Genomic DNA, 65,970 nt, shown 5'->3' with positions numbered 1-65,970 from the left:
CATTGAGTCCAGCCCCCTGCCTTCACTAGCAGGACCAAGTACTGATTTTGCCTTAGATCCCTAAGTGGCCCCCTCAAGGATTGAACTCACAACCCTAGGTTTTAGGAGGCCACTGCTCAAACCACTGAACTATCGCCCCCTGGGGGGGCCAGGCCGCTTTGTTTACCTGCCTTGTCCACAGATTCAGCTGATTGCAGCTCTCGCTGGCTGTGGTTTGTCGTCCCAGGCTAGTGGGGGCGGTGGGAAGCAGCAGTCAGCACATCCCTCGGCCCGCGCCGTTTCCCGCCGCCCCCATTGGCCTGGGATGGCGAACCGCGGCCAATGGGAGCCGCAATCGGCCGAACCTGCGGACGCAGCAGGTAAACAAACCAGCCCAGCATGCCAGGGGGCTTACCCTGGCAAGCCATGTGCCAAAAGTTGCCGACCCCTGACTTAGATCTTACCCAAAATACACGCTTATAGTCAATTCTTGTTAACTAAACTAAAATTTATTAAAAAAGAAAAGAGAGTGTTGGTTAAAAGATCAATATACATATAGACTTGAATTCAATTCTTGAGGTTCAGATACATATGAGAGATGAGTTTGTAGTTGTCAAAAGTTCTTTTAGAAATAGTCCATAGGTTATAGTCCTATGTCCATGTTCAGGGTGACTCCAGTCAGTGACGGGGGATCTCAATTCTTATGGCTTAGGGTTTCCCCAAAGCAAATCTGAGATGAAGAAGTATCGTGTCCCAGGGTTTTTATACATTTCCAGTAGCCTTTCGGCCTGAGAAAACAATAGGCTTAACTTTCCTTCTCCCAAACATCATGGCAATTAGCGTAGCGTAATTTATCCATTAAACAGTTCAGATACAGGTTTCAGAGTAGCAGCCGTGTTAGTCTGTATCCGCAAAAAGAAGAACAGGAGTACTTGTGGCACCTTAGAAACTAACAAATTTATTAGAGCATAAGCTTTCGTGGACTACAGCCCACTTCTTCGGATGCATATAGAATGGAACATATATTGAGGAGATATATATACACACATACAGAGAGCATAAACAGGTGGGAGTTGTCTTACCAACTCTGAGAGGCCAATTAATTAAGAGAAAAAAACTTTTGAAGTGATAATCAAGCTAGCCCAGTACAGACAGTTTGATAAGAAGTTCAGATACAGGTTACCACAACCTTCAAACAGACATATAGACAATAATACTATTTCACTCAAGTATCTTCCTAAATGTTCAGGAGTACTTGTGGCACCTGAGGTCTAGTCTATACTACCCGCCTGAATCGGCGGGTAGAAATCGACCTCTCGGGGATTGATTTATCGCGTCCCGTTGGGACGCGACAATCGATCCCCAAATCGGCGCTCTAACTCCACCAGCGGAGGTGGTAGTAAGGGCCGCCGACAAAAAGCGGCAGAAGTCGATTTTGCCGCCGTCCTCACAACGGGGTAAGTCGGCTGCAATACATCGAATTCAGCTACGCTATTCACGTAGCTGAATTTGCGTATCTTAAATCGACTCCCCGCTGTAGTGTAGATGTACCCTGAGAGACTAACAAATTTATTAGAGCATAAGCTTTCGTGGACTACAGCCCACTTCATACTCCTTTTTTGATCTTTGAATGAAAGCCATCATAATAGACAAAACTTGTTTGCTTACATCACAAGACCTGAGCAAACATCTACCCTTCTACCTCTAACAATGCAGGCTGCATTTCAAAGCTCTATTCATTTACACATCTTCCTAACCAGTCTCTAAAGTTCCGCCATGGATCAGGACAGTCTGTGAGTTAATTAACTCTTTCTGGCCCTGTCACCTTTCAATGAGATATTATATTACACTTATAAGGTCACACCCCCTCAGCTGGGCACTGACACCCCTCCCCCAGTCCTGCCCTCCTTAGCCGGGCACTGACTCCCCACCTCCCTCAGCAGGGCAATTACAACCCTTCCCCACCCACAGCCCTGCCCCCCTCAGCCCGGCACTGACACCGCATCCGCTGTTCCCCCCTCAGCTGGGCACTGACACCCATCTGCACCAGCTGTACCCCCCTGAGATGGGCACTGAGACCTCTCCCCTCCTCCAGCCCTGCCCCCCTCAGCCAGGCACTGACACTCCTCCCCCACCCACTGTGCCCACCTCAGCTGGGCACTGGCACTGCACGCACAACAGCTGTGCCCCCTTCACCTGACACTGACACCCCTTCCCTCCCCCGGCCCTGTCCCCCTCAGCCGGGCACTAGCACCCCTCCCCAACCCACATCCACTGTGCCCCCCTCAGCCGGGCACTGACACCCCTCCCCAATCCACATCCACTGAGTCCCCTTCAGCCAATCACTGACATCCCTCCACCACCTAACATCCTCTCTGCCCCCCTTAGCCAGGGGCTGGGAACTGATAACCCTCCCTCACCTGCATCACCCCCATCCCCCACACCAGGGACCAGGCCCTGATAAGTCTTCCTTCCCTCACATCTCCTCCCTGTCCCACAGGGATTGAACACCACCACACACCCTTGCCACTCCCTGTTCCCCTCCCCTCCAGGGACTGGGCATCAACACCCCAACCCCAATACTCCCTGGCCCTGTGCCAGATACCAGGCACTAACATCCCCTCCCCCGACATTGTCCAGGTGCCAACACACACACACACACACCCCTGCCAGGGACCAGGCACTGACACGGCTGCACCATCCCTCCCTCCCTGACCACCAAGCAGGCACCAATTCTTCCCCACCCCGTCACAGATATACAGGACTTGTGATATGCCCCAGCTTTTACACAGTTCCTTGGAGGAACTCCCTCTGTGTGCCAGACCCCACTCTCACTTAACGGTAGGCCATGAGACCTCAGTGCCTCCAAGACTGAGACCTGGCCTACAGTAGAGACTTAGGTCAACACAAGGCAGCTTACGTAGACCTAATTATTCAGTGTCTGCACTACACCTAATTATAGAGTGCAGTGCAGTATCTGCACGAGACCTAATTATTCAGTGGCTGACCTAGAATGCAGCTTCTGCCCTGCTACCCTGTCCCCTGCCACACCGACATAATAACTCCACCTCCACGAGAGTCGTAACACTTACGTCACTGTAGTTAGGGCGACACAGTATCTGTGTAGATCAGAGGTCGGCAACCTTTCAGAAGTGGTGTGCCGAAGCTTCATTTATTCACTCTAATTTAAGGTTTCGCGTGCCAGTAATACCTTTTAACATTTTTAGGTCTCTTTCTACAAGTCTATAATATATAACTAAACTATTGTTGTATGTAAAGTAAGTAAGTTTTTTAAAATGTTTAAGATGCTTCATTTAAAATTAAATTAAAATGCAGAGTCCCCCAGACCGGTGGCCAGGACTTGGGCAGTGTGAGTGACACTGAAAATCAGCTCACGTGCCGCCTTCGGCACCCGTGCCTTAGGTTGCCTACCCCTGGTGTAGACACTGCGTTACTTACACAGCTTGTTGGCTGCCAGCCCCCAGTGAGGCTGACAGTGGGAGCCCTCCCTTCTGCCCCAGCACCGACAGTTTGAGCCCTCCCTTCTGCCCCGACACCAATTGTGGGGGGCAGCTGTGAGCCCATGCCCAGCTGATAGCTCGGGCTGTCAGTGCCAGGGCGGGGGTGGGGGCAGCTGTGAGTCCTGTGCCAGGCTGACAGCTCGGGCAGTCAGTGCCGGGATGGGGGTTGGGGGAACCTGCTGTGAGCCTGCGTCTGGCTGACAGCTTGGGCTGTCAGTGCTGGGGTAGCTGTGAGCCTCATGCAGAGCTGCTGGGCTCCTGCTGTCAGTGTCCCACAATGCCCCACTTCAGTTGGTGAAAGTGCTCCTGGTGAGGACACGCACCACCAACAGAAGGAGCAAGTGTGGATGTGAACCATCCCTTTAATTGCTGTGGTGGTTGTATGTTGACTTAAGTCGACTTAATTTTGTAGTGTAGACCAGTCCTGAGCCTCTGGGTTCCAGCAGTCCTGTTTCACACTGTGAGCTCCGCCCAGCAAGTCCAACTGAGGTAGACTCATATTCAGAGACTTTTACACTCTTCAGGGATCAGTGTACCTCAGCAAGTATTTGAAGTGACACCAGACAGCCTTTTCCAAACAGAGCAGGGTTTATTAGTCAACTGGAATGCAGCAATGGGAAATCCTTGGGTTAGCACAGCTAAGCAAAGCTAAAGACATAGTCCATCTTACCCAAGCCAGCACTCCACACAACTGCTGTGGACTCTTTCTGTTGTCTCTTTCCTCTTGTCTCCATGTCAGTCTCAAGTAAGAGTCAACAAAAGGATTCCACAGTCAGGAGCAACAGAGATTAGTGGACTGTGAAAGGGAGTGAGCTGACCACAGGAACCAATAAAAACATAAGGAAAAGCAGCAAAAGCACCAGGTAGAAGAGTGGGAAAACCATGAAAAGCACCGTCAGCATGAACTGCATATGGAGAGAAGCAGAAGAGCAAAAGGTCCCATAGAAGGATAAGTAGGGTGAGACCATGGGAAGCCAATTCTGCAGGGAGCCTAGATATCAAATAGTTGCCCCAATTTAAAGAGCTATAGGGAGGGATATAGGTGACTTTAAAAGGCTTGTGATTTGAATAAGGTTGATCCTGCAGACCAGCTCCATTGTCTCACTTCCTGATAGGGTCCCAAAATGATAAGAGGTGTATAGCCAGATGGACAGAGTTGATACAGGGGACTATGAACAGTTAAAAAGACTCTACTGCTTAAGTTTGAAGTGAGAGTGTGCTGGAAGGTTTATATGATCTGGTCGAGTTAAAGCAATTCTAGTTGGATATTAGGAAACACTATTTCACTAGGAGGGTGGTGAAGCACTGGAATGCGTTACCTAGGGAGGTGGTGGAGTCTCCTTCCTTGGAGGTTTTTAAGGCCCGGCTTGACAAAGCCCTGGCTGGGATGATTTAGTTGGGAATTGGTCCTGCTTTGAGCAGGGGGTTGGACTAGATGAACTCCTGAGGTCCCTTCCAACCCTAATATTCTATGATTCTATGATTCTATTAGAATGTTTCCATGAGGGATTGGTCTATGCATGGGTCCTGGAAATGGCATCAGTGTAGATGCCCCAAATTGGAGGGAGCAGCCAACCCCAGTAGACCCCCACTGTGGGATCTCAGGGTATGTCTACACAGCCTATGGTAGTAAGCCTTCCATCCTGGGTCAAGAGACTTGGGTTCACAATTAATAGTGTGAAGACATTGTGGCTTGGGCTCTGAAGTCTAGAGAAGAGGCTGGGCTTCAGAGCCTGAACTCCAGACCAAGCCACAACTTCAAACTGCTGTCTACACTCTGTCTACCTGGGCTGGGAGGCTTGCTGCCACTGGCTGTGTAGATATACCTCAAAGATCTGAGGTGTAGTATCTGTAAGAAAACACAGCATAAGTGGGTATACCGTCCAAGGCTTGAGAACATTTGTCTGGGACCGAGGGGGTCACCCATCCTCTGTCCAGCCAAGAAGGCAGCCTGCAGCTCAACCTTATTAAGTGAACTATGTGACTGAAAGTGGTATACAGACAGCTCCTTTGCAGCTTGGGATACACTGCCGGATGAGCTTGCACCCCAGACATTTGTGTACATGTCTTGTGGTACTCTCGTGGGCTGACTCTTCTGATCCCCAGTGGAAGGTGGTAATTAATGGGGGAAAGAATCTAAAGCCTGACATGACCATTGTGATCATCTTGTCTGACCCCCTGTATAACACAAGCCATAGAACTTCCCCAAAATAATATCTAGAGCATATCTTCTAGAAAAACATCCAATCTTGATTTAAAAATGGTCAGTGATGGTGACTCCGCTATGACCCTTGATAAATTGATCCAATTGTTAATTACTCTCATGGTTAAAAAATAAGTGTTTCCCGTCTGAATTTGTCTATCTTCAACTTCCAGCCATTGTATCATGTTATTCCTTTCTCAGCCCTATAATTATCCAGGTCATCCTGTTTACCCTTTTTAAAAATTGGCACATTAGCTTTCTTCCAGTCCTGTGAGCTCCTGAGCCAGCTCTTTTAAAATTCTTAGATGTAAGTTATCTGGAGCTACTGATATAAAAATGTCTGCCTTTAGTAGCTGCTGTTTAACATCCTCCAGAGATACTAGAGGAATGGAAAAAGTGTTATCACTATATGATGAGACTGTATCCTCTTTTTCTTCCCCAAATACAGAACAGAAATATTTATTGAACACTTCAGCCTTTAGTGCATTATTATTGATAATTCTACCATTTCCATCTAGTAATGGACCAATATCATAGGATTATTTTTGTTCCTAATATATATCTTATTGTCCTTAACATTGATGGCCATCGATTTCTCCTTGGGTCCTTTGATTCCCTTGTCAATTCGCTACAATTCCTAACTTCTGATTTATATTCATTACTATCAACTTTCCCTTTCTTCCATTTATCTATTTTATAGTTTCCTTTACTTCCCCTGTAAACCAGGTCAGTGTTTTAACCAATATGGCCGTTTTCCTTGATTGTGGCTTTTTGGGCATCTAGTAAAGTATTCTTAAATGATTCCAAATAATCATTTACATTTTTCCGATTAAATTCTTCTTTCCTGCTGGTTTGGCTCATATTTTCTTTAGTCCTATTAAAGGCAGGGGTGTGTGTGTGTGTGTGTGTGTGTGTGTCTCTCTCTCTCTCTCTCTCTCTCTCTCTTCTGGACTTCATTCTGTTTGCACATTATAAATGCGATCAAGTTCCAATGGTTAATCACCCTCACTGCTAACAAATTAAGTCTTGTTTCTAATTTGAACTTATCTGGCTTGTTTCAAGACACTGTTTTTTGTTCTGCTTTTCTCTACTAGAGTACCCAGTCTTTCCTCCCTGTGGAGGTACTTGAACACTGTAATCAGGTCACCTCTCAATTGTCTTTTTGATAAACTAAACAGATTGAGCTCATTAAGTGTCTCAGTATAAGGCATGTTCTCCAGCCCTTATATTATGTTTGTGGTTCTTTTCTGCAGCTGCTTTGATTTTTCAACATCCTTCTAAAAATGTGGATACCAGAACTGTATGGAGTATTCTAGTATTGATCTCATTAACAGTGTACACAAAGGTAAACTCACCTCTTTGCTTCAACTCATCACTCCCTGTTTATGCATTCAAGGATTGCATTAGCATTTTTTGTCACTGGATCACACTGGGAACTCCTGTTCTGTTGCTTGTCCACGGTGGCCCCTAAATCCTGTTCTGTCACTACTTTCCAGGAAACAGTCCTCCACTCTGTAGGTATGGCCTGCATTTTATTTGAATGGACCCAGTTTACTAAGTGATCCAGATCGCTCTGTGTGACTGTCCTGTCCTCATCTACCACTCCGCCAATTTTTTTGCCATCCACAAATTTTATCAGTCATTGGGTAACTGAAGCTTGAGCATGCATAATATACGGGTTACCTAAAATCCAAAGGACTGAGATGCTACAACCCAATTAGATCAAAATTAAGAAGAAATGTATAAAAGACCTTAGTGAACCTGGGCCCAAACTGGATATACAGTGGAGTAGAAACTGAAGAATGGGACTGAAGGACCAGATCAAGGGATCAGAGAAGGCGACAACTATCATGCAAGTTGGAAGTACTTCTTAATGCCACAGAATGTGGTAACTTGGGCCCATTTACCAATTCTGTCTTGCCTGTTATTGTCTGACATAAATGTATGGTCAAACACTATAAGTGCCAATAATTCTGTCTGAAATTGTATAGAGGTGAAAATTGATTTAAGACTAAATTGTGAAAATAGGAGTTTGTGTGCAGTCTATTGCCCCACTGCTGTTTGAGAAACCTATTGCTGCAAATCCATCCACTGTGTCCCGCACATTGCTGAGAGTCACAGTCCTGCACAGCAGGATTAGTGGCCCTGCACACTTCCACGACAATGACATAACTTGTGTCGGCCAGTTTGTAGTGTAGTCATGGCCTTATGTGCCTCATACTGGCATAGCTATGCTAGTCAGGGGTGTGAAAAAAATACACCCGCAGCAACACAGCTAACTAACGTAGGTGGCTGTACACCAGCTTGGCTAGCTCAGTATATTTTGTTATTCCCCAGCCCAGTTCAGAATAAAGAACAGGAGTACTTGTGGCACCTTAGAGACTAACATTTATTAGAGCATAAGCTTTCGTGGGCTACATCCCACTTCTTCGGATGCTGTAGCCTACGAAAGCTTATGCTCTAATAAATTTGTTAGTGTCTAAGGTGCCACAAGTACTCCTGTTCTTTTTGCGGATACAGACTAACATGGCTGTTACTCTGAAACCAGTTCAGAATGTTCACTTTAGAGCCCAGAGAGGAAAAAGAATTGCCAGCTGCCTTCACCATAGGGTAACCCTACCCCTGTAGTGCCGTGTCATGAGCGCAGTGCACACAGCAGGCATTGCAGCTATGATCCTGCAGAGGAACTAGTCAGTCTCTCTCTCCTTTCCCAGATGAGTGAACAGCCTAGCTATTAGCAAGGTTAACAATCAAATCAAAGGTCTGTAGCATTTGAGGTATAATATTCTAAGATGGGGTTCTCAAATTGGGGGTCAGGACCACTCAGTGGGTCACAAGGTTCTTACATGGAGGGGGTCACAAGCTGTCAGCCTCCACCCCACACCCCACTTTTCCTCCAGCATTTATAATGGTGTTAAATATACAAAAAGTGTTTTTAATTTATGAGGATCGCACTTCGAGGTTTTCTATGTGAAAGGGGTCACCAGTACAAAAGTTTGAGAACTGCTGTTCTAAGAGGTCTCCATGGGTATTGTGAAGCTCACATAAGCCCCAGTATAAGCTGACAGTCTCAGCAGCTGGGCATCTGATGTCACCAGATGGGCATCCCCTTTACAGTGGATGAGGAGTTACCATCTATAACCACCATTGGATGAGTGATGGGGGCTTGCTCTCAACAGCTATAGAGAAGGAGCAGAGTGGCAAGTGCATACCCCCCTCATCTCAGGAAAAGGCCCAGGGAAAGTTTCTTTCCAACTTGAGAAGGGGCAGAGAGCAGGAGAAGCAGCCAGATACCACTTCAATCCCTCTTGGGCTACCCTTGTGTACATCTGAAAAACTGCCCCACCCTATGAAGCTTCAGAGAGAAGGCATTAGACACCATAGTAAAAAGCACAGTATAATAATCTAGATAAGACAGAAGAGAAGCAGCAGAAAACAGCTAAATGCATCACTTTATGCAGCCTGAATTGGGCTGCAGGGGGGTGGAGGGCAGCCATGCAGCCTTCTAAAAGACTGAATCGCTGTAAGACTCATATTCTAGCCCCTTGTCCATATACCTTTGATCAGGCTCCCACTGTCCCGAAGTCATTACACTCTATATGCCTGTACTCCCCTATGTCCCCTTCCATGCGTGTTCACCAGCCATGTCCGGCTGCTGACAAACACACATCTGAATGGGACTAGGCAAGTGTTTGCTCAACCTCACTGGGTCCATTACTTCGGTAAGATATTTTACTTAGTTGGGTGAGGTAATATCTTTTACTGGACCAACTTCTGTTGGTGAGAAACAAACTTTCGAGCCACACGGAGTTCCTCTTCACCTGACAAAGAGCTCTGTTTGGCTCAAAAGTTTGTCTTCCTCACCCCCAGAAGTTGGTCCAATAAAAGATATTACCTCACCCACCTTGTCTCTCTACTATCCTGGGACTGACAGCTACAAATACACTGCATTTAAATTAGTTGACATTCAGATTTAGTACAGGGTCACCCTATGGTGAGGGCACCTTGCAATTTTTTTCCCCCTCTGGGCTCTAAAGTGAACGTTCAGCATTGGCCTAGGAAAGCTGCATCTTAATAGAGTGAAAGAACAGGAATCCCAAAAGGAAAACACTACACTAACAAGCACTAACAAGCCAGGGTTCAAGAGGTGTTTGTATAATTGCAGCAGTGAACACATCAGGGAATCCATGTGTGTCAGAGAGAATGGGGACAGTGCATACATTAATATGCAGTCAAGGCATTCTTATTCTGATTCAGGTCTCTTATTTACTCCCGTGGTACAGCGCTTTGGGTGAGCTTTATGTGGCTAAGTATAGACTGGCCGTAATCTTAGAGTTCCATCCCCCTCATGCCCACAACCCACTCTGTGGGAGTGTCACTGTACCATAGTTGCATCTGAAAAAGTGATGTTCTGACCCACGAAAGCTTATGCTCCCAGTACTTCTGTTAGTCTCAAAGGTGCCACAGGACCCTCTGTTGCTTTTTACAGATTCAGACTAACACGGCTACCCCTCTGATACTTGTACCATAGTTGTGAATGAGAAGAGACTTGTGATAATTTGTGAGCAACAAAGTTAATTTGCATGGGAAAAACTTTAATCACTTTTCCTATTAAACCAAATTTTCCAATTGCCCTGCCCGCCCCTTGGCCTCACGCACCCATTTTTCCCAAGGCAGGACTGGGGCTGGGAAGGAGGGTGGAAGGTGCAAGTATTAAGGTGCTGGGGAACCACTGGCAGCTTCTGGTCCTTCAGGTGCTGTTGGCCTGTTCCTGCTCAAAGAGGGCCATGGCCAGGTGCGAGCGGGAGGAGAGCCCTTCCAGGTTACTGAGCACACAGCGGTGATACAGTTCCTCACTCAGCCGGGGGTTACAGCTCCTCAGCATATATTTCTGCACCAGCCCTGGCTCCACAGCCCGGAACAGGTGCAGGCCGGAGTAGCGAAGGAAGACATCAAATACTTCCATGCTCTCCAGCACTTCATCCCGGTCCAAAATGTCAGCTGCCAGCTTGGTGCGTGCTGCCATGTAGTCAGAGTTGTAGAAGCAAGCCTCAGCAAAGGCATGACGGTCAAAGTGCCCATCCCTCAGGAAGTCGGTGCTGGAGGAGGCGGCCTGCTCGCCATGGTACATCAGCACTGGGTTGAACTCCTGGAAGTGCATTGGAAAGAAGACCTGCCAGTTGCTGATGGTGTTCATGCGGCAGCGATTCAGGAACTCCGTGTTAACCTCTGTCCAAACGCTGGCCAAGAAGAAGAGGGTGTCCACAGGATGCTTCTTCGACACTATGTCCATGAGCTTCACCTGGGATGGCACCTCGGTTTTGACGCTGATCCAGGGGATTTTCACCTCTGCATAGCGTTTTTCAAGCTCTCCCACCATAGCTTTGACCCCAGCAAAGACATCCAGCTGGCTGACCCGCTGAGCATCATAAGGCTGGTAGATGAAGAGCAGGGTTAGCAGGGCGTTGTCATGTGTATCCAGCGTATTCATGGCAAACATGTCTAGGAAGTTGCTGACAAAGTCCAGCTCCTGCACGGTCAGGGGCAGCACCAGCTGCACGCGTGTAGCCTCTGTCACATAGGGCATGGGGATGATCTCCACCTTGCTGAGGGGTCGCACTAGACTCACCCGCTTAGCCAGAACATGGCTGTGGCCCTTCTGGGTTACAGCCTCCAGCAAGAGGTCCAGCACGTACTCCATGCCCCGTGTGGGGTCAAAGCGCCGGTAGCCATTCAGCAATTGTTGCTTGTAGAAACGAAGTTGAGGCTGGTAGCGGCTGTTGAGCTGCTGTAGCGCTGCCTCGATGATGTCACTAACATCGGCCTTGCTGGCTCCAGCCAGCTCACATTTGGGGGAGCCATCGGGGCAGGAGAAGAGGTGCTGCTCTGTGAAGTAGTCCCAGCTGATCACCTCGAAGCGGGATTTGGGGACAAAGGGAGCATTGATGCCTATGGGCCACGTCAGCCTATCCTCGCGGGCTGGTGTCAGCGATGTCAGGTTCCTGATCTGCATCTGTGAAGAAAGTACACTCCTATTTATAGGATCATAGGTATAGGGCTGGAAAGGACCTTGAGAAGTCACCTAGTCTAGTCCCCCACACTGAGGCAGGACGAAGTATACCCCTAGACAATCCCTGACAGGCGTTTGTCCAACTTGTTCTTAAATACGTCCAATGACAGGGATTCCACCACCTTCCTTGGAAGCCTGTTCCAGAGCTCAACTACCCTTATAATCAGAAAGCTTTTTCTAATATCTAACCTAAATCTCCCTTGCTGCAGATATTAAGCCCATTACTTCTTGTCCTACCTTCAGTGGACATGGAGAACAATTGATCCCCATGCTCTTTATAACAACCCTTAACATATTTGAAGGGTATCATCAGGTCCCTCCCACCCCCAGTCTTCTTTTCTCAAGAGTAAACATGCCCAGTTTAATCTTTCCTCAGGTTTTCTAAATATTTTATCCTTTTTATTGCTCTTCTCTGAACTCTAATTTGTTCACATCTTTCCTAAAGTGTGTCACCCAACACTGGGCACAGTACTCCAGGCGAGGCCTCACCAGTGCCAAGTAGAGTGGGACAAATATCTCCCATGTGTTACACATGTCACTCCTATTACTACATCCCAGAATATTAGCCTTTTCACAACTGCATCCCATTATTGGCTCATATTGAATTTATAATCCACTATAATCCCCAGATACTTTTCAGCAATCCTACCACCTAGTCAGTTATTCCCCATTTTGTACTCTTCCATTTGATTTTTCTAACTCAAATCCTACCATGACATTGCCCCTGTTTTGTTTCCCTTTTATCTTCACCCAGTCGCTTTCAACTTATCTGCCTCTTATCTCCTTGTGGACTCAGAACAAGTGTATGTATTCTCGATGTGTAATGCAACATTTCCTCCCTTTCTCCCTATCTTTCCATCCTGAACAAGCTATACCCTCTATACCAATATTCCAGGCATGAGATTTATCCCACCAAGTCTGATGCCAATTAAGTCATGATTTAGCTAGTGTACTATTACATCCAGTTCTTCCTGTTTACTCTCCATACTCCTTGCTTTTGTGTATAGACATCTATAATGTTGAGCAGATTCCTTCACTGTTTTCCCTCTTGTTGTTCCTATGACCCTATTGTAATTTTCATCCCCCGCTCCCAACATCTAGCCCTCTTCTAAGGTCACCTTTTTTTTTTTTTTTTTTTTTAATACCTGCTTGTGGGCTTTTGTCAACTGTCCCCTTTGAATCTAATTTAAAGCCTTCCTCACTAGGTTGGTGAGTCAGTGTCTGAAGATGCTCTTCTCCTAGAGAGGCAAGTGGTCTGGTCCCGCTTCCTGCCCCCCTCTCCACCCCAGAGGGGCAAATGGCCTGATCCCACCTCCCTATCTAGAGCTTCCTGAATCCTTGGTGGTGCAGGACAGTAGTGATTCTGATAGCCCCTGCATGAGGAGGGTGTGGTATTTCCATAGAGGAATCTGCCACTGCCTAGCTGTCAGAGATTCTCTGTTCCCCCACAAATCCTGGGGAAAAAAAAAAAAAAAAAAAAAAAAAAGAGATCCTGTCTGACCTCACACTCCATCTCTGCCTCAGGTTCCCTGTCGGTATTCCCCCACTCAGATACCTGGAGCTGCTGGATCTCCTGGTAGGCTCTGTCCAGCTGGATCCTGCTGAAATGCTTGTGCAATCGGTACATGAGGGTCCCCTCAGAGACAGGGTGCACAGTGAGTGCTGCCTGGAAGTCCTCACCCTCCTCCTTCTCTAGGTCTGCATTTTTGGCCAGTTCATAGGAGCGGTAATGCTGGCCCTGAAATGGATGAGACGAGTTAGGAACCCTGACACTCACACTGGGTCCTCCCTCCCCCACCCACTCATTCCGAGGGTGGTGAGACCCAGAGAGACAAACACTTGGGCATGGGAGTGGGTTTCACCCTCCACTCCTCACTTCATATATCAGAGGAGAATCCAGATCTCCTTGTTCTTTCTATCCTAGGCTGCCTCCCACTTCCTTGAAAAATTGTGAAATAGATGAAATCTGACTAAATCTGTTCTCTCAAATGTCAGTCTAGCTCCACCTCCCAAGTGCTGAGGGTGAAGACTGGTCTCTTGTCCCATGCTGCTACCCCACACCTCCTTTCTGCCCAGTACTTCACAGTATAGATTTGGAGGCACTCACCCCTTTGCCCTATGGCACAGGCATGTGAGGGTGTGGAGTCTATTGGGTTGAGGCTGTGCCCTAGCCCCTGGAAGGACAATACCTGGTGCTGGGAGACGCAGCTGATGCCCAGGAAGTCGATGATGCAGCGTCCCAGCCACTCATCCGGGCGCACACTGAGAATCTCATTACGGCAGCTGTCCAGATGCCGATGCAACTTGAGCAGCAGGCTCCGGGAAACCAAGTAGCCAAAGCCACCATGGCAGTAGCGGGCCTGTTCATCCCCCCCAATGAACTCCTCAGCCCGTCCCAGGTAAACATCCTGATTAATGCTTAGGTGCGTCACCAGGGTCTTGATCTGCTCAGCCTGGGCATAGGTGTCATCCTGCATGACATAGAACCAGTCATAGTCACCCCCAAAGTGCTGATGGATGTAGCGCATGGTCTCATACATCAGCCAGACTGGGCGTTCGTCCCCATGTGACACCAGCGCCATACCATGAGGCACCTTGGCGCTACGCAACCCTGTAAAGTACAGCAGGTGTGGGAAGTGATGGGCCACTGTCTTGTTCACTGCTACAGCCAGTGTGTTCATGGTTGCCTTGGAGGTGAGCACAGCCACAAAGAGCCGTTCATGGAAGCCCAGCTCTGTCTGGATATAGCGAGTCCTGCAGGGAAAAGCCATGGTTACAACACAAGCAGCTGGGAGAAGGGAATGAAACAGATCTATCCCTATACTCGCATCAGAGGCAGAGGGGGCACCCATACCCACAATTGATGTTTCAAGTAATCCGATTCCTTTAAAAGCTCTGACTTAGGGCTCAGCTGGACACATTACTAACGATCTCACATTTTTAAGGCACCTTCCTACTTCACGGAAACCAAGGCTAGTTAGCATCCTAACGCTTGTATCCAGCTATACAGAGAGATGGCATCACCCACTAATGAAAGACTGCCCCCTCTGGGCTGGGATGTAGCAGTGGTTTAACAGCCACACAGCAATGCTGAACAACAGTTTAGGGCAAGAAGTGAAGCTAACTATTGCAGTCAATAGAAATTGTAGGGGGGGGGGGGGGGGGTTCAAGGGGGCAAAATGTAAATATATGAGAGATCCTTGGATACCCTGGCGATCACATCTTGATTCCTGAAAAAGTGCCACAGGATCTTTAATGACCACAAATGATCAAGATCTTGCTTTTATATCATACCTGAAAGATATCAGTCTGGCAGCACTGACTTAGAGGGGAAACTGACCCCAAGAGATCTACCCACCCAGCAGTACAGCACCCCTTAGTGCCACATGATAGCATTGGGATCAGCACTCACTAAATGGAGAGTGCACTCACTACCAACCCCCGCCCGCTCCCTGCAGCCTCTGTTTCCTATTCAAGTACTAGGAACATAGAAATTGCCAGACTGGATCAGACCCGAGGTCCATCTGGTCCACTATCCTGTCTCTGATGATGGCCAGCACCACAGGTTTCAGAGGAAGCTGCAAGTAGCCTTTTAATCACTAGTAGTTTGACTGGTTTAAACCCTGAAGCATGAGGTTAAATAGTTCTTCCAAAATTTATGTTAGCACTATAAGAAGTTTGGCCTCATTGACATCCTGTGGCATTGAGTGAAAAGCATTTCCTTTGATTAGTTTGGAATTTCCCACCTTTTAATTTAATGTCCCCTTTTTTCTTGTGTTTTGAGACAGGGAGAACAGAAGTTGCTGATCTTGCTTTAGACCCCTCATTATTTTATATACTTTAATCATGTCCCCACTTGTCTCCTTTATGAGGTAACAGTCCCAACTTTTCAGCCATTTCATAAGAGAAGATTCTGCCCCCTCCCCCTATCACCTAATCATTCTGGTCTTCCTTCTCTGAACCCCCTCTATTCTATAATGTGCTGCACACAGTACCCAGATGAGGCCATGTCATTGATTTATAGAAATGCATTAATTTTTTACTATTCTCCATTCCATTCCTGATGTAACTGAACATCTTGTTTGCTTTTTGTGACTGCACCTGCAGACTGAGCAGAGATCTCCATCTCTGTAATGACACCAGGTTACTTTCCTGAATTGATTTTGAACTGTGTAAGTTATGAGTAGATTATTTTTTCCCCTCCAAAGTGTAGTGCTTTGCAGTTAGCAACATTGAATTCAATTTGCCATTATGTTGCCCATTCATCTAGCTTGATACAGGCTCTCTGAAGTTTTTCATGGTCTGCTCTGAAAAGACAATTTTCCTTTGGAGAAATTGTGCTGGCTATACACTGTCACATCATAATCTTCCAGCCATTTTATTATACTATATTTAATTATAGTTTCAACCAACTAGCCCAGTCTGACCCTGTTTAGCCCGTAAGAGCTGATGGGACCCACATGTTAGACATAGGCGGTCAACTTCACCTCACAATGACTTGCTCAAAAGTGACTAATAAAAATAACGATGTCATCTGCAAATTTTGGTACCTTACTGCTCATCCCTATGGTGGGGTGTCTACCCAACACTGTAATGAAAAGGGTTAAAACTGGAGCTTGGGAGCTCAATTAAAAAGTGCCTGGCCACACCTGCAGGGTGGGCCAGTCACGACAACTGATGTATCCTAACTGGGAGAGGAACTGGGGTCAGTATAAACAGAGGAAGTCTGTGGCAGAAGGGGTGACAGCTGAATTTAGTATGAGGGGCTTAGTGAGTGTTTCAGGAAAGTGAGGCAACATTAAAAAAGCTCCACTACATTTTTTAAGGATACTCAGCAAGGTAAGAGTGTAGTGGCATGGATGTATGGGGAATATAGTAGGTGATGGTTATACTCAGTAGATGAGTCCGCTTCACTATAAAGCATAAGAAGATGAAGGGGGCTGCAGGGAAAGAGGTAGGAACTCTGCAGGTGCTCCCCGGGATTAGGGAATGGAAACAGCCCTAGCAGACATTCAATTGACGACTAAGAGAGGAATAAAAGATCAAGCCTAAGGAGGGTAGAAGAGGGTTTAAGCTTACACTTTTACTTTGGCATTTATTGGGGGATTCCAGGAGGGAGTGCTGAGGGTCCTAGCCCTCCAAGAAGGGTGAACTCACAAAGGTTGTGGGACAGGCCTCCTTACAGGCTTAGTATGAAACAGTCCAGGGAAATGGCAGCAAGAAGTTTGAGGGATTGAACCTTGACTTGCCTGCTGGAACCCATTGTAGAAGCAGGCCTGGATTCCCCTACAACCATTGGTGAAGCCTCTAAGAAGGGAATAGATGACTGGAAGTCATGAGGAAAGGGCATATGAACCACTGGGACCAGGACCAAATGCAACAGACTAGATCAGGGATTGGCAACCTTTGGCACACGGCCCATCAGGGAAATCCACTGGCGGGCCGGGCCACTTTGTTTACCAGCAGCGTCCGCAGTTTCGGCTGATCGCAGCTCCCACTGGCTGCAGTTCGCTGTTCCAGGCCAATGGGGGCGGCGGGAAGCAGCATGGGTTGAGGGATGTGCTGGCCGCCTGCAGATAAACAAACCATCCCGGCCCGCCAGTGGTTTTCCCCGATGGGCTGCATGCCAAAGGTTGCCGATCCCTGGACTAAATGGAGCAATTAGACATTTTATTTTTTTGACTTTTTGCTACCCTGAAAGGTGTGGCACTAAATAATGACCTGGCCAGAGCTGAGTTACGGGAAGACAGAAACTGCGGGACAGAGCAGTTATAAATAGGGGCCACCAATCAGGGAATGTGCCTGCTATGCCACATCCACTGATGAGAGGGCATGCCTGCCGCGAATGCACTCTTCTACAAACCCTCCTTTCCAGAACATTAATAAATATATTAAACAATATAGATCCTAGGATGGAACCTTGAGGCCCTGGCTATTCGCTTTCTATCATGGTGAATATTGACTACTTATTCCTTCTCCTTTGTTTTCTTTCTCCTAGCCAGTGTTTGATCCATGAGAAGGCTTTGCCTCTCACCCCTGGACTATTTAATTTATTTAGTAGCATTTTGAGAGACATCTTATCAAAGCCATTTTGAAAGTTCAAATAAGTTGTCAACCGCTTCTCTTTATCTGCTATTTTTCCATGTTCAAAGAATTCTAATATACTAGTGGGAGACAATTTTCTTTTGGAGAAACTGTGCTGGTTATACCCTGTCACATCATAATCTTCCAGTAAATATTATACCATATTTAATTATAGTTTCAACCAACTAACAGGGGCTAACCAGGGTCAGACTGCAAGAGCTGATGGGACCCACATGTTAGACATAGGCGGTCACCTTCACCTCACGATGACTTGCTCAAAAGGACCGTTTCTTACCTGAGCACTTTCTTGTAAGGCTTGTTGGGGTCTCGGTAGTAGGGAACAATCCTGGGTTTGAAGTCCTCATCATTCTGGCTTGACCTTCCTCCAGCAACGGAGTCCTGCTGCATTTTCCCAGCAAACAGCCCATTATTTACCCCTGTGTCCATGCAACTATCCTCCCCATCACTCTGGATCCAGGAGACACGCAGCAGACTTAGACTGCATCCCAAGGAGAGGCCCAGGATGAGTGGCAGAGCAGGCCGCAGGAAGGCAAGGAGAGTAGCCAGACGCATGGCAGAGCTATCATGAAACAATATGCAGAATCTTCAACAAGGAAGTATCCAGAATCACAAAAAATCTGAACAAAGGGAGACCTAGAAATGCACCAGAACCTGAGAGAGCTAGAAAACAGTGATCCAGGAGCATGAGAGGCACGATTTCCCACTTAAAGGCAGTAGTAGGCCACAGATCTAGCCCAGTCATGGGTGTGTAACAATGTCAGAGATAAACCATAAAGTTCAGAGAATTTGGCAATATGGCTCATGTTGAAAAGAGAATTAAATGAGCCCCAGGTAGCGTCCATGCCTGGAGATGTGGCGAGTTATTCCCAGCTCCTTGACAGGTGAGGCAAAGAGGGCTCCAGCCCTGAGATCTGTGAATCCAGTCAACTCCAGGGACTTCAAGATACAAACACTTCTCACATGGGATGGAATCAGAAAGTTTCCTGAACTTCCAAGTACAGTAGCCTTAAGAGCAGAGGGAGAAAGAAACCAATGCTCAGGTCCCCTGGAATAACATCTGGCAACATGAAACACTGACCCTTTGCAGCTGATGGACAGTATCTCAGTGATGACTCAGGCTAACAGCACAAGACCCTGTCCCACCTGCTTGTTTCTTGGTTCCCAGCTGCTGCACTTTTGATGGTCCCATCCAGGCTACCTAAAGAGAGGGAAACTGAACAGCCAGAACTGCAGGATTGAATCTGCCTCAGTGACAACTGTGCAGACTCAGATTAAGGTTAGGATACCCTGAACTCCATAGAATCATAGAATATCAGAGTTGGAAGGGACCTCAAGAGGTCATCTAGTCCAACCCCCTGCTCAAAGCAGGACCAATTCCCAGCTAAATCATCCCAGCCAGGGCTTTGATTACCATTCACCCCCTGCTAGAAGAGAGGTCAGAGGCTCCACTTCTGAGACAATGCCAGGGAGATTGGCCAGTACTTCCTGCAGTAGGAAAAGAGGAGGACCTTAGCAGAGGTAGTGGAGGGACATGGGCTACAGGGGATTTTCCCCTTAAGGTACAAGTTCCAGTGCAGCCCCAGGCTCGGGGGACTGGCTGGGTGAGGATATTGGGCTTTCTACCCCTAAAGCCTATATTCCAGTGCAACTCTTATTGAACAAATGTGTTCAACATAACGAGCATCAGCACCCAGGCCTTAGCTAGTAGCTTCATCAGAGAGGCAAAAGATGGACTAGGGCCCGGAGAAAGCGTTCTCCTTTTTTCCCCCTAGCGCCCCTCCCAGGCAGGGCTGAACCCCCTCGGCAAGACGCCGTGTGAGGAGGAACTGGGTCCTGCTGAGGCCTGGGCGATATGCAGCCCTGGCCCTAGAGAAACGCTCCCGGTTCTGCCCCGAGGGAGGGGGGCTGGAGGAGGCCCAGTCTCACGGACACGACGGGGCCGCCCTGCTCCGGCGAAGGATGGGAAGCGAGGGGCTCGGGAACGCTCTGCGTGGCCCCAGCCCAGCGCCTGGCCCCGGCCCAGCGCCTGGCCTCCCGCCCGCGTAGGACTTGCCCCGCTGGGCCGCTCGCCGGTACCGGTCAGACGCTCTCCGCGCAGGAGCCCAGGCCCGGCGCCGCTCCCTGCCGGACTCGCCTCACACGGGCGCCGTGTCGGCCAGGCGGCGGCAGCCCTGGGGGCTGGGTCAGGCTGGCATTGCTCGTGTCCGGCCAGCGCTCCGACAGCTGCCAGCTCAGCCGCCTCATGCCAGCCCCTCTCCGCCCCCGGCGCCTTCCTCTTCCTCGCTCTATGGTCTCTCGCTTGCCCCTCTGCACGCCGAACCCTGTCCACTCCTCCGCGCTCTATGGTTCGGTGCGCATGCGCACGTCTCATCCCCACAGCCGCCGCTCCCTCCCCAGGCTTTGTAGCCACGCCCCATCGCCCTCCGGATCCTGCGGCTGCAGTGCCCCGCCCACTCGTGCAGCCCTGCGCTGGGGCCGGCTCGTGCCCGGCCGCAGCGCAGCCCGCGCCCGGGTCCTACCGCCCCGTGCCCAGGCAGCGCCCTTGGGACAGCCGAACCCGGGGCGAGGATCGGCCATGAGAACAGCCCCAGTGACAGCGCAGCGGGGCGGGCGGGGCGGCTCCCGCCCCATGGGCCGATCTCTGAGGTTTAGGGGGCTTCTCCCCCGGGACCGTCCCGGAGCAATAGCGCCCATCGCGGCCTCCTGCAGGGGCCCCTGGCTCTGCCGCTCCCGAGACTGTCCGGGCTGGCAGCGTCGGCATGAGATGGACCCCTGGGCTGATCCCGTCAGTTTGTATGTTCCAGGCCATCATGCCTAGTACAGGAGTCGGGGGTGGGGGGGCTGCTATTGCGAGCAGCTGAGGCTGCCCTGCAGATTGAGAGAGCCCCCCTGAAGTCTCACAAAAGACAAGGAAGAGTATTATGGGAATGGGATCTTGACACATCTACACTCAGCAGGAAAATGCCCCATCACAATTTGCCGGCCCGTTTCTTCCTCCCCGATGCTATCTCCCTCCTCTCCAAGGAAAGACACTAGTTCCATCTCCAAGTTTTTACTGTAAGCCTTTTGGGGGCAGGAACTGCCTTTTGTTTTACGGATGTACAGCACCTGGCACTGTGGGGGTCTGGGTCCATAACTAGGGCTGGTAGGCACTAAGCTAATGGAAATAATCATAATAAAGCAATGACAAGAAGCAAATACAGACTTGTACCTGACCCAAGAGGGATCAATCTGCTGTCCCATATGACCCCATCCTGGGCATGTGTTACCCCCCCCCATGGGGTGTGACCCAATTTTGGGTTCGTGTTTCCCCTTTCCCAAGGCATTGCCCTGACACCCACCACCATTCAGGAATGATCAGTTTTACGTTCATGAGACACTTTTCCAGGGGGAGGAACCAGTGCTTAATTACTAATGAAACAAGTGCCAGCGCTCAAGAATTTTTTTTATTTTCAAAACTGACACGGCAAGCCCGGAGGCGCGGGGCTCAGCCCTGCCAGGCCCGGAGGCGCCGGGCTCTGAGCTACGAAGCCCGGAGGTGCCGGGGGTGCGGATGCTGGGCTGTCTATTGGGGAGAAGCCGCGCGGCCAGATACTCCATTTCCCAAGGGCCCTGGGGCTCGGCGCGGTGCATGCTGGGAATCGGAGGCCCGTCTGGGCCAGTCTCTTCTGACTCTATTTCCCAGAGTGCCGTGAGGCCCCGGCGAGATGTGACGTTTCACGTGGCGATTGGCGGCAGGGCCGGAGGGGGCGGAGCGTGCGCACGCGGTGGCAGCTGTTCTGTTGCGACAGACGGAAAAGCGCGGAGGAGCCGGGCGGCTGGTGAGGCGCGCGGCGCCGGGGGGAGGTTGATTGGGCCTTACCGGCATCCGGCCGCTGCCTCCGGGCGAGCTGAGGCGCGGCCGCCGCCTGGCGGAGCTGGGGGTCAGCGGCGGCCCGGCGCCTCCCGGCCGCTGCTCTGCGAGATCTGGGACAACAGGGCGCCCCTCACCGCCGCGCCGCGCCGCTCCGCTCCGCCCGGCCAGCAGCCGGGCTCGGGCTCGGGCCCTTCCCAGCGGCCGCGGCGCCCTCGCAGCCCGCCGTCTGCCGGCCACGTCCCGGGCTGTGAGGAGCCGAGCGGCCGCGCCGGTTGGGGGCCCTGGCCCTTGTCGGGGGGCTGCGCGTCACCTCGGAGGAGTAGGGGGTGATGGCCTCGCTCTGAGCCCTGAGGTGGGAGGACCCGTAATCCAGGAAGCTGCGACTAGGCCAGAGTGAAGGGGGTGTCAATTGGGATGGGAGTCCCAGGAAAGGGACCCAGCCCGGGGTCTGTGCCAGGCCTTGGCTTCTCTCTAATGGGGTTCTTCCTCCTCTTGCTTTTGCAACTGTACTAGAGCGGTGACCTGTAACCATGCCCTCTGACCTGGCCAAGAAGAAGGCAGCCAAGAAGAAAGAGGCAGCCAAAGCTCGCCAACGGCCAAAGAAAACCCCAGAGGAGAATGGGGATGCTGAGCTTGAGCAACAGGAGATGAAGAATGAGGAGGTCAATGGGACAGAAGAGTCAGGTGAGAAAGGAGCATCTTGTGTTTCCTTTCCCTGGGTAGCTAGGCTCATCAGGTGCCTCCTAGCCCAGCACCCTCGGTGCTGCCAGTGCTTAATTGCAGGGCTTGGTTGCCTGTACATGTGTTTCTGTCTCAGGAGCATGTAAGACGACAACAAAGACTGATAGATAGCAAAGGTGCTGAACTGGATTACGCTAGAAACTAACCCCAGGGTATTAGATCTCTATCAGTGAAAATATCTCAGGTCCTTAGCTCATGCTGTACCCTGATAATACGCTGTCCAAAACCGCCATCTATATCTAACTGGTAAGAAGGCTCCCTCTGTTTCCCTTAGACAGTTATCTGGATGCAGTTCATGGGTTTGTCACACACAGGCAAGATTACAGCAACTCTTCCTACCTGGGTGTAGACTAGGGCCTTGCCTACACTAAAGGGAAAAGTCGATCTAAGCAACTCAAATCAGCATAGCTTAGATCTACTTACTGCAGGTTCCACACTATGTGAAGTCGACTCTTCTCATCAGGTGGAGTACAGGAATCCACGGGAGAGCGATTGGAGGTCGATTTAGCAGGTCTTCACTAGACCTGCTAAATTGACCACTGATGCATCGATCGCCACAGCGTGGCTCCTTTGGTAAGTGTAGACAAGCCCTAAGACCTCGCAGAGTAGCAACAGATGGTGCTATTGTGGCAGCGTGCCACAGAAGCAGACGTATTGCAGATTTCCATGGCATACAGTTCCTCTGACCTGCACTGGTTCTCTGCTGCTACTGGAACCACTCTGGGGTTTGGGGTTTCTTATTTTCAGTCTATTGGCATATAGGCTTGAGCTGTATTTGACTGTCTCTTTATGGGATGTATCTGGCACACTAAGACTAGCAGAGTTTGGATAGCTTAATGGGAGAGATCCTTCCCATAGGGGACCATTGGCCTGGTATTCTCTCGTAGAAGAAACAGGGAAGATTACTATCTTTGCTGTAGTGTGTTGACTTCACAACGTATGTGGAACAGGAGGAAACAGGATTCTTCTAGAGGTGGTGTGCCAGCAGGGCTGTAAACCAGGGCAGGGTGCAAAGCTGTCGGGGGTGGAAAAATGACCGAAATAAACATTAGGGGGTGCTTGCTCGACCAAGGTGCTAAAATGCCTAGTTACATTTCTGTATGCCAGGCAGTCATGGTACCAGAATCCCATGGAGTAGGCTGTACCTGTAAAGGATTCTTCTTTTCTGTATAGTTGCCTGGGACCATCCCACATCTGTGTAGCATGCAAAGAGATGCTGGGGGAATAAATCTGTTAGAGGTACCATCGTCCAGTGGTCAGGGCACTAAACTGGGACCTAAGAGACTTGGATTTTATTACTGGCTCTACCACTAACCTGCTCTGTGATGTTGGGCAAGTCATTCCCTCTCCAGTCTCTTCCCCCTTCCATCTTTTATTTGTCTGGCTGACCAAGCAAAGTGAGACCTAATGCTCAATGGCATTTCTGCCTGTCTGTAATGTGGTACCTTTTGAAGACCACATCCGATCAATTCCAAAACTTCAGGGAATGTTCTGGGCATCAGTGAGAAGAACCCTATTGATTTTGGTGACAGTTGGAAAACCCGAACATCTGAAAAGCCTGATTTGCACACAGTGCCCCCTATGGTGCTGCAGGCAGAGGAACACCTTGACATCAGAGGTAATTCAGCCAGTCATTACTCACCAATTGATTTGCATACTTCAATCCCATTGGGTGAACTGAATCAGTAATGAAACTGCACTAAACATGGTGATTCTGCCTGCTTAGCTGAGCAAGTGAGCTGCCTCTTGTCCTGGGGAACAGTGCTGGGGCAGGGGAAGACCCCCACATCATTTTGGGTGCTGGGGGCGGAGTGAGGGCTGCTATGGGGACCCTGGGTTAGTCCTTGTCTTTTGGCCTCTCTCCGCATGCAGAGATAGATGCTTTGACGAAGGAGCTGGAGGACTTCGAGCTGAAGAAAGCAGCTGCTCGTGCTGTCACTGGGGTGCTGGCCTCCCACCCCAACAGCACTGACGTGCACATCATTAACCTGTCGCTGACCTTCCACGGACAGGAGCTGCTGAGTGACACCAAACTCGAGCTGAACTCAGGGCGTCGCTATGGGCTTATCGGGCTCAATGGGATAGGTGAGATTGGGGGGTGCTGTGTGCATGTGGGGTGGGAGCTTCTCAGTGCTGGTTTGGGGAAATGATGCTCTGTGTGGTGAGCTGCAGGATGCAAAACTTCAGTGATGCCGGAGAGAGGAGCCCCCTGAGCAGGAAAAAACAGAGTGAGACTCAGCTGGGGCAGTGCAGCAAATACACCTGGGGCACCTGCCCTCACGCCAGGGAGATTCATGGGGGAGTAAAATGGGGAAGGAAGCTAGATGGATTTCATTGCAGCTTTCCGTTGTGTATTTAGCAGCATCCGTGTCACAGTGCAGGGACGTCATGGTGACCATGATTCCCTTCTTGAAATCCTGCCCTCTCTTGGCTTCTTTGACTCTGTCCTCTCCTGGTTCTACGCCTACCTCTCTAATTGAAGATCCTCCTCCTCTGCCTTCCAACGGTTCTGTGTGGTTTCCACGGGGCTCTGTCCTTGATCCCTCCTCTTTTCTCTCTCCACCTTATTTCTGGGTAATCTCGTATGCAAACACAAATTCAGCTACTATCTCTATGTGGATGATTCACCTCTCTAGTCCAGACCTGTCTCCTGTCCAAGCTTAAAACCTCAATTTGTCTTTTATGTCTAGCTATCAGCTCGAGCTTAACATGGGTAAAAGAGCTCCTAATCACCCTTCCTGCTATCTTCTTTTCTGATCACTATGGACAACACCACCCCCTTGCCTGTCACTAATGCCCATAACCTGGGAGTCACATTCGAGTCGGACCTCTCTCTCTAGGTCTTCATGTCCAGGATGTATCTAAATCTGTTTGATTCTTTCTATATAATATCTAAGATACGGTCTTTCCTATCCATCCACACAGCTAAAATTCTCTTCCAAGCTCTCAACATCTCGCTTCTTGGTTACTGCAACACCCATCTCTCTGTTCTTGACAAATGCAGTGTTGCCCTACTAATACCCATTCAGGATACTGCTGCAAAGATCGTTTTCCTAGCCTGTCACTTTGACCACGTCAGCCCTCTCCTTGATTCCCTCCACTGGCTCCCCCTTCTCGATCATCTCAAACTGCTTGTCTTCACTTTCAGGCCTCGTCATAGTTAGTCCCAGCTCTAGCTATCATTTCTCTGTTTGATGCTTGCCTCTGATCAGTCGATGCCAGCTTCCAATGTCCACTTGTTACATTTTCTAACACCTTTGTACTTTCTCCCAGGCTGTCCCATATACTTGGGAGGTGCTCCCCATAAATATCTGCAGAGGTGCCTCCTTATCTACTTTCCAGACTATCCTTAAAACTCTCCTTTCCGATGATCCTACATAAAACTTGATGGTTAGTCTGCTAGTGTGCAGAGACCTCTGCCTATCATGCTGACCAATATTGTCTCATTGTTTCCTTGTACTCCCCTGTCTGAACCTATCTGTTGTTTCTTGCCTTACACTTAGACTATGAGCCCCTCAGGGCAGGGACTGTCTTTTTGTTCTGTTTGTACGGTACCTAGCACAGTAGGTTCCTGATTTATGAGTAAGGCTCCTAGGTGCTCCTTGATGCACTCACTTCCAATGCGAGACAATAACAGGAGGGTGTTTGTCTGCCTACCTGCCTGCACATAGGAAAGTCCATGCTCCTGTCTGCTATCGGGAAGCGGGAAGTGCCAATCCCAGAGCACATTGACATCTATCACCTGACCCGGGAGATGCCTCCTAGTGAGAAGACGCCACTACAGTGTGTGATGGAGGTGGATACGGAGAGGGCCATGCTGGAGCGGGAAGCTGAGCGTCTGGCTCACGAGGATGGTAATGCTCGGGGGGGGGGGTTCATGTAGGCAGGGATTCCTCCTGGGGGAAGGGAGTTCTTACTCAGGCTCTTTACCAACGCTTTCACAGGGCGTGAAGCCTGATTCTGCTGCTAACCTCTAGCTGGAGACTTCTGGGGACCACTGCTCCTTCTCCAGCAACACAACAGCTCCTTCCACTCAAACCAGAGTGGAGCTTGCTTCCCTGGAGCTTGCTATGGGGTCCCTGCCTTGGGAGGTGGTTTGTGAACCAGGGGGCAGAGAGGTAGCCCCTAGCAGCTGCAGGCAGCAGTGATGAGGGACATAAGGGGAGAGTGGGACACTGGTGGGGTGCTGGCGCGGGTGCTGACTGGCAAAGTCTTCTCTTGCAGCGGAGTGTGAGAAGCTGATGGAGCTGTATGAGCGTCTGGAGGAGCTAGACGCTGATAAGGCAGAGGTGCGGGCCTCACGGATCTTGTACGGTTTGGGGTTCACTCCAGCCATGCAGAGGAAGAAGCTGAAAGATTTTAGTGGCGGTTGGCGAATGAGGGTGGCTCTTGCCAGGTGAGTGCTAAACTAAGTGTTCCCTCCCTGGGGACTCCCCTCTTCTCTGTGCCTCCACTGTAGCAACCTGGAACAGATCTCTGGGGAGGTGTTAGGAGTTGCTTTCTGGACATCCACCCTCCAAGCTGGGCTTGGGGAAAGTATTTGAAGACCTCTATAAAAAAAGATGCAGAAAAATTGTTCTCTTGCCACAGAGGGCAGGACAAAAGGCAATGGGTTCAAACTACATGGTAGCAGATTTAAATTAAATCTCAGGAAAAAAATTCCTAACTGTAAAAACAGTAGAACAATGGAACAAATTTAGGGAAGTCACGGAATCTCCTTCAATGGGGGCTTTCAAAAAGAGGCTGGGTAGCCTCTGTCGTGCATGGCTTAGACACCACAAATGGTGCATCTTGGTAAGGGTTAGACTGATGACCTTTGCGGTCCCTTTTAACCCTATAGTTTTATGATGCTCCATGTTTCAATTATCCCCATATTGACTGGGTACGTGTCACCTCAGGATGAAATGCAGAGACAAAATTTCTCAATACTTTAAATGACTGCTTCATGGAGCAGCTGGTACAGGAACCCACAAGGGGAGAGGCAACTCTCGATTTAGCAGGAAGCCTGCTAAATAACCAGTGGGGTCCCTGGACGATCGAGATACAAAAGGAGCACTTAAAGACGATAAAGTAATTGTGGAGAAACTAAATGAATTCTTTGCTTCAGTGTTCACGGCTGAGGATGTTAGGGAGATTCCCAAATCTGAGCCGTCCTTTGTAGGTGACAAATCTGTCACTAGAGGAGGTTTTGGAATTAACTGATAAACTTAACAGTAACAAGTCACCGGGACCAGATGGCATTCACCCAAAGAGTTCTGAAAGAACTCAATAGTTCTGCAATTTCACATTTAACTATGGTTTGTAACCAGTCCTTTAAATCGGCTTCTGTACCCAGTGACTGGAAGATAGCTAATGTAACGCCAATATTTAAAAAGGGCTCTAGAGGTGATCCCGGCAATTACAGACCAGTAAGTTTAACATCAGTACCGGGCAAAATAGTAAAGAATAAAATTGTCAGAGACACAGAAGAACATAAATTGTTGGGCAAAAGTCAACATGGTTTCTGTAAAGGGAAATCATGTCTTACTAAGCTATTAGAGTTCTTTGTAGTGGTCAACAAACATGTGGACAAGGGGGATCCAGTAGACATAGTGTACTTAGCTTTCCAGAAAGCCTTTGACAACGTCCCTCACCAAAGGCTCTTACATAAATTAAGTTGTCATGGGATAAGAGGGAAGATCCTTTCATGGATTGAGAACTGGTTAAAAGACAGAGAACAAAGAGTAGGACTAAATGGTAAATTTTCAGACTGGAGAGGAGTAACTAGTGGTGTTCCCCAAAGGTCAGTCCTAGGACCAATCCTATTCAACTTACTCATATATGATCTGGAGAAAGGGGTAAACAGTGAGGTGGCAAAGTTTGCAGATGTTACTAAACCGCTCAAGATAGTCAAGACCAAAGCAGACTGTGAAGATCTTCAGAAAGATCTCGCAAAACTAAGTGATTGGGCAACAAAATGGCAAATGAAATTTAATGTGGATAAATGTAAAGTAATGAACGTTGGGAAAAAATAAGCCCAACTATACATACAATGTGACTGGGGGCTAATTTAGCTACAGCTAATCAGGATCTTGGAGTCATCATGGATAGTTCTCTGAAGACGTCCATGCAGTGTGCAGTGGCAGTCAAAAAAGCAAACAGGATGTTAGGAATCATTCAAAAAGGGATAGAGAATAAGACGGAGAATATCTTATTGTCCTTCTATAAATCCATGGTACGCCCACATCTTGAATTCTGCATACAGATGTGGTCTCCTCATCTCAAAAAAGATATACTGGCATTAGAAAAGGTTCAGAGAAGGGCAACTAAAATGATTAAGGGTTTGGAACGGGTCCCATGTGAGGAGAGATTAGAGGCTAGGACTTTTCAGCTTGGAAAAGAGGAGACTAAGGAGGGATATGATAGAGGTATATAAAAGAATGAGTGGAGTGGAGAAAGTGAATAAGGAAATGTTATTTACTTGTTCCCATAATATAAGAACTAAGGGCCACCAAATAAAATTAATAGGCAGCAGGTTTAAAACAAATAAAAAGAAGTTCTTCTTCACACAGCGCACAGTCAACCTGTGGAACTCTTTGCCTGAGGAGGTTATGAAGGCTAGGACTATTAACAGGGTTTAAAAGAGAACTAGATAAATTCATGGAGGTTAAGTCCATTAATGGTGAGGAATGGTGTCCCTAGCCTCTGTTTGTCAGAGGGTGGAGATGGACGTCAGGAGAAAGATCACTTGATCATTACCTGTTAAGTTCACTCCCTCTGGGGCACCTGGCATTGGCCACTGTCAGTAGACAGGATACTGGGCTGGATGGACCTTTGGTCTGACCCGGTACGGCCGTTCTTATGTTCTATTCACTACCTCTCTCCTGGCCTCTGCAGAGCTCTCTTCATTCGGCCATTCATGCTGCTGCTGGACGAGCCCACAAACCACCTGGACCTGGATGCCTGTGTGTGGCTGGAAGAGGAGCTGAAAACGTAAGGGTGGCTGGAGGCAGCTATTGCTGTGCTCTGGTGCCTGTGCACCCTGCTGGGGCATCCCAGTGCAGCTCGCTCCCTGGAGCAGTTGCTCCCGGCAGCTGTTCTGTAGGTGCCACCTGTGGACGTGTCTGTTTGCATTATGGTGGCACTGAGGTCCAATTGTGCTGGGTGCTGAATGGACAGTAGGAGAGTCCATGCCCAAAAGGACTCTCGCTGGGAGGCATTACTGAATTAGTATTTCCCATGGAGCAGACTAGGCCCTCCAAAAAGTGTGTGTCGGGCAGAATGGACAGGAAAGAGGCCCCAATTGTGGTGAGGGATCATCTTCTTTCTTGGGACTGGGCCCAGCAGCTTTCCCTAAAGCTCTTGCAGCACCTGGTTCTCTGTAGTGGGGGGGAATCCAGAGTGGTTCTTAGTGCACATGAATCCCTCCTGGTCCCTGGCAGGGCTGCCAGCCTAGGAATCTCATCCCAGTCGGACCTCTAATAGTTCTGTGTGGTGCTGCAGGTTCAAACGGATCCTTGTGCTGATCTCCCACTCCCAGGACTTCCTGAATGGCATCTGCACCAACATCATCCACATGCACAACCGCAAACTGAAGTATTACACGGTGAGTGAATGGGGCCAGGGTGTGACAAGCTCCTGGGCTGAGGGGGGGAGGAGGAGACCCCTGTTTAGACCACCGACTCCATCCCAGACCCAACCCTGGCTCCAGGGCAGGAATGTGCAGTCTAGAGAGCACCTGCTTGCAAGAGGCCTGGGCAGCTTGCTTCAGCTATGTGCAGGGAGGGTGTGGCCTTTGGGAGCTGTCTCATGGGCTGTGGTCTCTCCCTCCAGGGGAATTATGATCAGTACGTGAAGACCCGTCTGGAGCTAGAAGAAAATCAGATGAAGCGTTTCCATTGGGAGCAGGATCAGATTGCCCACATGAAGGTATCTATTTAACTGGACTGCAGTTCTCAGTCTTTTCCCCACATGCACCCCACTGTAGCAGCTGCCACAAGGTAATCCCTTGTCTCATTACAGAATTACATTGCACGATTCGGTCATGGCAGTGCCAAGCTGGCCAGGCAGGCCCAAAGCAAAGAGAAGACCCTTCAGAAGATGATGGCTTCCGGGCTAACAGAGAGGGTGGTGAATGATAAGGTAGGATGGAGAAGCGGGGCTGTCTGTGGGAGACGAGAACTATAAATATGGCTGGAGAAGTAAAATGAGCTGCAGCTGGGAATAATCATCAGAGCTGGAAGCAGGAGTGGGAGGGACAGGGGGCAGTAAATGGGGCTCCAGCTCTAACAGAAGACTGGCTAAAGGAGAATGCACAGAGGGCTACTATACAGAGGCTTCTTGTCCCAGCATGGGGGTGAAGGCTTGTCCAACCCTCCCAAGAGATCCAAAGCAAGGAATGCTGAATGGCTGGGAGGGTGGGGGAACAGCCCCTCCCTTCAGCTGAAGGATTAAAGTGGGGTGGAGACATGAACACACCTACCCTGCAAAGGAAGCAGAATGGGTAGGCAGATGCCAGCAATGGGCAGAATGTCACAGCAAACCTCCTGCTAGTGAGTTACAGACCTGCTTGACCTGATGGCTGCTAGGAGCAACTTGTAAAGCCATGGACTGCTCTCTGGGCTCCAGGGATGCAGGCAGTTTCTCCTCCATACTTGGAAGCCAAGTCATATTGGAACTGCAGGGCTCCCCTGGTACCCTGGGTGGGGCAGGAACTTAACATGGTGGTGTGTTTTGTTTCCAGACTCTGTCATTTTATTTCCCACCATGTGGGAAAATCCCCCCTCCTGTCATCATGGTGCAGAATGTCAGCTTCAAGTACATGAAGGATGGGGTGAGTATTCTCCGTCCCCAAGCACACTCGGTGCAGTGCTTGCCTGGGTTGCATGAAGGTTCCCCCCCTCCCCTTGTTTGGGTCCTGGGGCCACTGACCCAGCTTCCCCATCAGACCGTAGCATGGGGAGGGGCTCAGCTCTTGCAGCTGTGGCTTATCAGAAGTGCCCCAGCTGGGCCTGCTCATCACAGCTTCCCAGGTGCTTTGGGGGGGTGCCCCGCTCACGGTCTCCCCTGTGGATTGCAGCCCTGGATCTATAATAACCTGGAGTTCGGGATTGACCTGGACACACGTGTGGCACTTGTGGGACCCAATGGTGCTGGGAAGTCAACGCTGCTGAAACTGCTCACAGGAGAGGTATGCTTCCTACATGGCTGTCTCCTCTTCTCTTCCCCACCCCCACAGCCCTGGTGTCACCTGCGGGGATGGACAGTGCCCAAAATGCTTCCTTGTACAGAGCCTCTGTTGTATTACTGTAGGTGGAATACATGGGTCCAAAGAGTCAAAGATGAACACTGACTGGGTCATGTTAGCAACATTAAACCGTTTCAAACAAGGTTGGGGGGGTCGTATACATAGAATTCAGCCTGCTTAGTACCATGGCAATCATTGTTAATTTTTTTTTAACCTCTCTATTAAAGATACAGAAAGCAAGGAAAACAGTTAAGGCATTTGAAATATAAAGTATTAAATAAGGCTTCAATTTTAACATTTCTTGTTCCCTTTCCTTTTAGCTGGAGAGAGATTTTAGAAAACCCTTGTTTGATAGTCTTGTAGATGGTATTAAAGCTAGTAATAACTTTCCCCCAAAAGGAGAGAAGTTCATGGAATATCAGGGTTGGAAGGGACCTCAGGAGGTCATCTAGTCCAACCCCCTGCTCAAAGCAGGACCAATTCCCAACTAAATCATCCCAGTCAGGGCTTTGTCAAGCCTGACTTTAAAAACCTCTAAGGAAGGAGAATCCACCACCTCCCTAGGTAACCCATTCCAGTGCTTCACCACCCTCCTAGTGAAAAAGTGTTTCCTAATATCCAACCTAAACCTCCCCCACTGCAACTTGAGACCATTACTCCTTGTTCTGTCATCTGGTAGCACTGAGAACAGTCTAGATTCATCCTTAATTTCTGACACACCAATTTTGCTTCACTGATTTCTTCAGTTCCACCCTTCTCTTGTTTACAAAGCTTGATCTTAATACAGTCCTTGAGTTATATGAGGAGACCTTTTGTTTGGACTAATTCAGTCTTTTGTCCCATCAACACTTACTGTTGTAGGTTATTGTGACACTGTATAAACTTTTATCCATTTTCCCAGAGTTGAGCTTACAATTAGAATAAATTTGTAGGCCCAATTATTACAACGCATGACCCATTCACTGACCCCCAAGAAGCATGTGCCCCCCCCCCAATCCCCCCCCCCCCCCCCGTAAGATAGGGTTGTGGGAGGGAAGAAGTGATAAGGCCACGGTGCTGCCACACTTTTCAAGCCAGCAATCTCAGCTGTCTCCCATTGGCTGGAGCAGGATAAAGTGGGCCATTGTGGGGGCGTGGCTGGGCTGCCATTCCCTTGTAAAATGCCTTTGTCTTCCTTCCAGCTGCTGCCCACAGATGGGATGATTCGCAAACACTCACATGTAAAAATCGGCAGATACCACCAGGTAATCCCTGCAGGGGCAGTGAGGAATGTCACAGGCTGCTGGGGTGGCTACCCGGGAACAGAGGGGTCTCATCTCTCCATTCTTCTCCCCAGGCCCCTCCCCCAAGCCTGGCCTAAGAGTCTCTAGCTCCTGCTTGCTGGGTCACAGGCTGAGCCTCCAGGTGAAGAGGCGCCTCATTCCAAGCCCAGCGCTGTGCTGTGACTAATGGGGAAGAGCTGCTGCTCAGTGAAAGGGCTCTGGACTGCCTTCTAGCTCATGTCTCCTCCTGCTGGGTGTGGCTATTGAGCAGGCCATGGTGGCAACCCTTGCTTCCCTTGGAAAGTGTGATTGTGCTGCTCTGGGCCTGTCTGTTTGTCTCTGACCCCTTGGAACGGAGACTGCAACTCTGTGCCTGGTACAGGACAAAGCATGTTCTTTACAGAACTCTGTTTGATATGGAGGCCGCTTCCTTATGCCTTGTGAGCCTCTTACCACACTGAGGTGTTGGCAGGTATGGGTTGCTGTGATCTGGGGATGGAGGTGTATCTGAAATGCTGCCTCCTGCTCTCCAGCTTGTAGCCACAGAGGTGAAGAGGTTGTGGGGGCTGGGAGAGGCTTGCTGGCTATGAACTCACTCCCAGCAGGTGGCTGGGATATCTGCTTGTGCTGGCCTGAAATTGGTCTTCTCTTTGTCTAGCACTTGCAAGAGCAACTGGACTTGGACCTGTCACCCCTGGAGTACATGATGAAGTGTTACCCAGAGATCAAGGAGAAGGAGGAGATGAGGAAGATCATTGGCAGATATGGTCTGACAGGGAAGCAGCAGGTAGGTGTGGACTGCAGTGGGCATCTATTCCACGGGGCCTGCTCTTGGTGTGATACTAGGGATGCAGAGCCACCATCGTCCTTTTGTTCACCTGCCAGCCATCTGGAGTTACTGGGCAGCGGGCTACACTGGGGAATGCAGGTGCAAGCCCTCTCCTCGGGGCTGCGGCAGGGAGAGAGAACTTCCCCCAGCCGCAGCCCAGGTGCTGCTGGGGGGAGGTACGTCTCCCCACCACAGCACCTCCGGGCCAGGCTGGGACCATTGATAGGCTGCTGTCGAGCCACGCAGCTTAGAGGAAATTTAGCTTACCACCAAAGACGTGCTTCCATCATCTCATGGAGCAGGTCCTCAAGGAATCCATTTTGAAGCACTTGGAGGAGAGGAAGGTGATCAGGAACAGTCAACATGGATTCACCAAGGGCAAGTCATGCCTGATCAACTTGATTGCCTTCTATGATGAGATAACTGGCTCTGTGGTTATGGGGAAAGCGGTGGATGTGATATGTCTTGTTTTTTAGCAAAGCTTTTGGTACGGTCTCCCACAGTTTTCTTGCCAGGAAGTTAAAAAAAGTATGGATTGGATGAATGGACTATAAGGTGGATAGAAAGCTGCAGGGTGGATTTGATTTAAATCAAATTGATTTAAATCATTAGTCAGGAAGACTTGATTTAATCATGGATTTCTACATAAACGTGCATTCTTGTTGGTTGTTATAACTTTAATACATATTCTTCACAACTCAGAGATGTAGGTTTCATTTTTAGAAGGTACACACTATACATTTTTAAGTGATTTATTTTGAAAACTTTTCAGATTAGTTTTACAGCTATATCAGAAAATTAATGATTGGTTATTTCATTTACCAAAGGTAATTGAAGCAGATAGTTCACCTCCCAATGACTTCATAAATATCTCCAATTCAACAGGTTAATCGTTAATATTTGGAGAATTTTCTTGCCATGCTGTATTAGAAGGAGAACATCACCAGACAACATTTAAATTGTTTTATTTAACTAAAACAACAATGTTATGTATTCTGGATTTTTTTTCTTCAACAGCAAACATATAATATTTTAACAAAACAAGCATTTGAATTTAGTTAAACATTCAAGTTTTTTAAAATCAGGTTTGTTTTTGTTAAAATTGTTTAACTAAAATAGTTTACATGGAAAAATAAATAAATAAAATATATATATATAATTTAAAAAAAAATTAAATCGACTATGTCAGCCAGGTCAACATGAGAAACTTAAAATATTGGCTTCTGCAGCTAACTCAGTCGTCTTCACCTTCATTTTCCTGTTTGTTCACAATCTGGAAAAGAAAAACAAGCTTTCCTGCTTTTTCATGTTCCAAACGATTTCTCAGTTTGGAATGAATTAGTCCAAAGGAAGAAAATATTCTTTCTACACTGGCAGAAGAAGCTACTGCTGTTAAAAGTGAGATTATCACTTCAACGGTCTATGAATCCAAGTGCTTAAGTTACTTCCACCAGTTCACTGGTGTGACTTTCTTTAAAACATCATCAGTAAACATATTTCTTGAATGGTTCACCCTAGCTCTGAAGTTTATTATAGTTGGCATTATTGAGGGGTGATTGCTGGATTTCCATGTCGTAGCCAAATCCTCTTCTTCAACAGTTAAGGTTTGACTCTGGTACCGAGTATTGAGAATATTTGCTGGAAATAGTGCTTGTCCCATTTGTTTTTTTTAATGCTTGTAATTTAACTCTGTCGTTGCATATTTATCTTTTTTAAAATCTCACTCAGTTCCTTCCAAATTTCAACAGCGTCAGCAATAAAACAGCTATTTCCCTGCATTTTGTTCAAGGCTACAGAAATAGGCTTCAGGGTTCTCCGCATCTGTTCAACGTTTCTCTTAAGCCCAATATTAAGAACTTTGGCTGTGACAGTGCCATCTATTTGTTCTTGATTTTTTGTTCACAAACTGTCATCTGATTAGGTCAATTCTTGATATAGTGCTCAAAACAGTCCACTACTGAGTTTTATCACATGTTTTGTGGGAGAGTTAGCTTGGTTCCTTCCACTTTTTTCAGAGCAGCTGCTGCAAAGTGGTTGTTACGGAAATATTTTGCAATTTCAACATTAGCCTTTATTTCTGGAACACTGAAATCTTCGGCTAGGAGGTGCATCAAATGAGCACTGCAACCGTATGTTATTAGCTTGGGACTCTCTTCACTCTCTCTTCTAAATTTCTTCTCATCTTGGATACATTTGCAGCATTGTCTGTGACCAACCTGCGTACTAGACATTTGGATTTTTTTTTTCACAGTTTGTTACAGCTTTTACTGCTGCTACTTGTAAGTATTCTGCTGTGTGTGCGTTTCCTGATGTATCAATTGCTTCTGAAAGGAAGACATTCCCTTCTTCTTTTGGCACACAAGCACATACAACAGGATCATTGTGGCCATTGCTCCACCCATCGAGACTCAAGTTAACAATTTCACCCTCTAGACCTTTCGCACATTGCTCAATTTCTCTTTCATACACTTTATCCAGCAATTTGCCTGTGACATCTGCTCTGTTGGGTGGACTGTATCCTGGTTTTAATGACTGAACCATGTTAATGATGTGTGGGTTCTCAATCATATGAAAAGGAGAGTTTGTTGCATAAACAAACCAGGCAATTTTTTCATCAATTACCTTTTTTTGTAATCTGCTGGTTCTTACCACAAACTTATCTATGGTTGTTTCTGGATGATGGAGATTTTTTTTGCTACAGGTGATATACTGTGGCTATGTGACATACATGATGTGACTGAGGGTACGTCTATACTTACCTCCGGGTTCGGCGGTAAGCAATCGATCTTCTGGGATCGATTTATCGCGTCTTGTCTAGACGCGATAAATCGATCCCGGAAGTGATCGCTGTCGACGCCGGTACTCCTGCTCCGCGAGAGAAGTACGCGGAGTCAACAGGGGAGCCTGCCTGCCGCGTGTGGACCTGCGGTAAGTACCTTGTAGTTCGAACTTAGGTACTTCAACTTCAGCTACGTTATTCACGTAGCTGAAGTTGCGTATCTTAGTTTGAACTGGGGGGTTAGTGTGGACCAGCCTGAAACACTATCATTGGCAGATAACTCTGAAAGTATAGAAAATGATGATCTTGAAGGTGGATAGTCTTCAGAATCCTGTATGTTGAGGATGGATTCTCCTAAACAAAATACGTCAGGGCAGTTGTTTTAATTATTACCATATTGCTCATTTAGTATTCCTCATTGCATTCACTGACATTCAGTACTATTTTAAAGGTGAAATTGTAAAAGGAAGATTTGCCCATTACAGCTATTTGTTCTTTTTATCACAACTGCATCTAAAATGATAGTATCATAGAGTAACAACTATATTTTTTCGCTCAAACATGAGAATTCAAGAATAGTCCAGAAGGAAGACAGGCAGTCCTTAAGAGAAAAGTATGGAAAAAAAAGTTTACCAACCTGAAAATCCTGCATGTTCAGACATGTTCCTTTCATCATCTTCAACGCAGCTTCCTCCTGAGAAGGAACACTTCTCACGATGTTGTTTCATTCGGGCAACCAGGCCTTGCATTTCTTTGTTGCATTGTTTGCATTTTGCACAGATGCCTGCCTTACCCACAGGTAGAGGAACTTCATTAAAATATTCCCAAACTGGGTCTCTTTTATGGCCTGCTGCCATTATAGGTTTTCTAGTGAGAGAATGGTATGGTAGATCTCAAATCAATGAAGGCTACACTAAGAAAGACCTTAAGACTTCTGCTCCAAACAATTTCACTTTTGTTTCTACTGCCTTGTCCCACCCTTCTCACATTTATCTCCAGACTTCTTCTCCTTGTCCAGATCTATTCTGCCCCCAACAATCTTCTGTTCATTGAACTTTTTGAAACTTTGCACTTTTAGAGAGAGGTAAGGGATTGACTCTGTGTACACAGATTTGCAGAGGGACAGTAGGGTTGAGGTCTGTTGTTTCTCACTTCATTCATTCATTCATTCATTTTAAAATATTTTTGCTGTTAACAAGTATGTGATCTCTGGGGACACAAATCCACAGTTTGAGAACTGCAAAACTAAGCATCTCTAATGGTATCTTCTAGACTGAGCACTGAGTCCCATTGGGTAGATAGTAAGATTAACCTAAATAATCTATACAGAAGCCCTTGGAACCCCATAAGATTGAGTCCCTAATTCAGGAACTATTGGAACTCATTTACAAAACTTTTCTTAAACATTACATGAATATATTCTCATACTATAGAATGTATAATCCCTATTCTATGATGAGATATCTTTGAGCTATAGTGATCTTAATTAAAACTGTCTTTAGATAGGTTTTTTCCTCAAAGAATTTTTTCAAAAAATCTTTTTTTTTTTTAATTCATTGATTTTTATCCGCCCTGGAAAGCTGGCTAGATTGTTGGGCTCAACAGGTAGTGATCAATGGCTCGATGTCTAGCTGGCAGCCAGTATCAAGCAGAGTGCCCCAGGGGTTGGTCCTGAGGCTGGTTTTAGTCAACATCTTCATTAATGATCTGGATGATGGGATGGTTTACACCCTCAGCAAGTTTGTGGATGACACTATGCTGGGGGGAGAGGTAGATATGTTGGAGGGTAGGGATAGGATCCAAAGTGACCTAGACAAATTGGAGGATTGGGCCAAAAGAAATCTGATGAGATTCAACAAGGACAAGTGCAAAGTCCTGCACTTAGGACGGAAGAAGCCCATGCGGTGCTACAGGCTGGGGACCGACTTGCTAAGCGGCAGTTTTCCAGAAAAGGACCTGGGGAGTACAGTGGACGAGAAGCTGGATATGAATCAACAATGTGCCCTTGTCGCCAAGAAGGCTAATTGCATATTGGGCTACATTAGTAAGAGCATTGCCAGCAGATTGAGGGAAGTGATTATTCCCCTCTATTTGGCACTGGTGAGGCCACATCTGGAGTACTGTGTCCAGTTTTGGGGCCCCCCCACTACAGAAAGGATGTGGACAAATTGGAGAGAGCCCAGCAGAGGGCAACGAAAATGATTAGGGGGCTGGGGCAAATGACTTATGAGCAGAGGCTGAGGGAACTGGGGTTATTTAGTCTGCAGAAGAGAAGAGTGGGGGGGGATTTGATAGCAGCCTTCAACTCCCTGAAGCGGGGTTCCAAAGAGGATGGGGCTAGGCTGTTTTCAGTGGTGGCAGATGACAGAACAAGGAGTAATGGTCTCAAGTTTTAGTGGGGGAGGTGTAGGTTGGATATTCGGGAAAAACTATTTCACTAGGAGGGTGGTGAAGCATTGGAATGGGTTACATAGGGAGGTGGAGGAATCTCCATCCTTAGAGGTTTTTAAGGTCAGGCTTGACAAAGCCCTGGCTGGGATGATTTAGTTGGGGTTGGTCCTGCTTGGAGCAGGAGGTTGGACTAAATGACCTCCTGAGATCTCTTCCAACCCTAATCTATGATTCTATCTCATCAATGAGAAGTGTGAGGGATGAACGTATACATCTAGAAAGAGAAAATGAAGGCCACATTTATAGGATGGGAGACTGTCCTGGGAAGTAATGACTCAGAAAAAGATATGATGGTCGTGGCAGATAATCAGCTGAACATTAGCTCCCAGTGTGACTTTGTGGCCAAAAGAGCTAATGTGATCCTGGGATGCATTAACAGGGGTATCTCAAGTAGGAGGAAAGAGATGATCTTATTTCTGTATTTGGCACTGGTGAAACTTCTGCTGGAACACTGTCCCGTTCTGGTGCCCACAATTCAAGAAGTTGACAAATTGGATAGGGTTCAGAGAGAAGCCATGAGAGTGATGAAAGGATTAGAAAACATGCCTTGTAAAATAACACTATCTATTTAGTTTAACAAAGAGAAGGTTAAGTGGTGACTTGATTAGTCTATAAATATCTACATGAGGGAACAAATATTTAGTAATGGGCTCTTCTTTGTAGTAGAGAAATGTCTAATGTGATCCAGTGGCTGAGAGTTGAATCTAGACAAATTCAAACTGGAAATAAGGTGTAAATTTTTGACAGTGAGGGTAATTAACCATTAGAACAATTTATCAAGGTCGTAGTTGATTCTCCATCACTGACCATTTTTAAAACACAACGGGATGTTTTTCTAAAAGATCTGCTCTAGGCATTATTTTGGGGCAGTTCTATGGCCTGTTATACAGGAGATCGGACTAAATTATGGTCCTTTCTGGCCTTAGAATCTATGAATCTCTGGCACATTTGTCCATCTTGATCTTACAAACCTCCAGTGATGGAGATTCCACAACCTATTCCAGATTTCCTATCCCTTTATCATTAGAACATTTTTCCAAATATCTAATCTAAATCTCCCTTGCTGCAGATTAAATACATTACTTCTTGCCTTCAGTAGACATAGAGAACAACTGATCACAGTCCTCTTTATAACCGCTCTTAATAGTCTTCACATATGTTATCAGTTCCCCCCTCAGTCTTCTTTTCTCAAGACTAAACATGCCCATTTTTTTTTTTTAACCTTGTTTCATTGGTCAGGTTTTCTTAGGGTGGCCAGATGTCCCGATTTTATAGGGACAGTCCTGATATTTGGGGCTTTTTTTTATATGGGCTCTTATTACCCCCCTCCCTGTCCCGATTTTTCACAGTTGCTATCTAGTCACCCTAGGTTTTCTACACCTTATCATATTTGTTGCTCTCCTGTGGACTCTATCCATTTTATCCACATTTTTCCTTATATGTGGCACCTAGAATCAATGTTCCCTCTAATTTTTTCCATCCATGTGCAGAATAAATTTTGTTATGTGCACAGAGGTATGTAGGGATGTGCGCCACTAGTAGAAACAAAAAACCTAGATATAATATATACACCTCTACCCCGATATAACACGACCCGATATAACACAAATTCGGATATAACGTGGTAAATCAGCGCTCCAGGGGGCTGGGCTGCGTATTCCGGCGGATCAAAGCAAGTTCGATATAACACAGTTTCACCTATAACGTGGTAAGAATTTTTGGCTCCTGAGGACAGCGTTTTATCGGGGTAGAGGTGTATTTTTAAAAAGTTACAATAGGGATAATTATTTGAGCCAGGACAGGTGAGGCATTTTAGAACTCACTGCTCAAATAATTAAATTTAAGTGTAAAAGTGAAGTAAAAATTCTGAAATGCATAGACTAGTCAAAAAACTAAAATAACACACTTTGAAAGAATATAATTACAGAGAATATATGTGCAAGAAGTAGTAACAACAATAATACAAGTATGTGTTGGGAGGGGTGTGTGTGTGTGTGTGTGTGTGTGTGTGTGTGTGTGTGTATGAGAGAGAGACTGTCTGTCTGCTGGTTGTGAGATACTGTGCACTGTCTCCTTAAGGCACTCACTGAAAGCTCTCCTGCTCCCCCTGAGCCATGTCCCCTCTCCCGCGCTCTGCGGAGATGGGGTACATGGGCAGGGGTGAGGGGGAGAGACTGAGTGTTGGCTGCTGGGGAAGTCTCTGAGGGACCGTGCGCTCTCTTTAAGGCACACACTTACTGCCTGGATGGAAGGCTCATTCAGACCTCAGAGCTGCTGCAAGTCCTGAGCCCTGTCACCTCTCCCCTGCATGGTGGAGATGGGGTGCAGGGGACAGCCTGACATCAGCACCTCTCTTCTCTCCCCCCCGCCCTCCCAACCATCCACCCCGCTCTGCACAGCCAGCAGGAGGGTCCTGGGAGCAGCTGCAGGAGCAAAGTGGCCGCAAAGCAGCGGGGGGAGGAGCACCTGAACACACACTGCTGTGTGCGGCTCTGCTAATCAAGTGCATGGCACTTGACTAACTCCTGGGCGGCCGCCCGACCTCACAGCTTAGAGGGAATGCAGCCTAGAACTGGACACGGTACTCCAATTGATGCCTCACCAGTGCAGAGTAGTGTGGGACAATTACCTCCCATGTCCCACATATAACGCTCCGGTTAACATACTCCAGAATTAGCCTTTTTCACAACAGCATCACATTGTTGATCACAAATTGAGTATGAATCCACTATAATCCCCAGATCCTTTTCAGCAGTACTATCACTTAGCCAGTTATTCCCTGTGTTGTGCATTTGATTTTTTTTTTTCCTTCCTAAGTGTAGAACTTTCCACTTGTCTTTATTGATTTTCATCTTGTTGAATTCAGACCAATTTTCCATTTGTCAAGGCCCTTTTAAATTCTAATCCTGACTTCCACATTGCTGGCAACCCCTCCCAATTTAGTGTCATCTGCAGATTTTGTAAGCATACTCTCCTCTCTGCTATACAAGTCATCATTAATTAAAACATTGAATAGTATTATTGGACCCTGGACTGATACCAATATGCCCTCCCAGTTTCACATCGAACCACTGATAACGACTTTGAGTATGGTCTTTCAATCAGTTGTGCACCCACCTAATAGTAAATTTATTTATACCACATTTCCCTAGTTTTCTTATGAGACTGTCACATGGGACTGTGTCAGAAGCCTTATTAAAATCAAGATACATCACATCTGCTGCTTTCCTCCTATCCATTAGGTCAGTAACCCTGTCAAAGAAGGACATTGGGTTGATTTGGCATGATTGTTCTTGACAAATCCATGCTGGCTGTTCCTTGTCACCTTTTATCCTCTAGGTACTTACAAATTGATTGTTGAATATTTTTTTCCAATATCTTTCCAGGTATTGAAGTTAGATTTGACTGCTCTATAATTTGTTACCCTTTTTAAAGATAGGTACTATGTTTGCCCTTTTCCAGTCCTGTGGGACCTCATCCATCCTCCAAGTGTTCTTGAAGATCATTGCTAGCGGTTCTGAGATTGCTTCAGCTAGTTCCATAAGTACCCTATTTCATCAGGCCATGCCAACATGACTACATCTAACTTACCTAAATATTCTGTAACCTGTTCTTTCCTTATGTTGGCTTGTGTTCATTTCCCCCCTGTTAATACTAATTGTGTATCTGGTCACCGTTAACCTTTTTAGTGGTGAATGAAACAAAATAGGCATTAAACATATCAGCCTCCTTGACATTATCTGTTGTTAGCTCTACTTCCTTACTAAGGTAGAGGAGTTTCCTTTTCCTAATGTATTTTAAAAAAGCCCTATTGTTATTGCCTTTTATGCCCTTTCATGGATGTAACTCATTTCGTGCCTTAGCCTTTCTGATTTTGTTCTTACATTCTTATGCTATTCTTTTGTATTCCTCTTTAGCAATTTGTCCATGTTTACACTTCCTTTTGTAGAATTCCTTTTTCATTTTCCAGGTCATTAAAGAGCTCCTGATGGAGCCATATTGGCGTCTTACTAGTCTTCCTATCTTCCTTCGCATTCAGGCAATTTGGAGTTGTGCCTTTTTAATCTTGTCTCCTTGAGAGAGTGCCAGATCTCCTGAAATCCTTTCTCTTAAGTTTTCTTCCCATGAGACCTTTCCTGCCAGTTCTGAGTTTGTTTAAAATCTGCTTATTTGGAAGTCCATTGTCCTTATTCTGCTGCTGTTGCTCCCTCCTTTCCTTTGAATCACGAACTCTACCATTTTAATGATCTCTTTCGCCCAAATTGCCTTCCACCTTCAGATTTGCTGCCAATTCCACCCTGTTGGTCAGAATCAAGTCTAAAAAGGCTATTCCCGGCTACTTGCTTCACTCTCTGAAACAAAAATGTGTCCCCTGTACATTCCATGAACTTATTGGACATGATGTATTTCACCATGTTACTTTTCCAACAGATATCTGGGTACATTTCCCCCATAACTACTCGATTTTATGTCTTGAAAATTTCTGTTTTGTTCCAGAAATGTCTTATCCACTTCCCCTTCCTGATTTGGTGGTCTATAGGAGTGACATCATTGTAGGAGTCTACTATTCTCTCTCTTTCCCCCTCCCCCTCCCTCACCCCTTTTTTTACCCAGAGACTTTCAACTGGTCTGCCACTCACCTTCTGGACCTCAGAACAAGTGTGTATATTCTTGATGCAACACTTCCTCCCTTTTTGCCCTGCCTGTCCTTCCAAAACAAGCTATACCCCCTATACCACTATTTCAGTCATAAGACTTATACCACCAAGTCTCTGATGTCAATTATGTCATAATTTAGCTTGTGTACTAATACTTCCACTTCTTCCCATTCATTTCCCATACACCTTGCATTTGTGTATAGACATCTAAGATGCTGAATAGATTCCTCCACTGATTTCCCTCTTATTGCTCCTCTGACCTTACTGTAACTTTCCATGTCCTCTCACCCTACCCTTGCCATCTAGCCCCTCTGTTAAGGTTGCCTTAATTATGCTTACTGTGGGCTTTCATCACCTGCCCCCTTTGAACCTTGTTTAAAGCTCTCTTCGCTAGGTTGGTGAGTTAGTGTGTGAAGATGCTTGTCATGTTGAGTTGCTTGTCCACTATGACCCCCTAAATACTTTTCAGAGTGATTGCTTTTCAGGTATAGTGTCCTGTTTTCTATAGCATTGTAGCATCCCTTGTTCCTAGATGAAGAACTTTGTATTTGACTGTATTAAAATGCATTTTGTTTGAATGGTCCCAGCTTACAAAATACTCCAGATGGCTGTATGTAACTGCCCAGTCCTCCTCATTACTTTCACTCTGCCAATCTTTGTTATCCACAGATTATCAGCAGAGATCAGACTACTACTGATCACTGCAGAACCCCACTAGAAACATCCCTATTTGATAATTCACCATTGATGACTACTTTTTGAGATCTATTAGTTAGCCAGTTCTTAATCCATTTAATGTGTACCTTATTGATATTGTGTAATGCTAATTTTTTTGATCAGTGGCATGGTACTAATTCAAAGGCCTTACAAAAATCAAGAATACTACTTCTACCCGGTTACTTTTGTCAGACAAACCTGTAATCTCATTTAAAAAAAAAAGAAAGAAAAATGGTATTATATTCCCCATCTTCTAATTTTTTTACTGATTTGAATCCTGTCAGCTTTTCCAGTTCCCCAGCTTTTAAAGATTTATGAAAAACTAACATCAGTGGGCAAAAGATCATCTCAATCAGCTATTCTAGAACTCTATATTGATTTTAAAATATTTTAACCTTAGTAGAGACTTCTTAATATCCTCAGGTAGACTTTTTTATTTTAAGTGAATTTTATAATGTGGTATTACACCATTGTGGGTTCGACTCTGGTGGCTACAGTTTCAAGTCACCTGTTCTACTTGCTCCAGATGTCTCTAGGCACACATGAAGACCAATGATAGTGACCACACAGACATTCACAAGTACAAGGTCTAGTTTGTTTTACAACTTTTATTAAAGTTACAATTAAAAAGTTATGATTACCCTAGCATATAGTTACAAATATAGTTATACTCACACCCTTAACAATAGTGTTGGGGTCTGATAGGTGTTTCATGGATTGATCATCAGTAGAGGGATGGTTCCTGCTGGACTTTTCCTATGGGAATCTCAATTTTCCTGCTCTGGGCACCCCCTTTTTATAATGTGATTCTGCCTATTCCTACATTTTGCACATGTCCATAAAAGTGTCAACCCTCTTTTTCTTTATTGGTCTGATGTACCCTAGAAACTTAAGGAACCCTGATTTCTATAGGCTGTGTACATTCTCTTTTTATTCTCATTAGCTTTGAGACACAACCTGTATCCCGTGGTTAAGGCACATGTTGACAACAGATGTGCCTTTACAGCATTTTTATGATTTAAAATTAATCTTCTGGCTAATTTTTCACAATATCACCATTTGGTACCTCTTTTCCCATCATCTCATGGCATCGGATTATTCCTTGGTCATTTATTTGTGTCAGCATTTCTTGTCTCCCAGGCCTAAAATAGCTAAGCTAAAATCTTGCAAGCCTCAGCCTACAGGTTCTTGCGTTTCAGCTTGTCTGTCTTATATCTAATACATAATTCCCTCTGAGGGCATGTCTATACTTATCAGGGATCGACACTGCTCCAATCAATGCACCGGGGGTCAATTTAGTGCAGGGGTTCTCAAGCTGGGGGTCGGGACCCCTCAGAGTCACAAGGTTCTTACATGGGGGTCATGAGCTCTCAGCCTGCACCCCAAACCCTGCTTTGCCTCCAGTGTTTAAATATATTAAGTGTTTTTAATTTATAAGGGGGAGGGGGGTCTCACTCAGAGGCTTGCTATGTGAAAGGGGTCACCAGTACAAAAGTTTGAGAACTGCTGATTTAACTACTGAAGACCCACTAAATCAGCCGCAGATCGCTCTCCTGTCAATTCTAGTGCTCCACCGGAACAAGAAGAGTAAGTTGACAGGAGAGTGTCTCCTGTCGATGCAGCACGGTGTAGGCACCGCAGTAAGTTGGCCTAAGGTACATCAAATCCAGCTACGTTATTCACATAGCTGGAGTTGTGTAACTTAGGTCGGCATACCCCGGTATTGTAGACAGGGCCTAAATACTGATCAATCTTATACTTCTATAATCCTGCAATGAATCTATATGATATAACATATATGTATTCATATATACATCACACAATAAATCAAGAATAAACTAAAATCATTGGCTACACTTGGTATTAATGGACTAAAAAGTAGTTTATTCATGTGATGTGACTACAGCCTGCTTTTTTTCCAGATATGATACAGAACTATGTATTTAAGACTACTGCCTCTTCCTCATTAACAGTTTTACCATCTTCATCAAGTAATGGGCCTGCGCAATTGCTAGGATTTCTCTCATTCATGATATAGTTAGAAAAAGATTCCTCCTTATTGTTCTCAATTCTGCCAGCCATATACTTATTTTTCCCTTGGTCTCAAGCTTCCTTTATCAATATACCAAAGACTGTCTGCTTGGATGCTATGTACTACTATGTAGTACTACTATGTAGTACTGATGCTTGCACTTCCAGCCCACAGATTATCATCCCGTGGATGGTCACCAATTTACACATCATAGACAAGAAATCTCTTCTGTCTTTAGTGGGAATGAAAACATGGCATGTTCAACACAGGTCACCGTGACTATTCGATTGTTGGCCATAGCCACTATCTGGTGTAGCACGGTACCTCAACAGAAAGAAACGGGTCCATTAGTTGACAGGGTCCTTGTCTGAAGGCCAGTTGTAGGATCCTTCTTTCCTTCACCTCAGGGTCCATGTGGACTAGATTTTTTGTGATGAGGCATCTTTTGCACTGGAGGTTGGAAGGGAACTGAGCGGCTACACTGCACTCTTCACTCCCCCTTATTTTTGGATTATTCTTAGATCTGTCTGTGATGGACTTGGTGTCTGCTTTGTTTCCCATCCATATACTAACCCGGCCTGACCTTGCCTGGTTCTAGATCTGATATTTGGGTCACAGTACAAAGTGGTATGAACTTGTCTTGAGTTGCAGCCACTCTCTGGAATGGAGTTCTGTAGAGCTAAGATCAAGCGTAGTACCTGTTCTTATCAGTTTATTTAGATGGAATGTATGGGCCTAAACAAGGTTTGGAGTGTGGTATACAGAGTCTGTCTGCGTAATACAATGGAAAACACCATTAAGAATGTTTGTTTTTAACCTTTTTATTAAAGATACTTTTAACTGTTTTCGGTATTTCAAATGTGAAAGGTATAGTTTTCATTTTAACAGTATCCCTTATTCCCTTTCCCGTTAGCTGGAGAAAGGGTTTTTAGAATGAAAAACACCTGTGCACACACAGCTACCTGTCTCTTTATTGGTATTATAGATGATTCTCTCTTTTTGGGGAAAAGAGAATGGCTAAGTTAGTTGAAATGGGCAGTTGTTAAGGTCTAATCCCATTTCCTAGAGGGGAAAGAACAGAACAGCAAAGATAGAGCTTCTGTATCTGATGCTGATTCTCACTTTCAACCTCACTACTGGAAAAACAGGGGCACAGAATGTCGTCTTCTCAGCCCCTTCGAGACATGGCAAACTTGTACCAGTGTAGGGCTGTTTAGGACATTGCATTTAGCCACCTTTTTGGTTGCAGTGTTGGAAAAGATGCAGTCTTGCCCAGCTAAGCCACTCTTATTAGACAGAAGGCAAAAGGGGGGAGAGAGGAAAATATAGTAGTAAGGTGAAGAAGAAAAAGGACATGTTGGTGGGTGGGGGGTGGTGGTGTTTGGGATTCAGCCCATGCCAATGGGATTGGCAATGACATCAGGGTCTTTCTTCACCCAGGAAATTTCTTGGTGTCAGGATGACAAAGGTCCATTGATATTACAGTGGATCCCAGGAGTCAGAGGGCAGTCAGCAATTGTCATGGTAGCCCATCTGTCGTCCCTTAAAATTTCCTCCCAAAGTCTTTCCCTTTAAAAACTACAAAAGAGATTAATGGGTGAAATAGCCTGTCCTCTCATTATTTTGTCCACCAAGTAGGTCTGATTTCCGACATATAAATTTTGTTTCATTTCCAGTCCCACACTTCTCATGCTTACCAGGCATATTAACATAGTCGCTGAGTTATATCAGTAGCCCTTTCTGTTTGGACTAATTGAGTCATCTAGCTTTAGCAGCTTTATAGATTCCGAGGTCAGACGGGACCATTATGATTAGTTAGTTTGACCTCCTGTATAACACAGGCCAGAGAACTGCCCCAGAATAATTCCTAGAGCAGAGATGTTTAGAAAAACATCTAATCTTGATTTTAAAATGGTCAGAGATGGAGAATCCACCCCGACCTTTGGTAAGATGTTCCAGTGGTTAATTACTCAGAATTATGGATTATTACAATTATTACTCTGTTAGTGTTATGGATTATTTCCAGTCTGAATTTGTCTAGCTACAACTTCCAGCCATTGGATTGTTATACTTTTCTCTGCGAGTTTGAAGAACCCATTATTAAATATTTGCTCCCCATGTAGTCACCCCTTAACCTTCTTTTTGTTAAGCTAACACCTTGAGCTCCTTGAGTCTATCACTGTAAGGCAGGTTTTCTAAATCTTTGATTATTCTCGTGGCTCTTCTCTGAACCCTCTTAAGTTTATCAACATCCTTCTTGAATTGTGGACACCAGAACTAGACACAGAATTTCAGCAATGGTCACGCCAGTGCCAAATACAGAGGTAAAATAACCTCTCTGCTCCTGTCATGGAGTGTGGGGGACTCAGGGCCCTGTACCCCCGGCTTCCTGCAATTCACCGTGACTCTCAGCCAGCCAGTAAAACGGAAGGCTTATTGGATAACAGGAATACAGTCTACAGCAGAGCTCGTAGATACAACCAGGACCCCTCAATCAAGTCCTCTTGGGGAGCGCAGGGAGCTTAGACCCCAGCTTGGGGTTCCCTGCGTTGCACCTCCAAGCCCAAAACTGAAGATGTCCCAAAACCCTCCAGCAGCTCTCTTCCCCCCTCCCCTCTGCTCCTCCTCTCCTTTGTTCAGTCTCCCGGGCAGAAGGTGTCGGGTCCCCCACTCCCCTTCCTGGCTCAGGTTACAGCTCAGGTACCTCAATGTAACTCCCAGGCTACATTCCCAGGTCAAACCCGCCCTGCTCCCTGCTCCGTCACATCTCTCCCCCTTGGAGACTGAACTGAGCAGGGTCACTCTGACCAGTGACCTGGGGAAGTTCAGGGCCCCCTCTCCGGGACAGCGCGTCCGCTATCAGGTTGTCACGTCCCTTCACATGGACCACGTCCATGTCATAATCCTGCAGGAGCCGGCTCCACCTCAGGAGCTTGGCGTTGGCTCCTTTCATCTGGTGCAGCCAGGTCAGGGGAGAGTGGTCGGTGTGCACGGTGAAGTGTCGCCCAAAGAGATATGGCTCTAGTTTCTTGAGGGCCACACCATGGCCAGGCATTCCTCGATGGCCACGTAGTTCTGCTCCTGGGGTAGCAACTTCTTGCTCAGGTACACGATGGGGTGTCTCTCCCCCTTTTCATCCTCCTGCATTAACACCGCCCCCGGTCCCCCTGTCTGAGGCATCGGTGAACACCAAAAAGGGCTTGTCAAAGTCTGGGTTTGCCAGAACTGGGCCACTGACCAGAGCCTCCTTCAGCGCCTGGAGCGCTTTCTGGCACTCCTCGGTCCAGACCACCTTGTCTAGCTTCCCCTTCTTGCACAGCTCAGTGATGGGGGCGGCTATGGCGCTGAAGTGGGGCACGAACCTTCGATAGTATCCCGCCATCCCAATAAAGGCTTGGACCTGTTTTTTGGTTTGGGGGGGCAGGCTAGTCTCTGATCACCTCCACTTTGGCTGGTTCTGGCTTTAGGCAGTCGCTCCCCACCCGGTGACCTAGGTAGGATACTTCAGCCATCCCCACCTTGCACTTCTCAGCTTTTACGGTCAGCCCAGCCTCCTGGAGTCGGTCCAGCACTTGTCTAACCTGGGACACATGGTCCTCCCAGGTCTGGCTAAAGATGCATATGTCGTCAATATACGCCACGGCAAAACTCTCCATCTACCTCAGTAGCTGATCCACCAGGTGCTGGAAGGTGGCCGGCGCTCCCTTGAGGCCGAAAGGCAGGGTCAGGAACTCATAGAGCCCCAGAGGGGTGATAAAGGCCAATTTCAGCCTGGCATCTGCATCCAGCGGCACTTGCCAATAGCCCTTTGTAAGATCTATGGTGGTAAGGTACCGAGTGCCTCCCAGCTTGTCTAGGAGCTCGTCAGGCCTGGGCATGGGGTAGGCATCGGCTACAGTGATGGCATTGAGCTTCCGATAGTCCACACAGAACTGGATCGACCAGTCCTTTTTGGGGACCAGCACCACCGGCGAGGCCCAAGGACTAGAGGAGGCTGGATCACCCCCAATGCCAGCATGTCATTGACCTCTCTTTCCAGGTCCTGAGCGGTTTTCCCTGTGACTCGGAAGGGGGAGCATTTTATAGGCCGGTGTGATCCTGTCTGCACCCGGTGGACAGTCAGATTAGTGCGTCCAGGCTGGTTGGAAAACAGCCGTCGGTACAGATGCAGCACCCCTCTGATCTCAGCTTGCTGGGTAGGGGTTAGCTGATCAGAGAGGGGAATTGTTTCCAGGGGGGAACCAGCTCTTGTCCCAGGGAATAGATCTACTAAAGGGTCATCTCCCTGCTCCTCCCAGTGCCCGCACACGGCCAACACCACATCCCCCCTGTCATAATATGGCTTCATCATATTCACATGGTACACCCAGCGGTGGTGCGCCTGGTTCGACAGCTCCACCACATAGTTTACTTCATTTAGTTGCTTGACAACCTTGAAGGGCCCTTCCCATGCGGCCTGGAGTCTGTTCTTTCTCACGGGGATGAGGACCATCACCTGATCCCCGGTGGCGAAGGCGCGGGCCAGCGCCATGCAGTCATACCAGACCTTCTGCTTCCTCTGGGCTCGGGCCAGATTCTCCCTGGCCAGGCCCATGAGCTCGGCAAGTCGTTCCCGGAAGGTCAGAACATACTCCACCACCGACTCTCCATCGGGAGTGGCCTTCCCCTCCCATTCATCTCTCATCAGGTCCAGGGGCCCCCTTACCCGCCTTCCATATAACAGTTCGAAAGGCGAAAACCCGGTCGACTCCTGGGGTACCTCCTTGTACGCGAACAGCAGGTGAGGTAAGTACTTGTCCCAGTCCTGCGAGTGCTGGTTCATAAATGTTTTTAGCATCATCTTTAGTGTCCCGTTGAACCTCTTCACCAGCCCGTAGGATTGGGGGTGATACGCTGAGGCCCAGTTGTGCCGGAACCCCGCATTTCTCCCACAAGCACCGGAGTAGGGCCGACATGAAGTTGGACCCTTGGTCCATTAAGACTTCCCACTCGGCTGAAAATGGTCAGCAACGCATCTGCCACGGTGACCGCTTCGATGGACGATAAGGGCACTGCCTCAGGGTAGCGGGTGGCGAAATCTACCACCACCAGAATGTATTTCTTCCCTGACCGGGTTGTCTTGCTGAGAGGTCCCACTATGTCCATAGCCACCTTCTGGAAAGGCTCCTCTATGATGGGTAAAGGCCTCAACGCTGCTTTCCCCTTGTCCCGGGCCTTCCCCACCCTCTAACAGGGGTCACAGGATCGGCAGTATTGTCGGACGCTGGTAAACACCCCAGGCCAGGAAAAGGTCTGTAGCAGTCTCTGCCTGGTGCGCCGGATTCCCTGGTGCCCTGCGAGAGGGATGTCATGGGCCTGGTACAATAGCTTGTGGCGAAACTTCTGGGGAACCACCAGCTGCCTCCTGATCCCCCACGACTCCACTTCCCCTGGGGGAGCCCATTCTCGGTACAGGAACCCCTTCTCCCACAGGAACCTCTCCTGGCAGCCTCTCCCCATGGTCTGTACTGCCCTGAGGTCCGCCAGGTCCCTTATCTTCTGCAAGGAGGGATCCCTCTGCAACTCGGCCAGGAACTCAGCAGCTGGGACAGGGCTGGGCACCTGCTCTCTCTCACGGGCTGGGTCTGAGGCCGTAGCCCCCCTGAGCTGTGTCCCTGGGTGGTCTGTCCCCACCTGGTTAGGGTCCTGCGCCTCGGGCAAGGTACCCTCCCCAAGGTCAGGGTGCAGTGCCCCTCGCCGGCTCTGACTACGGGTCACGACCAGGGCATTTGGAGGGTCGCTTGGCCAGTCCTCCAGGTCATGCTGACATTGGTTCTCCTTCTCTTCCTGCTCCTGCTTCAGTTCTTGCTGCCTTAACTCGAGCTCTTTCAGTCTCAGCTCCCTGTCACATTCCAGTCGCATCCGCTCCCAGGACGGGGAGCTCCGCCGGGACGATCCCCTGCTGGCTGCCGGGGTCAGGGTGCCCTCGGTATTCGCTGGGCTTCCCCCAACCGCTCCCCTAGGTATAGGTAGGCAGGGTCTCGGGATGTCCTCGGCAACAGTCTGACCCCTACCAGCCATGTCAGGCCCCGGGGCCCACGCTGCATCCGCCGGACAGCTTCTCTCAGGGACAGGGCTCGGTTCATCCAAGCGATCCCTCTCCTCCAGCTGGGCAATGAGCTGTTCTTTGGTGGACCTCCCAATGCGCAGCCCCCTCTGCCTGCACAGCTCCACCAGGTCGCTCCTGAGGCGTTTAGCATCCATCCTCCTGCTGGCCACTCGCCGGCCCGTGCTCTCCGCTTTCCACCGTTCCAGGGGGACCCCTAGTGTGCCAGCCCCTCTTCAGGTCACCACCTCTCTGCCAGGGTTGAGCTGCAGACTCCTCCGCCCTGGGACCGCTCGCTGCGATCCCCCAGGGGACCCTGTTACTGCAAAAGTCCTCACTGGTCTCACACTCCCAGGGGTTAATCGCCCCCTGAAACTGTCTCTCTCTGATTCTTCAGCCCACCTGGTCCCCGTCGATTTCCCCCTTCGTTTCGCTGCTCCCCAGTCACTTACTGCAGGAAGCACCGTCCACGGGGTGCAGTAGATCCCACCTCTGCCACCAGTTGTCGTGGAGTGTGGGGGACTCAGGGCCCTGTACCCCTGGCTTCCTGCGATTTACCGTGACTCTCAGCCAGCCAGTAAAACGGAAGGTTTATTGGATAACAGGAACACAGTCTACAGCAGAGCTCGTAGATACAACCAGGACTCCTCAATCAAGTCCTCTTGGGAGCGCAGGGAGATTAGACCCCAGCTTGGGGTTCCCTGCGTTGCACCTCCCAGCTCAAAACTGAAGATGTCCCAAAACCCTCCAGCAGCTCTCTCCCCCCTCCCCTCTGCTCCTCCTCTCCTTTGTTCAGTCTCCGGGGCAGAAGGTGTCGCGTCCCCCACCCCCCTCCTGGCTCAGGTTACATCTCAGGTAGCTCAATGCAACTCCCAGGCTCCATTCCCAGGTCAAACCCGCCCTGCTCCCTGCTCCGTCACAGCTCCTATTCCAGATTTCCCTGTTTATGCATCCCAGGATCGTATTAGCCATTTTGGCCACAACATTGACTGGGTGCTCACATTCTGCCGATTATCCACCATCTCTTCCTCCCCTCCCCCCCCCGCCCCAAGCCTTTTTCAGTCACTGCTTCCCAGGATAGAGAGTCCCCTATCCTGTAAGTATGACCTAGATACTTTGTTCCTAAATGTATAGATGTACATTTAGCTGTAGTAAAATGTGTATTATTTAGTTATGCCCGGTTTACCAAGCAATCCAATCCAGTTGATCTGAATCAGTGACCTGTCATCTTCATTATCACTCCCCCAATTTTTGTGTCTTCTGCAAACTTTATCCGTGATGACTTTTGTCTTTTAGGTCATTGATTAAAATGTTAAATAGCATAGGGTAAGGAACAATTTCCTGTGGAATCCTACTGGACACACAACTGCTTGATGATGATTCCTTTTTCAGTTGCGTTTTTGAGAGCTTATCAGTTAGTCAGTTTTTATTAATTTAATGTGTGCCATGTTAATTTTATTCTAGTTTTCAAACAAATATCATGTTACCAAGTCAAACACGTGCTTAATACAGAAAAGGCAAAAATTTCAATATTATTGATGATTCTACCATGTCCACATAATAGTGGACCAGTCCCATTGTCAGGAAACTTTTGTTCCTAATATATTTTAAACAAAACTCCTTCTTATGTTCCTTAACTCTGCTGGCCATAGATTTCTTCTGGAGTCCCTTTGCTTCTCTTATCAATTTTCTACAATTCCACATTTCTGACTTCATATTGATTTATATCAGTTTCCCCTTTCTTCCGTTTTTTTATAGCTGCCTTCATTTTCCCTCTAAACCACAGTTGGGTTTTAACCAGCTTGGCCACCTTTCTCGATTTGTGGCTTTTTGGGCATCTAGAAAGGTGTTTCTTAAATGATTCCCAATTATTGTTCAAACTTTTCTGATTAAATACTTCCAGCTGATTTGGCTCTTAATTATTTCTAGCTTTGTGGAATTAACTTTCCCTGCTAGTTGCTCTAGTAGAAACATCCAGTCACTCTAAACTGAGGGCAGAATTTAGGGCTGTGGGTAGAATGTGACTAACACCCCTATAATGACATAAATTAATTCTGTACCTGATGGGACTTCAAGCATGAGCAGCATCTTTGACTGCCCCCTATTTCTGCTTCAGAAATCTGCAGGACCCTTGGTGCAGTGGTGGGGGAAGGGTTAGTCAAGGCAGGAGCCAACTGCAGCTGCCCTGCAGTGGTGCAGAGGTGCTGCCCCTGGAGTCTGTGCCTCTGCAGAGCTGTAAGCAGTGTCTGTTTGACAGGTGAGCCCCATCCGGAACCTCTCTGATGGGCAGAAGTGCCGTGTGTGTTTTGCGTGGCTGGCCTGGCAGAATCCCCACATGCTCTTCCTGGACGAACCCACCAACCACTTGGATATAGAAACAATAGATGCTCTGGCAGATGCCATCAACGAGTTTGAGGGAGGAATGATGCTGGTCAGCCATGACTTCAGGCTCATCCAACAGGTAAGGGCGGGCAGGGGGGGGGGGTGTTCATCAAGTGCTTTTCTCAGCCAGTAAATTGGGAGTGGGGGTCTGTCTCTGTCAGACCCACCCTAGCTCAGCCAGATGTGATGGGCTGGATGCATGAATTCCTGGGTGAGATTCTGTGGCCTGTTATGCTGATCACCTAATTTGGCGTAATGGCTATGAGTGTGCTTAGCTGAGTTAGTGAGCTGCTGGCAGCTGCAAACTCTTGCCCGCTTTGGCTGGACAAAAGGGGAAAAGGGAGCTTGAACCCCCATGTGGGATCGGGAGGGAATCCCCCACCTTGTGCCCCTCTGAGGCAGAGCTGCTCTAAGGACCACCCTCCTATGTTTTCAGGTTGCCCAAGAGATCTGGGTCTGCGAGAAGCAGACAATCACGAAGTGGCAGGGTGACATCCTCGCTTACAAGGAACATCTCAAGTCAAAACTAGTGGATGAGGAGCCCCAGCTCACCAAAAAGACCCACAACGTGTGAGTGCGGGAGGGGTCGGTCAGGTGCTCTCCCTGGAGACTGACACAGTGGCCAGCCTGACCCACCCTCCTGCTGACTGGAATCGGACTCTGCTGCTATCTCTGTGGTTCTGTTTAGCATTGCTTCAACATTGCTTCTCCTCGACCCTCCCTGTATCTCTACATCTGGACAACCCCTTCCCTTCTATTCCGACTGCATTCATGCAACTGTATCCACAGCTGGATGGTGTCTCATCCTACACCAGACCTTCCACTCCAATAGGCTGGAGTCATGGTGATGGCAGTAGGGAATCTGACTTGCAGTGATACAGAAGTGGAGATCCTAGCCCATCTTCTCACCCTTCACCCACAACTTTCTGCTTCAGTTTAGAAACTTCACTTCAAATTCCTCAGGCCTTGGTTTGTTTTTTAATGATTATTTAACAGTGTAATTACCAGATCTGCCTGAGAATCCATCAGTCAATAAAGAGGGAAGAACAGTCTCCCGCTTTCCTTCCTCCTCCTGTGAGGTGCACTGGGCGTGAGAGCACGGAACCAGCTCTCAGCTAGCACTGAGCTGCTTGGGTTTTAGTGCATGACACAGGGCCCTATCAGCACCCTGGGCTGGACCTGGGGGAAATGTCTTTCCTACTGACACCAAATGCCCCCTGTTAGTACAGGATAGTCTTCCAGTACAAATAAGTACAACTGGGGGATGAGGCAACTATGAGTAACTGAGCTACCGAGGCACTGAGGTGAGTTGATACAATAGTAACATTCATTTCAGACGTGCAATAAATAAGAAATGTTAAATTAAAAACAATCTAAAATTCTGTACTTTTCCAGGGCACTTACATGCCTTTATCTTCTTACTGACTTAGCTGAATATGACATAATGCAGCTCCTTTAGCAATCAAGATTATGTATCTTGGGCTGGGCAGTTCTCCCTTACTCCTTGGGCTGAAAGGAAGCCAAAATCCAGTCTTCAGTGTTCTCGTTTTCTGGGAGGTTTTTAGAAGGGAATTAGTGCTTGTATCTCCTCAGCCCATGTATGGAGGCTCTGCCAATTTCCAGAATAGGCTAATAATCCATTTGCATGTACTTTACACTGAGTGAAAGAAACTTGTCAAAAGTGAAGAAGTTAAAATCTTTACTCCTGCAAAGGCTACTTCCACAGTAAACAGCTCAGAAGACAAATAACCTGCAAACCAAACATCAAGAAGTTGTAATCTTGTTTTTGATAGAGGTAGCTGTCTTGGTATTTGACGTATCAGAATGTCATATGGGACTAAAAATGAGCACTGCACAAAATCACTTTGCCACGCTCTAAATCAGGGGTAGGCAACCTATGGCACGTGTGCCGAAGGCGGCAAGCGAGCTGATTTTCAGTGTCACTCACACTGCCCGAGTCCTGGCCACCGGTTTGGGGGGGGGGGGGGGGGAGCAGGGGCGCTCTGCATTTTAATTTAATTTTAAATGAAGCTTCTTAAACATTTAAAAACCCTTATTTACTTTACATACAACAATAGTTTAGTTCTATATTATAGACATATAAAAAGAGCCCTTCTAAAAACGTTAAAATGTATTACTGACACGCAAAACCTTAAATTAGAGTGAATAAATGAAGAGTCGGCACACCACTTCTGAAAGGCTGCCGACCCCTGCTCTAAATAAACTAAACTGGATAAGAGATTTCCAACTAGTAAATAGGGAATCATCTAGTGCGGTCCTGCATTGAGCTGTTCTCAACCAATGCGCTTCAATATCTTTACGAATGATCTAGAAGAAAATATAAAATCACTGTTTGCAAAATTTGCAGATGACAAAGATTTGTGGGGTGGTAAATAATAATGGGGGACAGGTCAGTTGTACAACATTATTTGAAATACACAGAAAGCTGAGTTTATCTGAACAGTGTTTCTATACAGCCAAATGTGAGGTCATACCTTAGCCACAAAGAATGTAGGTCACATTTAATGGAATAGGGAGCTGTATTCTGGAAAGAAGTGACTCTGGAAAGGAGTTAAGAGGTTATGGTGGAAACATGAGCTCCTAGGGTGTAGCTCTAGCTGTCAACACTTCAAAAACAATGATTGTGAATTGGAAAGTTTTCAGAGAAGCAGTACAAGAATTATTTGAGGTCTGGAAAACTTTTCTTAGTGTGAGAGACTTCAAAAGCTCCAGCTACTGAATTTGTGCAAAAGAAACTTAAGAGGTGACTTGATCATGGTCTACTAGTACCTATATGGGGAAAGAGATTTCTGATGATAGATGCCTTTTGGATCTAGCAAAGGCAGAATGAGATTGAAGGGCTGGGAGCTGAAGCAAGACAATTTTTTACCAGGAAGGATAACTAATCATTAGAAGAACTTCTCTACGGGCTGTGGTGGATTCTCAGTTACATGGAGTCTCTCTAACAGACTTGCTGTAGCTCAAACAGATGTTCTGGGCGGGATGCAGGAATCCTTGGCTGAGATTCTCTTCCCTGGACTAGGCCGGAGGCCAGCCTGGCTGGTCAGCATGGTCTCTTGTGCCCTTACTCTAGGAATTAAACTGGTCTGACTACATGACAGGTTTAAGGATTTATCATGCTGAACACCCATCTTCAGAAGGCCAGCAGTGGGGCCTGGGAAGTTTGGGGTGCAGTTGAAGTGGGTGGGGGGAAGAGATTGCTTTTAACAAAAACAATGTACAAATCTGACCAGATTATTCAGAATAACATCCTGTGTCCCAGATGTAGTGTGATTGGCTATGTTAAAGGGGTGAGCAACCACTCACAGCTCACTTGTTACTAAATGTCGTATCTCAGCTGAAGCTCAAGCAGTGTGTGTGAGTTGTGCCTGTCCAGGGCTAGGGACCAACACAACCTGGCAGCAAAGGGCTGATTTGGACAGTTGCACAATAACCACAAACTATCATGCACACAAGGTGCTCTCATGGCTCCAGAGAGCCTCCTTGTGGCAGGCATTCCATGCTCACTGGCCAAGAGCAAAGGGGCAGTAATGTCAAGCACACACGTCATACTCCTCTGGTCACTGCACAGCAGCTCCAGATATGCCCATTGTAGCTAAACTAGAGTTCAGTAAATTAAGGGGAATAGATTATAAAGCCCGAAGGCACCGCTATGATCATCCAGTCTGGCCACCTGCATCATCCAGGCCTTAGGAAGGGACCTAAAGCTCTGCTAGTCTAGTCCCCTGGACCAAGCATACTTAGGCTGACAATCCCTGGCTTCCCTGCATTAATTCCTGTTTGAACTAGAGCATATCTTCTTGAAAAGCATCCACGTGATGGAGAATCCAACACAACCCTTGACAAGTTCCAATGTTCTTAAAAATATGCACCTTAGTGCTAGTATGAATTTGTCTAGCTTCTAGCCATTGGATCTTGTTATGCCTTTATTTGCTCAATGGAAGAACCCTTTGTCAATTTCTGTCCTCCATGTAGGTACTTATAGACTTTGATCAAGTCACCCGTTAAATTGTTCTGGGTTAAACTAAATAGTTTGAGCTCCTTGGGTGAAATCCACAAAGGTACTCGGGCATTGCAATGCTGAGCATCCCAGGGCCTAGGAAATCACAGGAACAACACTGCAATCCCCAAAGCCTGAGTTAGGTGCGTAGGCTCCCTATATGATGAATAGGGAGAGATGTTAGCCTAAAAATGCAATCCCCAAAAGCCAGCATGGGAGGGAGGGAGATGCCAATGAGAAGGGTGTGGATTAAGTCCATCCCTTCTCAGGCACCCATGTCCAGGCTGTAAGGAGTCGCCTGTCTCTGCTTAGTGATCCATGAATCCTGCCCCTAGAGGCAGGAGGCTTAGTATCCTGAGTATTTCTACACAAAACAGCCCGAAGAGGAGGTGGTGCGCATATAACTTAATCCAGGGGCTAGAGCACTCAGATGGGATGTGGGAAAGCCAGGTTCAATTCCCCCCTCTCTGCCAGAGTTGGAGAAAGGATTTGAACAGGGTCTCTCTCAAAAGAGTGCTTGGATGGGGAAGCTATGGGATATTCTGATGCGGGCACCATCAGTCACTCTCTTTGAAGCTGTTCCACTGCAGATTAAATCATTAAATAGTGACTGGTGCAGGGGGACTGTACTTGGAGTCTCCCACCTCCCACGGGGTGGAGCGTGCCCTAACCACTGGACTGCAGAGTCATTCTCTCACTCTCTGGCTTTATAACTATTAAGTATTATTCCACAGTATAATAGAACTACCACCACCTCTTCCTCTTCCTGGATTTTGATTGGAACCTGATCCAGTAGGCAGCCTCTGAGCATGCCTACCGGATTAGGCCCTGCATGTGACTTTAGGCAGCCAAAGGGTTATCTTGCCTGGCTTGTGAATCGCTCTGGGCCTTAGGTGGGAGACAGGTATCTGGACACCCAGAGGGGAGGCAGCAGCACCTCACGTGCCCAGAAATACAAACATAGGTGGCGAAGAAACTTTTACCCTGAAAACTTAGGTGCTGAGTGAGTTTAGGTGCCTAACTATTTCTGTGGCCTTTGAGTCTATTACTATAAGGCAGGTTTTCCAGTCTTTTAATCATTGTCAAGGCTCTTCTCTGAACCTGATGCAATTTATCACTATCCTTCTTGTATTAGCAGGAGCGTTGCAAGCAAGACACAAGAAGTAATTCTTCCGCTCTACTCCGTGCTGATTAGGCCTCAACTGAAATATTGTGTCCAGTTCTGGGTGCCACTAGAAAACATGACCTTTGTGGGCAGATTAAAAAAATCGTGTTTATTTAGTTTGGAAAAGAGAAGACTGAGAGGGGACATGATAGTTTTCAAGTACATAAAAGGTTGTTACAAGGAGGAGGGAGAAAAATGGTTGTTCTTAACCTCTGAGTGTAGGACAAGAAGCAATGGGCTTAAATTGCAGCAAGGGTGGTTTAGGTTGGACATTAGGAAAAACTTCCTGTCATGGTTTTTAATTGGAGAAATGGTCTGAGTTAAACAGGATGAAGTTTAACAAAGACAAATGCAAAGTGCTCCACTTAGGAAGGAAAAATCAATTTCACACATACAGAATGGGAAGAGACTGTCTAGGAAGGAGTACGGCAGAAAGGGATCTAGGGGTTATAGTGGACCACAAGCTAAATATGAGTCAACAGTGTGATGCTGTTGCAAAAAAAGCAAACATGATTCTGGGATGTATTAACAGGTGTGTTGTGAGCAAGACACGAGAAGTCATTCTTCCGCTCTACTCTGCTCTGGTTAGGCCTCAGCTGGAGTATTGTGTCCAGTTCTGGGCGCCGCATTTTAAAAAAGATGTGGAGAAATTGGAAAGGGTCCAAAGAAGAGCAACAAGAATGATTAAAGGTCTTGAGAACATGACCTATGAAGGAAGGCTGAAAGAATTGGGTTTGTTTAGTTTGGAAAAGAGAAGACTGAGAGGGGACATGATAGCAGTTTTCAGGTATCTAAAAGGGTGTCATAAGGAGGAGGGAAAAAACTTGTTCACCTTAGCCTCTAAGGATAGAACCAGAAACAATGGGTTTAAACTGCAGCAAGGGAGGTCTAGGTTGGACATTAGGAAAAAGTTCCTAACTGTCAGGGTGGTTAAACACTGGAACAAATTGCCTAGGGAGGTTGTGGAATCTCCATCTCTGGAGATATTTAAGAGTAGGTTAGATAAATGTCTATCAGGGATGGTCTAGACAGTATTTGGTCCTGCCATGCGGGCAGGGGACTGGACTCGATGACCTCTCGAGGTCCCTTCCAGTCCTTGAATCTATGAATCTATGGTGGTTAGGGACTGGAATAAATTGTCTAGGGAGGTTGTGGAATCTCTATCATTGGAGATGTCAAGGCTAATTTCCCACTCTGGCACTTTGAGTGCAGAAGGTGAGGGCCCGCAAGGATTCTAAAAATTAATACTGGCCACTCCAGGCTTGTATTAAACTCCCAAGGCTACAGCTTTTCTCTGACCTTGGATTGGTAAATGCTGCCACCACCCAAGTGCAGAACCCCTTTGAGAGCCCAGGAAGGCGCACTTGGGAATTCCTTCCTGTGGGATACCCTCAAGCCCCTTCACCCCTGGGGAAGAGCTAAGGGGGAAGGAAATCAGCTGTTGCCACCAGCTAATTAAACATGTACACAAACGTCTTATGACACAAAAATCTAATTCTGTTCTTAAAATAGATAAATTTTATTAAAAAAACAAACAAACAAGCAAAACAAAAGCACCTGAGGTTAGCACAGAGGAATCTACAAACCATAAAGAAACAAAAAGAATAAACCTAATTGCATCTTCCTAGATATTTCCTGATCTACTTACATATCTGGGGTTTTAAATAAGTAGTTTTTAGGTATGATACTGATGATTTTTTTATACTTGGCCTAAGCTTCTTACAACATAGCTGCTGCCCTGTTCGCCTCTCCCCGGGAGAACAGACAGACAGACAAAAGGGGAGTGCTTTTTCAATTTTAAAAAGTTCTAGCCTTCCCATTGGCAATTTTGGCCAGGTGCCCACTCACTTCCTTTTACCTATGCATGGCAGTGAGACTTTTTAACCCTCTACAGGTAGAGCAATTAGAGAACAGTTACTAAGAGGGATTTTATATCTACTGGCTGGCTGGGTGTCCATAAAAGGGAGCTATTTCCCCCCCTCCCCCCCTTCATTTATCACAGGAGATTTCTAAGAGCTGGTTAGACCAGGGGTCGGCAACCTTTCAGAACTGGTGTGCCGAGTCTTAATTTATTCACTCTAATTTAAGGTTTTGTGTGCTAGTAATACATTTTAATGTTTTTAGAAGGTCTCTTTCTATAAGTCTATAATTTATAACTAAACTATTTTGTATGTAAAGTAAATAAGGTTTTTAAAATGTTTAAGAAGCTTCATTTAAAATTAAATTAAAATGCAGAGCCCACCGGACCCGTGGCCAGGACCCGGGTAGTGTGAGTGCCACTGAAAATCAGCTCGCGTGCTGCCTTTGGCACGAGTGCTGTAGGTTGCCTACCCCTGGGTTAGACAAACCCCTTTCAGGAATGGTCTAGATCAGTGTTTCTCAACCTTTTGTACCGGTGACCCTTTTCACATAGAAAGCCTCTGAATGCGACCCTCATAAATTAAAAACACTTTTTGTATATTTAACACCATTATAAATGCTGGAGGCAAAGCGGGGTTTGGGGTGGAGGCTGACAGCTGGTGATTCCCCATGTAAGAACCATGTGACCCCTTGAAGGGTCCTGACCCCCAATTTGAGAACCCCTGGTCTAGATAATGCGTAGTCCTGCCACGAGTGCAGGGCACTGGACTAGATGACATCTCAAGGCCCTTCCACTCCTATCATTCTATGATCCTTGAATTATGAACGCCAGAACTGGAGGCAGTGCTGCAGAGCCAAATACTGGGGTAGTGTAACCTTGCTACTTTTTCTCAATATTCCCATTTATACCTCCAAGGATCGCATTAGCCCTTTTGTGCACAGTGGGGGCTGGGGGCTCATGTTCAGTTGATTAGTCATTAAATTTAAAAAAAAATTAAATTAATGGAGATATCCTATCTCCTAGAAGTGGAAGGGACCTTGAAAGGTCAGTGAGTCTAGCCCCCCTCACTAGCAGGACCAAGTATTGATTTTGCCCTAGATCCCTAAGTGGCCCCCTTAAGGATTGAACTCACAACCCTGGGTTTATTAGGCCAATGCTCAAACCACTGAGCTATCCCTCCCCCATCAGGGTCATCAGGACTCAAGTCTTTTCCAGAGTCACTGCTTCCCAGGATAGCATCTGCCATTCTGTAAATACGGTCTTCATTCTTTGTTCCTAGCTGGGTAAGAACATTTGGTCAGATTAAAACACACATTGTTTGCTTGTGCCCAGTTTACCAAGTGGTCCAGATTGCTCCATTATTTATCTCTCCCTCAGTGTTTTGTCATCTGCCAACTTAACCAGGAATGATTTGTTTTCTTCCAGGTCACTAATAATATTAAATAGTTTAGGGCTAAGAACTGATCCCTGCAGTACCCCATTAGAAACATACCTGCTGGATGATGATTCCCTGTTTAGTTACATTTTGAGATCTGTCACTTTGCCAGTTTTTAATCCATTTAGTATGTGTCATGTTAATTTTGTATAATTCTATTTTTTGATCAGAATGTCCTGTGGCACCAGTTGACATGCCTTACAGAAGTCCATTCCATAAACACTGTTGCCTTTTATCAACACAGTTTGCCATCCATTCTGCAAGCCTGTGATGCAGGGCCAGCTGTGTGTCACATCTGATCCACGCATGGCCTCTTGCCAAGCAGAGATCCTGACACTGACAAACCTCTAATCTCGGGGTGGTCCATCCACCAGGCTGGACACAGGGCCTGGTGCTGATAGACTTAGCCCTAGGAACACGATCTGACTGACAAACCTCTCCCACCTCATCAGAGATGGGGTCTGACACTGATGGCTTTTGCTCACTACTAGAGCCAGCAAAGAGTCCTGTGGCACCTTATAGACTAACAGACGTATTGGAGCATGAGGTTTCGTGGGTGAATACCCGCTTCGTCAGACGCATGCATCTGAAGAAGTGGGTATTCACCCACGAAAGCTCATGCTCCAATACGTCTGTTAGTCTATAAGGTGCCACAGGACTCTTTGCTGCTTTTACAGATCCAGACTAACACGGCTCCCCTCTGATACTAGAGCCAGACTGTCATGCGCTTCCAACCCCTTTCCCAGCACTGTGCATTGATTGACATTGATTCCTCCAGCCAGGTGCAGATGGGAAGCCAGACAGGGGCCTGGCAGAAGTAGCACGTTCATTAGTGTTTGTTCGGATTTTCCTGGCTTCCCCCCCGCTCCCCATGGTGACAGATGCTTGTATTTCCCTGGGGACATGCACTCTGATCCATCTCCTGGGGGATGGGCCAGGAATAAAATTCAGTCCAGTGCGATGTTAGTGGAAAGACAAGCTGTACAAGTGCTGCCAAAGTGTAAGAAAGAGCCAGACACCCGCTTTGCCTGCTCTTGGTCGATGTGTGTGTGACTCTCCCAGGAGGATGTCAGATACTGTGTGTGGGGTGTAATCCCATGTCTAGTCATTGCCTTCTGTTCCTGACATGGTGGCATGGGCTCCATGGCATGAGGCTCTCTGCTTATCTCCAGCACCCAGGGGCAGGCACAGATTTCATGTATCACCCTTTTATGAGATGTCTTTTATGGTTCTTAATCCTCTGAAGTAATCTCGCTCTCATCTGTGGGACATTGGATAGAAAGTACCTCAGTCTCTCCTCCATCACGTTGGCTGCACAGTCACTCCTCTCTCCTTGATTTAGTTGGGGATTATTCCTGCTTTGAGCAGGGGGTTGGACTAGATACCTCCTGAGGTCTCTTCCAACCCTGAGATTCTATGATTCTCTCTGGGTTAAGACTGCTTTGTACCTGATTTCTACCACTAGTTTGTGGTCACTGATTTATCCCTAGGAGAGCTCCAGAGATACCTCCGCAGTCCTGAGGGTGAAGAGATTCACGCTGGTACCAAAGACCAGGGGTGTCCATGGAGGCACTGCTGCCATAGAGTTCACCCCAGTCTTTGCAATGTCCCCTCTTTTTGCGAGTGGGACATGACTGCAGAGAGGTGCCTGGGCTAGTCTGGACTGGGGATAGGGTCACGCTGGCTTGCAGGGGTCACCTCACTGCAATTGTTCAGCTACAGAATCAATGTTTCCTTCTTGCTGCACACATACTTTGGCACCAGCTGGTTCCAGCAGCTCTTGGGGAAAGGTTGGTCAGTCCCTCTTTTATGATTTGCAATCTTCCCACTGAGCAGGGGTAAATCTAGGGAACAACTCTCCAAAACCCAGTGAAGATCCATCCTGGGCTGGTGGAACCTGGCTCTCTGTGAGGGGCTCAGGGCTCTGCCTTTGTTAGACTTTGGCAGTTTGCCAGGCCAATAAAATTTCATTGAACCAAATTAGTTTCCTCTGAGTTCCTTTCTGGGCTGGTGGGGCTCTCAACCAAGGAAGAATTGCTGGCTGGATCCACTCCAGGGAGCTCCTCCCCTCCTTAGTGGTCTCACCTGTGGCAGGTGATACCCTCATTATATAGCCATCCCTAGTGATTTACAGCCTGGCTTGTGGTGTCTGGAGAGGTATCAAGAATGAGTGCAGAAGCTGGGAAGAAGCGAGGCCGAGCCCCTGTCTCTGGGGACAAGAAATCTAAGCGGAAGGTGAAGAGACGGGAGACCTACTCAGTCTATATCTATAAAGTGCTGAAACAGGTGAGTGAAGGGCTTATCCCACCTGGCTACTCTATCAATTCTAGCTGTTATATTGTTACCCCTGCAGGTGGGGTGGGATTCCCACAAGGAGACTAGGTGTGTGTGCTCAGAAGCACACACACACACATTTTGTGTGTGTGTGTGACTCCAGCCTCCTTAGGTCTCTGGGTGTTATGAGATAACAGGGGAGGCACTGGAGAGGGACATAGGGTCTGCAAGATCCTATGGGGTAGCCCATCCTAGCCTGCACCTGGGACCTAGGACAGGATTGTTGCTAGCAGCCCCTTCCCCAGGATTTTATCTGTA

General features: G+C 47.3%; 3 protein-coding genes across 9 annotated transcripts in view; 2 read left to right on the top strand and 1 right to left on the bottom strand.

Moving 5' to 3' along the window:
* Nucleotides 1-10,277: 10,277 nt before the first annotated feature.
* CHPF2 (chondroitin polymerizing factor 2) lies at nt 10,278-20,189 on the bottom strand. Of its 7 annotated transcripts, none has more exons than XM_034759869.1 (6): nt 19,955-20,189; nt 19,022-19,363; nt 18,153-18,883; nt 13,963-14,527; nt 13,329-13,511; nt 10,278-11,716 (listed from the first exon to the last, which is right to left on the bottom strand). In XM_034759869.1, exons 3-6 carry the CDS (start codon nt 18,428-18,430, stop codon nt 10,454-10,456), a joined length of 2,289 nt encoding a protein of 762 aa, XP_034615760.1. In that variant the 5' UTR covers nt 18,431-18,883; nt 19,022-19,363; nt 19,955-20,189; the 3' UTR covers nt 10,278-10,453. The 7 variants fall into 7 exon arrangements, with proteins under 7 accessions (XP_034615760.1, XP_034615759.1, XP_034615762.1 ...); XM_034759868.1 differs by having other exon boundaries at nt 18,153-19,076; nt 19,290-19,363; XM_034759871.1 differs by having other exon boundaries at nt 19,022-19,076.
* Nucleotides 20,190-21,411: 1,222 nt separating this feature from the next.
* On the top strand, nt 21,412-55,948 carry LOC117871965 (ATP-binding cassette sub-family F member 2). Its single transcript, XM_034759864.1, has 15 exons — nt 21,412-21,699; nt 22,248-22,418; nt 24,348-24,560; nt 26,147-26,329; nt 26,700-26,871; nt 29,352-29,447; nt 29,958-30,060; nt 30,288-30,383; nt 30,477-30,596; nt 31,198-31,287; nt 31,534-31,644; nt 32,883-32,945; nt 33,622-33,750; nt 54,772-54,975; nt 55,333-55,948. Exons 2-15 carry the CDS (start codon nt 22,265-22,267, stop codon nt 55,468-55,470), a joined length of 1,872 nt encoding a protein of 623 aa, XP_034615755.1. The 5' UTR covers nt 21,412-21,699; nt 22,248-22,264; the 3' UTR covers nt 55,471-55,948.
* A 9,596-nt stretch (nt 55,949-65,544) lies between these two features.
* IQCA1L (IQ motif containing with AAA domain 1 like) overlaps nt 65,545-65,970 on the top strand; it is a 58,168-nt gene continuing 57,742 nt past the window's right edge. Inside the window, exon 1 of the mRNA XM_034763848.1 lies at nt 65,545-65,664. Within this exon, the coding sequence (XP_034619739.1) occupies nt 65,545-65,664 (120 nt within the window). The remainder of the gene's footprint in view (nt 65,665-65,970) is intronic.

This window comes from Trachemys scripta, chromosome 2 (assembly GCF_013100865.1).
Source record: "Trachemys scripta elegans isolate TJP31775 chromosome 2, CAS_Tse_1.0, whole genome shotgun sequence".
In the NCBI taxonomy this organism is placed as follows: domain Eukaryota; kingdom Metazoa; phylum Chordata; order Testudines; family Emydidae; genus Trachemys; species Trachemys scripta.
Note: the sequence above shows the minus strand (reverse complement) of the source record. Positions and strands in the feature narration are given on the sequence as shown.

Excerpts from the sequence above, each read along its gene's own strand:
- CHPF2 (XM_034759865.1), bottom strand. The coding sequence starts at position 18,430 with ATGCGTCTGGCTACTCTCCTTGCCTTCCTGCGGCCTGCTCTGCCACTC. Across the intron at positions 14,528-18,152 it reads CCTTACAAGAAAGTGCTCAG|GACTCGCTATATCCAGACAG; the intron begins GTAAGAAACGGT and ends TTTTCCCTGCAG. Across the intron at positions 11,717-13,328 it reads AGGAGATCCAGCAGCTCCAG|ATGCAGATCAGGAACCTGAC; the intron begins GTATCTGAGTGG and ends CTTTCTTCACAG.
- LOC117871965 (XM_034759864.1), top strand. The coding sequence starts at position 22,265 with ATGCCCTCTGACCTGGCCAAGAAGAAGGCAGCCAAGAAGAAAGAGGCA. Across the intron at positions 31,645-32,882 it reads TGAAACTGCTCACAGGAGAG|CTGCTGCCCACAGATGGGAT; the intron begins GTATGCTTCCTA and ends TCTTCCTTCCAG. Across the intron at positions 33,751-54,771 it reads GTCTGACAGGGAAGCAGCAG|GTGAGCCCCATCCGGAACCT; the intron begins GTAGGTGTGGAC and ends TCTGTTTGACAG.